The sequence below is a fragment of the Prunus persica genome, chromosome G8 (assembly GCF_000346465.2).
Source record: "Prunus persica cultivar Lovell chromosome G8, Prunus_persica_NCBIv2, whole genome shotgun sequence".
Lineage (NCBI taxonomy): Eukaryota > Viridiplantae > Streptophyta > Magnoliopsida > Rosales > Rosaceae > Prunus > Prunus persica.
In genome coordinates this window covers 12,372,559-12,440,655 of record NC_034016.1, presented here as the reverse complement: position 1 = coordinate 12,440,655, position 68,097 = coordinate 12,372,559, and the positions used below count along the sequence as shown (strand labels likewise).

Sequence of the window (68,097 nt, the reverse complement as noted above, 5' to 3'; positions counted from 1 at the left end):
AAGTCATCCTAGACCTCAGCCAGTCAGTTTAAATACCACTATAGAAAAATTTGCCCAGAAAAAGAAAGAAATCACTTTACAAGACCTCCAATTAGAAATCAAACTAGTTAAAAAAGAACTAGCTGAATTAAGACAGGTCAGTAACCAGTTGCAAAGTGAAAATTGTACGATCAAACAAGACCTAGCCAGTCTTAGAACCAAAGCATCCTCAGAACCCAGAAGTCAGTCTGTCAGTCCTGCTGATTCAGAGGATGATACTCCTAATCCACCAGTTGTCAATTTAATTAAGCAAGTCAATTTCAAAAAATGGTATTCAAAAGTTACAATAGTTGTCCAAGATTTTGAATTTACCACAGTCGCCTTATTTGATTCAGGAGCTGACCTTAATTGTATCCAAGAAGGTCTAATTCCTACCAAGTACTACCAAAAGTCTAGAGAAACCTTGAGTACTGCTTCAGGAAAATCTCTCCAGTTGAATTATGAGTTACCTAAAGCCCATATCCGCCAGAACAAAGTTTGTTTTAAAACTTCGTTTGTCTTAGTTAAAAATATCACTGACGAAGTCATCCTAGGATTACCATTTATCAGTTTGCTTTATCCCTTCCAGGTAGAATATGATGGTGTCATCTCTACCCAATTAGGTGAGAAAGTCAAATTTGCTTTTCTTTCCAAGCCTGAATTGCATAATTTAAAAGCCCTACAAAAACAATCTGTTTCTAAGTCAATCCAAGTCATTCGCAAAACTAAACAGTTGAATTTCCTCAAAGAAGAAATTAGATTTAGAAGAATTGAACAACAGCTTGCTAGTCAGTCTCTACAGTCGCAAATCCAGAATTTTGAACAAAAGATAAAAAATGAAATTTGTTCTGAGTTGCCTAATGCCTTTTGGTATTGAAAACAGCATATCATCCGTCTTCCTTATGTCAAAACTTTTAGTGAAAAGAACATCCACACTAAAGCTAGGCCAATCCAAATGAACCAAGAAATAATGGAGTTCTGTAAGAAAGAAATTGGTGAGTTACTTCAAAAGCAAATAATCCGCAAAAGTAAGTCTCCCTGGTCATGTCCTGCTTTTTATGTCCAGAAAAATGCTGAACTAGAAAGAGGAGTCTCAAGATTAGTTATCAACTATAAGCCACTTAATGCAGTTCTAGAATGGATTAGGTACCCCATACCTAATAAAAGAGATCTCATTAATCGATTAGAAAAAGCAGTTGTTTATTCGAAATTTGATATGAAGAGTGGTTTTTGGCAAATCCAAATAGAAGAGTCAGATAGGTATAAGACCGCATTCGTCACTCTTTTCGGCCATTATGAGTGGAACGTAATGCCCTTTGGTTTGAAAAATGCTCCCAGTGAATTCCAGAATATTATGAATGATATATTCAACCCTTACAGCCAGTTTTCAATTGTCTATATTGATGATGTTCTAATCTTTTCTGAGTCTATAGAACAATATTGGAAGCATTTGCATAAGTTCTTTCAGGTTGTCAAAAAGAATGGTCTGGTTGTTTCTGCTAAAAAAATCAAGTTATTCCAAACCAATGTTCGATTTCTTGGTTTCAACATATGCCAGTCACAAATTTCCCCAATTGATCAAGTCATCCAATTTGCTGATAAATTTGCTGATCAAATTCTTGATAAAAGTCAACTCCAAAGATTTTTAGGATCTTTAAACTACATTTCTGACTTTTACCAGAATCTGAGAAAATAATGTAAGCCTTTATTTGATAGATTACAGAGTAACCCTCCTCCTTGGTCATCTATCCATACTGAAGTTGTCAAACAGATCAAAACTCATGTCAAGACACTTCCCTGTCTTGGTATTCCTTCAGTTGAATCTTTTAAAATAGTTGAAACTGATGCCTCCGATGTTGGTTATGGTGGCATTCTCAAACAAAGAATTTGTCCAAAATCTCCGGAACAAATTGTTCGTTTCCATTCTGAAATTTGGACTCAATCGCAACATAATTATAGTACTATTAAAAAAGAAATATTAGCTATTGTATTATGTATTAGTAAATTCCAAGATGATTTACTTAATCAAAAGTTTTTAATCAGAGTTGATTGTAAATATGCAAAACATGTTCTAGAAAAAGATGTTCAAAACATTGCATCTAAACAGATTTTTGCACGATGGCAAAGTATTTTAAGTATATTTGATTTCGATATTGAATATTTGAAAGGTAGTGAAAATTCAGTCCCTGATTTTCTCACTCCAGAATTCTTGCAGGATACACAATGGCCCCTAAGAAAGACAAACATAAAGAATCAGCCAGTCAATCTAAGCCATCCCAGTCGCCAAAGTCATCCCAGTCGCTCCGAATCCTCCCTACATCCATGAGCCAACCAAAACCTGAAATGCCCAAACAAATAGTCCCCTATCCTGGTTGCCCTCCTATTTCAGTTGCCACACCAATCTCAGTTGCTAATAGATTTTCTTCTCTAGGATCAACAGTTGGTCAAATCCGCCTCATTTATCAATCCACTTTAGTTTCCAGTTATGATCATTTCTCAGTTGATATTCCTGCAGGACCCTCAGTTACCTACAAAAAGTCATCTCCTTATTTGCCCAAGAGTAATTCTCATCTATTTATCATTGAGCCTCTGTATGATATTCATGCAGATCCCATAGAAATCGCTAAACACAATTTCCCTCATGGATTCCATTACATGCCACCAAGCCCTTATAAGTCCCTCAAGTATTATAGAGATATATTTCTTGAAACCCAGTCAGTTGAAATCAAGCCGATAAAGTATCGTGATCATCTTGAGAACATTCTTTATCATTCCTTATACATTCACAAAATCTTAAGCCAAGAATCTTTCAGTAGTCGTCCCTATGAGTTGAAGGTTCTTAAGTCAAAATTACAATATAATTATTCTGATTATATTGAAGCCTGGTACACTATTTTTCTTCACCAATCTGAAGACTTTAGTCACTCCTGGTTTATTAATTTTGATAACAAGTTCAAATGTTCTTTCCCTTATTGGTTTCTCCATTGGTGGGAAAAACATGGCCCAGTTGATGAAATTCTGCCTGTATCAGTTCATGAGTTAACTCGCCACTACACCAAACACACCAAGTTCTCCCAAGTTGATCTGTTCTTCCCAAAACAGTTGCTTTTCATTGCCAGATACAAGGTTCCTTGGATTCTCAAATGGTCTTTCAGAATCACCAAGGATGTCCGAATCTTTGCCCGCCAATTCGCTGGACTCTGCATGGGCTGGCAACTAGACGACGTGGGAGAATCATTGTCCTCATCATCATCCATTTGAAAGGCCTGAATAATCAACTGGCGAGCAATTTCCTGGAGTTCTGATTTAGATTTTCCTTCAACTGATAAGGAAGATCGAACTGAACTAGTAGGAGATGCTGGACGCGGAATGGGCTCACGAGGGAGATCATTGTAAACATATTTGGCAATTCGGTCAACTTCAAATTTATCCCACCATTTGACAGAGAATTGGCGGGCAAAGATTCGGACATCCTTGGTGATTCTGAAAGACCATTTGAGAATCCAAGGAACCTTGTATCTGGCAATGAAAAGCAACTGTTTTGGGAAGAACAGATCAACTTGGGAGAACTTGGCGTGTTTGGTGTAGTGGCGAATCAACTCATGAACTGATACATGCAGAATTTCATCAACTGGGCTATGTTTTTCCCACCAGTGGAGAAACCAATAAGGGAAAGAACATTTGAACTTGTTATCAAAATTAATAAACCAGGAGTGACTAAAGTCTTCAGATTGGTGAAGAAAAATAGTGTCCCAGGCTTCAATATAATCAGAATAATTATATTGTAATTTTGACTTAAGAACCTTCAACTCATAGGGACGACTACTGAAAGATTCTTGGCTTAAGATTTTGTGAATGTATAAGGAATGATAAAGAATGTTCTCAGGATGATCACGATCCTTTATCGGCTTGATTTCAACTGACTGGGTTTCAAGTAATATATCTCTATAATACTTGAGGGACTTATAAGGGCTTGGTGGCATGTAATGGAATCCAGGAGGGAAATAGTGTTTAGCGATTTCTATGGGATCTGCATGAATATCATACAGAGGCTCAATGACAAATAGATGAGAATTACTCTTGGGCAAATAAGGAGATGACTTTTTGTAGGTAACTGAGGGTCCTGCAGGAATATCAACTGAGAAAGGATCATAACTGGAAACTAAAGTGGATTGATAAATGGGGCGGATTTGACCAACTGTTGATCCTAGAGAAGAAAATCTATTAGCAACTGAAATTGGTGTGGCAACTGAAATAGGAGGGCAACCAGGATAGGGGACTATTTGTTTGGGCATTTCAGGTTTTAGTTGGCTCATGGATGTAGGGAGGATTCGGAGCGACTGGGATGACTTTGGCGACTGGGATGGCTTAGATTGACTGGCTGATTCTTTATGTTTGTCTTTCTTAGGGGCCATTGTGTATCCTGCAAGAATTCTGGAGTGAGAAAATCAGGGACTGAATTTTCACTACCTTTCAAATATTCAATATCGAAATCAAATATACTTAAAATACTTTGCCATCGTGCAAAAATCTGTTTAGATGCAATGTTTTGAACATCTTTTTCTAGAACATGTTTTGCATATTTACAATCAACTCTGATTAAAAACTTTTGATTAAGTAAATCATCTTGGAATTTACTAATACATAATACAATAGCTAATATTTCTTTTTTAATAGTACTATAATTATGTTGCGACTGAGTCCAAATTCCAGAATGGAAACGAACAATTTGTTCCGGAGATTTTGGACAAATTCTTTGTTTGAGAATGCCACCATAACCAACATCGGAGGCATCAGTTTCAACTATTTTAAAAGATTCAACTGAAGGAATACCAAGACAGGGAAGTGTCTTGACATGAGTTTTGATCTGTTTGACAACTTCAGTATGGATAGATGACCAAGGAGGAGGGTTACTCTGTAATCTATCAAATAAAGGCTTACATTGTTTTCTCAGATTCTGGTAAAAGTCATAAATGTAGTTTAAAGATCCTAAAAATCTTTGGAGTTGACTTTTATCAAGAATTTGATCAGCAAATTGGATGACTTGATCAATTGGGGAAATTTGTGACTGGCATATGTTGAAACCAAGAAATCGAACATTGGTTTGGAATAACTTGATTTTTTTAGCAGAAACAACCAGACCATTCTTTTTGACAACCTGAAAGAACTTATGCAAATGCTTCCAATATTGTTCTATAGACTCAGAAAAGATTAGAACATCATCAATATAGACAATTGAAAACTGGCTGTAAGGGTTGAATATATCATTCATAATATTCTGGAATTCACTGGGAGCATTTTTCAAACCAAAGGGCATTACGTTCCACTCATAATGGCCGAAAGGAGTGACGAATGCGGTCTTATACCTATCTGACTCTTCTATTTGGATTTGCCAAAAACCACTCTTCATATCAAATTTCGAATAAACAACTGCTTTTTCTAATCGATTAATGAGATCTCTTTTATTAGGTATGGGGTACCTAATCCATTCTAGAACTGCATTAAGTGGCTTATAGTTGATAACTAATCTTGAGACTCCTCTTTCTAGTTCAGCATTTTTCTGGACATAAAAAGCAGGACATGACCAGGGAGACTTACTTTTGCGGATTATTTGCTTTTGAAGTAACTCACCAATTTCTTTCTTACAGAACTCCATTATTTCTTGGTTCATTTGGATTGGCCTAGCTTTAGTGGGGATGTTCTTTTCACTAAAAGTTTTGACATAAGGAAGACGGATGATATGCTGTTTTCAATACCAAAAGGCATTAGGCAACTCAGAACAAATTTCATTTTTTATCTTTTGTTCAAAATTCTGGATTTGCGACTGTAGAGACTGACTAGCAAGCTGTTGTTCAATTCTTCTAAATCTAATTTCTTCTTTGAGGAAATTCAACTGTTTAGTTTTGCGAATGACTTGGATTGACTTAGAAACAGATTGTTTTTGTAGGGCTTTTAAATTATGCAATTCAGGCTTGGAAAGAAAAGCAAATTTGACTTTCTCACCTAATTGGGTAGAGATGACACCATCATATTCTACCTGGAAGGGATAAAGCAAACTGATAAATGGTAATCCTAGGATGACTTCGTCAGTGATATTTTTAACTAAGACAAACGAAGTTTTAAAACAAACTTTGTTCTGGCGGATATGGGCTTTAGGTAACTCATAATTCAACTGGAGAGATTTTCCTGAAGCAGTACTCAAGGTTTCTCTAGACTTTTGGTAGTACTTGGTAGGAATTAGACCTTCTTGGATACAATTAAGGTCAGCTCCTGAATCAAATAAGGCGACTGTGGTAAATTCAAAATCTTGGACAAATATTGTAACTTTTGAATACCATTTTCTGAAATTGACTTGCTTAATTAAATTGACAACTGGTGGATTAGGAGTATCATCCTCTGAATCAGCAGGACTGACAGACTGACTTCTGGGTTCTGAGGATGCTTTGGTTCTAAGACTGGCTAGGTCTTGTTTGATCGTACAATTTTCACTTTGCAACTGGTTACTGACCTGTCTTAATTCAGCTAGTTCTTTTTTAACTAGTTTGATTTCTAATTGGAGGTCTTGTAAAGTGATTTCTTTCTTTTTCTGGGCAAATTTTTCTATAGTGGTATTTAAACTGACTGGCTGAGGTCTAGGATGACTTGGACTTTCTTGACTGATGACCTTTCTTAGTTTCTTCAAATATTCTGATTTTAACTCAGGGTTTTCAACTCGGCTAATTAAGTCTATTAATAGTTCTTCTTGCTCTTCTTGTTTGGTGAGGACATAAATAGATTTTAGTCTATTACAACATTTATCTGTACAACCAAACTGGATATCAGGGGAACTGGGCTGAGAGTCTGAAAACTGGTCAGAACTAGATTCAGAACTGGCTACTAGGGTTTCAGTACTTTTTTCAGAGTCTCGCAACTCCAAAATTCGTATTAATTTTTCTTTCTCTTCATCTGTGATTTGTAATTGTTTAATAGCATCTTTTATCTTACATTCTGAAGCATAATGACCAAATTTTTGACATTTAAAGCATTTGACTTTGGTTTTATCCTTTTTCTTAAACTGGCGTTTCTTTGTACTCGTCTGATGTTTTGACCATTTCTTTTTAGGGGAAAATTTCTTTCGTGCATAGAAATCATGAGGATCATTATTAGGCTTAAGAGAATGTTTTCTACGGGTGTAAAACTTATTCTTTCTAAGATGACTAGGCTTATTTTTTCTAGAAGGAGGGATGCTGGTAAGACCATACTGCTCACAGAAATTGCCTAATTCGTATTTGGCAGACTTTCTGTCGGACTGTACTTGTTTACCAATCTTATAATCAACACACATTTTCATGCCAACTTGATTAATTGTACTTATAATATTCCCGTAAGTTAAACTATCCCAATCTATATGACCTTGTTCATTACTCAGGGTTGTGCGTATTTTGTGTGCAAACAGATTTGGAAGACCATTAACAAATTTTTCTTTCCAAAATGGTTGATTACTATCATCTCTAAGCATAACTCTAGAAATGAAGACATCTTTGTACCATCTAAAATCGGATAACTTAGGGCATCTTAGGTTGCTCAACTGATCATGTATTCTGGCAGTGGTGTTACTAGGGGTTCCAATGAAATGCTCAATGATTGTGTAAAATAGAGTGTTGACACCGTCTTCTATACCTTGACCTATTTGTTCGTCAAATATAGGGAGACCATCTTCGTTAAGTCTTACAGCAAAAATGATTTGACTTTTGGACTCAGGGGTTAGATGTTTATCCCACCAATATCTAAGCGTACCAGTAAAACCGGTGACTATCATGGGAACAATTTCAGACTGCCTGAAACTGTGATTGGTGATGTAACTATTGGCAACCATGGACATATGTTGTAACTTATTCAGGATTTCTTGCTCAGAAAAACCATCAATATTCCATTCATACAATTTATCAAAAGAAACCGAAAACTGGATTTGGAAGTTTCTTTCCTCAAACTGGATGTCTGGGGGTGTTGGTCGAGGATACCAATTTTTGGTTAGACTAGTGGGGCTTATATGTTTTTCTAGTCGTTTAACTCTGGGTTCTACTTGAATTTCCAAATTTTTAAAGGCATTTTCAATTTTTGAAATATTACTGGTTTCGGATTATGTCAATTCAGACTCAGAAGGATTTTCACCTGCAAAAGAATCTAGTGTTTTCAGACCGGATTTTTCTGCTTTCTCAACTTTACCTGGGGTCAATTGTTCTAGCATTTCTTCGATTTTCTTCATTGTGGGTGTAATCTTAAGCGTCGAGCTTGACCTAAGATCTTGGAACTGGACTATTGGTTTTTCTACTTTCGTTCTAGACTTTACTTCTGGGAAACTTATTTTGTCAATTTTAGTTTCAATTGTATCTAACTGTTTTCCTATGACAATTAGACTCTGGTTGGTGTAATTATTCTGCTCAAGAATTCTTCTATTGCTATCATTATTTTCAAAGGTTTTGAAAGGGGTAGCAGGTATAGAAGTATTCCTATGCTCAATAATTACAGCGTCAACTGGAGGATGACTGGATTCAACCACAGACCTATCTATCATTTTCCATTTTTCTTTATTCAATGTTTTTATCTCATCTTTTGACATATAACTGCTTTCAACAAAATCTAGGTAGAATATTTCAACTTGGGCAGACCGCATATAATCTTTCCATTCATTAAAGATTTTCTGACGGCATTCATTACCAGGATAGGCTTGGTGATATTTTTCTCGTCTGGACAAATTTTCAGGGGCTTTGAGGTGACTGTTTAGACGCTTCCAATTTATTTCAAATTTTCTATTAAGAGTTCTAAGCTGATTATCAATCGTGGTGAAATTTTCAACTATGAAGTCAGATTGTGTAGGGGACTCAGGTGATTCAGACTTTTCTTCTTGAACTGGAGCCTTGCCATAGCAGGGCTGGGTTACCTGAGAGGATTTTCTCAGGGACTCAAGTTTAAAATCAATCATTGCTTTTTCTAACTCTAGGTCTCGTTCTAGAGTGGACGACAAGGCGGTAAAGGAGTGCCGAACAGGGGCATGCCTTTGCGACTGACCAGGGGTTGGCAATTGTTGCAACTGAACATTAGATTTCCTTAAAGGCTGATTTTCAAATCTAATTTTAACTGTGCCATCTAAGTATTGTTGAATGTAGTCTAAATTGTTTAGACTACGTTGGATCGGAGCTGGTTGGCTCTCTGTGACTAAGGTCCAATCTGTTGGAAGGGCGACTTCTGACCATTTAATGGTTTGTGGGACTTGTATATGGGCGTCTGAAGTATGACTCTGGATTAAAACAGTTTGGTCTTTTGGGCTTTTGTTTAGGGCTTGAAAATTCATATTTGTGCCTGTGACTTTATAATAAATTCTGTAAACCAAGGCTAAAGGCTGGGTTCCTGGGAGGACATTATAACCTTCAGTCTTAATATTCAGAGTTAAAGTTCGCAGGATATGAGGATCACTAAGGCTTACGGTGAAATCAAGATAACAATCAAAATGAACTGGACCATTACACAAACTGGATTCAATGACGCCTAGGGTGCTATCACTAAATGCAGTGAATCTAGCATCACGTAGACAAAGAAGAATTGAGGCTTTTAGTCCTAATCTGGTTAGGGGTTTAACAGCAACTTGAACTAAACCAATATGCAAGAAATTATTACCATCATTCTTATGTTTTTTAATTGACTCAAGATTAAGCAACTGGCAGGTTTCATGTTCTTTACTCAAGGCATAAACTTGTTCAACTGTCTTAACATGCGTTGTACTATTAAAACTAGAAGGCAACCAATGTTTCTTATAAATTTTTTGACTCGGGACTTTAGGTATATTCCAATCTCTAAAGTCTAATTGTTCTTTACTACTAGAATCATATTCAAATTGTTCTTTATTAACTATCTCTGGGAGTCGACTTATACTGGTTTTAGAACTGCTTGACTTACTGGAGTTTGTTCTAAGAAAACGACTCATGGCTACTCAAGTGTTTGGAATTTGCAGACTGAGGAGGAAGATAAACAGGCACTTCCTAAACTTTACCGTTTACCCTACAAGAAACCTATTAACCTTTCTTAATTTTCTGTCTCCTGCCCACCGCTCAGGCCCTCTACACTGGGGTCTTACTGTTTGGAAAAAGGACTCACGGGTCAGACCTTAAAGAAAGATTGACAAATGACTCAGAGAATAAAAGAGAAAGAAAGGAAGAAGATGAACAGCTTATACTCAGATGCTTAAACCAGCCACTTGGGCGGGAATGAATAGCAAACTTAGACAAAGACCGTAACTCTTATGGCTCTGATACCAAAAGAAAAAGAGACCAGAGAATAGCTTATGAAGAATAAGAAGAAAGAAGCAACCTAGCTCAACATTCAGACTAATGCAATGAATAATGATGATAATGCAGCAAAATAATGCATATCTTGAAATTACTCAAAATAGATGTAATTTGAAAATACCAATATATATATATAAGAGATAGAACTGAGAAACTAATAATGAATAATATAATGAAAATAATGCTTATATGAAATTACTTAACATAGAATAATTTGAAAATAACAACTTTATTTATACTCACAAAGATAACAACTGTAACTTCAAGCTCCACACTCAGTATTTACAAAGATGATTTCTCCAGGTGTTCAGAGAGAATCTTTAAAAGACTGAAAAAATGAAAATTTTAGTTCTAATTACAACTAAGGCCGAGGCCTGCTACGAATACGCATATACCTGCTACCCCCCTTTAAAACTTTTGAAAATAATGATGATAATAGAAGACTTATTGAGCAGAATAGTTATACCAACCAAAGTTTAATTGTCATAGGAAAACAATTAGATACAATTGAAACCAAAATAGACAAGATAAGTTCCCCTGAAATTAAGTCCAAAACAAAAATTGAAAAACCAATAGTCCAGTTTCAGGATCTTAAGACAAACCCCACGCTTAAGATCAAACCTACAATAAAGAAAATTGAAGAAATGTTAGAGCAGTTGACCCCAAGTAAAACTGAGAAAGCTGGAAAATCTGGTCTTAAAACACTAGATTCCTCTGCCATAATGAACTCCTCTGAGTCTGAAACGATAGAGTCCGAAACCAGTAATATTTCAAAAATAGAAAACGCTTTCAAAAATTTAGAAGTCCAAGTTGAACCTAAAGTTAAACGATTAGATAGACACATAAATCCCACAAGCTTAACCAAAAACTAGTACCCCAGACTAACACCTCCAGATATCCAATTTGAAGAAAGAAACTTCCAAACCCAGTTTTCAGTTTCTTCTAATAAATTGTATGAATGGAACATTGATGGTCTATCTGAGCAAGAAATCCTAAATAAGTTACAACATATGTCAATGGTTGCCAACAGTTACATCACCAATCATAGCTTCAGACAGTCTGAAATTGTTCCCCTGTTAGTTACTGGATTTACCAATACTCTCAGGTATTGGTGGGATAAACATCTGACCCCTGAATCTAAAAATTGGATCACTTATGCTGTAAAACTTAATGAAGAAGGTCTCCCTATATTTGACGAACAAATAGGTCAAGGTATAGAAGACGGAGTCAACACTTTATTTTACACGATAATTGAGCATTTCATTGGAACCCCTAGTAACACCACTGCTAGGATCCATGACCAACTAAGTAACCTCAGATGCCCTAAGTTGTCTGATTTCAGATGGTACAAAGATGTCTTCATCTCCAGAGTCATGCTCAGAGATGATAATAATCAACCTTTCTGAAAAGAAAAATTTGTTAATGGTCTTCTAAACTTGTTTGACCACAAAATACGTACAACCCTGAGTAATGAACAAGGTCATATAGATTGGGATAGTTTGACATATGGAAACATTATAAGTACAATCAACCAAGTTGGTATGAAAATTTGTGTTGATTTTAAAATCGGTAGACAAATCCAGTCCGATAAGAAATCAGCCAAATATGAATTAGGTAATTTCTGTGAACAATATGGTCTTACCAGCATCCCTCCTTCCAGGAAAAATAAGCCTAGTCACCTTCGAAAAGATCGACATTATTCCCGTAGAAAACAATTTTCTAGGCCTAATAATGGTAATCAAGAATTCTATAGGAAAAGAAATTTTTCCCCTAAGAAAAACTGGTCGAAAACCCCAATAGGTCAAAAGAAGAATCACCCTAAAAGAAATAATGATAAAACCAAAGTCAAATGTTTCAAATGTCAAAAATTTGGTCATTATGCTTCTGAATGTAAAATAAAAGATACTATTAAACAATTGCAAATTGCAGACGAAGAAAAAGAAAAGTTGATAAAAGTTTTGGAGTTGCAAGACTCTGAAACAAGCAATTATGAAACCATAGTAGCCAGCTCTGAGTCTGATTCTGACCAGTCTTCATAATCACAATCAAGTTCACCTAATATCCAATTTGGTTGCACAGATAAATGCTGTAATAGATTAAAATCTATTTCTGTCCTTACTAAACGGGAAGAACAAGAAGAATTATTAATAGACTTAATAAGCAAAGTTGAGAATCCAGATTTAAAATCAGAATATTTGAAGAAGTTAAAAAAAGTCATTAGTCAAGAAAGCCCGAGTCGTTCTACTCCCCAGTCAATAAGTTTAAGCACCACTTTAGATAAATTTACCCATAAAAAAGAAATAACCTTACAAGATCTTCAACTAGAAGTCAAATTAGTTAAAAAAGAATTAGTTGAATTAAAACAGATAAGCCATAAATTACAAAATGAGAATTATAGAATCAAACAAGACTTAGCCAGCCTCATGATAAAAGAGTCTTTTGAGCCCAAAAGCCAGTCAGAAAGTCCTATCAATTCTGATGATGAACCTTCTGCTAGCCAACCAATTGTAAATTTGATCAAACAAGTTAATTTAAAAAATGGTATTCAAAAGTCACCATATTTGTCCAAGATTTTGAATTCACTACAGTTGCCTTATTTGATTCAGGAGCCGATCTTAACTGTATTCAGAAGGTCTAATTCCTACCAGATTTTACCAAAAGTCTAGAGAATCCTTAAGTACTGCTTCAGGGAAGTCACTCCAGTTGAATTTTGAATTACCCAAAGCCCATATATGTCAGAACAAAGTCTGTTTCAAAACCTCGTTTGTATTAGTCAAAAATATTACTGACGAAGTCATTCTAGGTTTACCTTTTATAGCCTTATTGTATCCCTTCCAGATAGATTATGATGGTGTCTTTTCTACCCATTTAGGTGAAAAGGTCAAATTTGAATTCCTGTCTAAACCAGAGTTGCATAATTTGAAAGCCTTATAAAAACAGTCAGTTTCTAAATCAGTACAAGTCATACGAAAAAATAACCAGCTGAAATTTCTTAAAGAAGAAATTAAATTTAAAAGAATTGAACAACAACTTAGTGATAAGTCTTTACAGTTGCAAATTTGGACTTTTGAACAAAAGATAAAGAATGAAATTTGCTCTGAGTTGCCTAATGCTTTTTGGTATAGAAAACAACATGTTGTCTGTCTTCCCTATATCAAAACCTTTAGTGAAAAAAACATTCCTACCAAAGCCCGGCCCATCCAGATGAGCCAAGAGATAATGGAGTTTTGTAAAACAGAAATTAGTGAGCTGCTCCAAAAGAAAATAATTCGCAAAAGCAAGTCTCCGTGGTCATGTCCTGCTTTTTATGTCCAGAAAAACGCTGAGCTAGAAAGAGGAGTCCCAAGATTAGTTATCAATTACAAGTCACTCAATTCAGTTTTAGAATGGATTTGGTATCCCATACCTAATAAAAGAGACCTCATTAATCGATTAGGAAAAGCAGTTGTTTACTCTAAATTTGATATGAAGAGTGAATTTTGGCAAATTCAAATTGAAGAGTCAGATAGATATAAGACCGCATTTGTTACCCCCTTTGGTCATTATGAATGGAATGTAATGCCATTTGGTCTAAAAAATGCCCCTAGTGAATTCCAAAATATTATGAATGAAATCTTTAATCCTTACAGCCATTTCTCAATTGTCTATATTGATGATGTTCTTATCTTTTCTGAGTCCATAGAACAGCATTGGAAACATTTGCATAAGTTCTTCCAGATAGTCAAACAGAATGGTCTAGTTGTTTCTGCCAAGAAGACCAAACTATTCCAAACCAATATCAAGTTTCTTGGCTTCAATATCTGCCAGTCACAAATCTCCCCAATTGATCGAGTCATTCAATTTGCTAACAAATTTCCTGATCAAATCCTTGATAAAAGTCAACTCATGAGGGTCCTTGGATCTCTGAATTATATTTCTGACTTTTACCAAAATCTGAGAAAACAATGTAAGCCCTTGTTTGATAGATTACAGAGTAATCCTCCTCCATGGTCAATCATCCATACTGAAGTTGTTAAACAAATCAAAGCCCATGTCAAGACACTTCCCTGTCTTGGTATTCCTTCAGTTGATTCCTTTAAAATAGTTGAAACTGATGCCTCCGACATTGGTTATGGTGGTATCCTTAAACAAAGAGCCTGTCCAAAATCTCCAGAACAGATTGTTCGTTTTCATTCCGGAACTTGGACCCAGTCGCAATATAATTATAGTACTATTAAAAACGAAATATTAGCTATTGTACTATGTATTAGTAAATTCCAAGATGATTTACTCAATCAAAAGTTTTTAATACGAGTCGATTGTAAATCTGCAAAACATGTTTTAGAAAAAGATGTTCAAAACATTGCATCTAAACAGATTTTTGCACATTGGCAAAGCATTTTAAGTATATTTGATTTTGATATTGAATATTTGAAAGGTAGTGAGAATTCAATCCCTGATTTTCTTACTCGAGGATTCTTGCAGGATGCACAATGGCACCCAAAAAAGACAAACAAAAAGAATCAGCCAATCAACCTAAGCCACCCCAGTCGCTCCGAACCCTTCCTCCATCCATGAGTCAAAATAAGCCAGAAAAGCCAGAAATGCCCAAACAGTTGATTCCTTTTCCTGGTTCCACCTCCATTTCAGTTGCCACACCAATATCAGTTGCTAATAAGTACTCTACTCTATGTTCCACAGTTGGCCAAATCCGTCCCAGTTATCAGTCAATCCTAATTTCTAGTTATGATCCTTTTTCAGTAGATACATCAGCCGGCCCCTCAGTTGCCTTCAAAAAGTTATCTCCCTATTTGCCCAAGAGTAATTCTCACCTATTTGTCATTGAGCCTGTTTATGATATCCATACAGATCCCATTGAAATAGCCAAACACTATTTCCCCCCAGGATTTCATTACATGCCACCTAGTCCATATAAATATCTCAAGTATTATAGAGATATATTACTTGAAACTCAGTATGTTGAAATTAAGCCAATAAAGGATCGAGATCACCCTGAGATCACCCTTTATCATTCCCTCTATATTCACAAAATCCTGAGCCAAGAATCTTTCAGTAGCCGCCCTTATGAGTTGAAGAGCCTTAAGTCAAAATTGCAATATAATTATTCTGATTATATTGATGCCTGGTATTCTATTTTCCTCCACCAATCTGAGGATTTTAGCCATTCCTGGTTTATAAATTTCGACAATAAGTTCAAATGCTCTTTCCCCTATTGGTTCCTCCATTGGTGGGAAAAACATGGTCCAGTTGATGAAATTTTGCCCGTTTCAGTTCATGAGTTAATTTGCCATTACACCAAAAAAGCCAAATTCTCCAAAGTTGATTTATTTTTCCCAAAACAGTTGCTCTTTATTGCCAGATATAAAGTTCCTTGGATCCTCAAATGGTCCTACAGAATAACCAAAGACGCCAGGATCTTTGCCCACCAATTCTCTGTTAAATGGTGGGACAAATTTGAAGTTGAAAGAATTGCCAAATATGTCTACAATGATCTTCTCCATGAGCCTATTCCGCACCCACGCCAGAATCTTTGCCCGCCAATTCTCTGTTAAATGGTGGGACAAATTTGAAGTTGAAAGAATTGCCAAATATGTCTACAATGATCTTCCCCATGAGCCTATTCCGCACCCAGTTTCTCCCACCGATTTAGTCCAATCTTCTCTCTCAGTCGAAGGGAAATCGAAGTCTGAACTCCAAGAAATCGCTCGTCAGTTGATCATTCAAGCCTCCCAGATGGATGATGATGAGGACAATGATTCTCCTTCGTCGTCTAGTTGTCAGCCCATGCAGAGCCCTGCCAAGCCGCAGTCATGGTATGAAGATAGTCAAGACCCCTATGATGCCTATGACTTGCACTCAGACTAAAACTAAAGTTGCAAACATCATAATTGCTCCAGTTGAAGCATCTTCAAAAGCAGCCATCTGCTTTTCGTGCCCCTAGTTGACAAACAAAGCAACAGACATAGCAATCTTCTCTGTTTGCTTTTCATCACATCACTGAAAGTTGCCTGAGTAAAAATTATTCCCCAGAAGAAGACAAAATTGAAAGTTGAATCAGTTCTTTCCCGTGCCTCTACAGTAGAAATAACTATAGTTGCTTTCTACTATGGTTATCTAACCATAGTTTCTTCTTCTATTTAACTGAGAAACTAATGATGAATAATATAATGAAAATAATGCTTATATGAAATTACTTAACATAGAATAATTTGAAAATAACAACTTTATTTATACTCACAAAGATAACAACTGCAACTTCAAGCTCCACACTCAGGATTTACAAAGATGATTTCTCCAAGGTGTTCAGAGAGAATCTTTAAAAGACTGAAAAATGAAAATTTTAGTTCTGATTACAACTAAGGCCGAGGCCTGCTTAAATAGAAGAAGAAACTATGGTTAGATAACCATAGTAGAAAGCAACTATAGTTATTTCTACTGTAGAGGCACGGGAAAGAACTGATTCAACTTTCAATTTTGACTTCTTCTGGGGAATAATTTTTACTCAGGCAACTTTCGGTGATGTGATGAAAAGCAAACAGAGAAGATTGCTATGTCTGTTGCTTTGTCTGTCAACTAGGGGCACGAAAAGCAGATGGCTGCTTTTGAAGATGCTTCAACTGGAGCAATTATGATGTCTGCAACTTTAGATTTAGTCTGAGTGCAAGTCATAGGCATCATAGGGGTCTTGACTATCTTCATACCATGACTTCGGCATGGCAGGGCTCTGCATGGGCTGGCAACTAGATGACGAAGGAGAATCATTTCCTCATCATCATCCATCTGGGAGGCTTGAATGATCAACTGGCGAGCGATTTCTTGGAGTTCAGACTCCGATTTCCCTTCGACTGAGAGAGAAGATCGGACTGAACCGGTGGGAGAAACTGGGTGCGAAATAGGCTCATGGGGAAGATCATTGTAGACATATTTGGCAATTCTTTCAACTTCAAATTTGTCCCACCATTTAACAGAGAATTGGCGGGCAAAGATTATGGCATCTTTGGTTATTCTGTAGGACCATTTGAGGATCCAAGGAATTATATCTGGCAATAAAGAGCAACTGTTTTGGGAAAAATAAATCAACTTTGGAGAATTTGGCTTTTTGGTGTAATGGCGAATTAACTCATGAAATGAAACGGGCAAAATTTCATCAACTGGACCATGTTTTTCCCACCAATGGAGGAACCACTAGGGGGAAAAAGCATTTGAACTTATTGTCGAAATTTATAAACCAGGAATGGCTAAAATCCTCAGATTGGTGGAGGAAAATAGAATACCAGGCATCAATATAATCAGAATAATTATATTGCAATTTTGACTTAAGGCTCTTCAACTCATAAGGGCGGCTACTGAAAGATTCTTGGCTCAGGATTTTGTGAATATAGAGGGAATGATAAAGGATGATCTCAGGGTGATCTCTATCATTTATCGGCTTAATTTCAACATACTGAGTTTCAAGTAATATATCTCTATAATACTTGAGAGATTTATATGGACTAGGTGGCATGTAATGAAATCCTGGGGGGAAATAGTGTTTGGTTATTTCAATGGGATCTGCATGGATATCATAAACAGGCTCAATGACAAATAGGTGAGAATTACTCTTGGGCAAATAGGGAGATGACTTTTTGAAGACAACTGAGGGGCCGGCTGAGGTATCTACTGAAAAAGGATCATAACTAGAAATTAGGGTTGACTGATAACTGGGACGGATTTGGCCAACTGTGGAACCTAGAGTAGAGTACTTATTAGCAACTGATATTGGTGTGGCAACTGAAATGGGGGTGCAACCAGGAAAAGGAGTCAACTATTTGGGCATTTCTGGCTTATTTTGACTGATGGATGGAGGAAGGGTTCGGAGCGACTGGGTTGGCTTAGGTTGATTGGCTGATTCTTTTTGTTTGTCTTTTTTGGATGCCATTGTGCATCCTGCAAGAATTCTCGAGTTAGAAAATCAGGGATTGAATTCTCACTACCTTTCAAATATTCAATATCAAAATCAAATATACTTAAAATGCTTTGCCAACGTGCAAAAATCTGTTTAGATGCAATATTTTGAACATCTTTTTCTGAAACATGTTTTGCAGATTTACAATCGACTCGTATTAAAAACTTTTAATTGAGTAAATCATCTTGGAATTTACTAATACATAGTACAATAGCAAATATTTCTTTTTTAATAGTACTATAATTATATTGCGACTGGGTCCAAGTTCCAGAATGAAAACGAACAATCTGTTCTGGAGATTTTGGACAGGCTTTTTGTTTGAGGATACCACCATAACTAATGTCGGAGGCATCAGTTTCAACTATTTTAAAGGAATCAACTGAAGGAATACCAAGACAGGGAAGTGTCTTGACATGGGCTTTGATTTGTTTGACAACTTCAGTATGGATGATTGACCATGAAGGAGGATTACTCTGTAATCTATCAAACAAGGGCTTACATTGTTTTCTCAGATTTTGGTAAAAGTCAGAAATATAATTCAGAGATCCAAGGAACCTCTGGAGTTGACTTTTATCAAGGATTTGATCAGGAAATTTGTCAGCAAATTGAATGACTCGATCAATTGGGGATATTTGTGACTGGCAGATATTGAAGCCAAGAAACCTGATATTGGTTTGGAATAGTTTGATCTTCTTGGCAGAAACAACTAGACCATTCTGTTTGACTATCTGGAAGAACTTATGCAAATGTTTCCAATACTGTTCTATGGACTCAGAAAAGATAAGAACATCATCAATATAGACAATTGAGAAATGGCTGTAAGGATTAAAGATTTCATTCATAATATTTTGGAATTCACTAGGGGCATTTTTTAGACCAAATGGCATTACATTCCATTCATAATGACCAAAGGGGGTATTAAATGCGGTCTTATATCTATCTGACTCTTCGATTTGGATTTGCCAAAATCCACTCTTCATATCAAATTTAGAGTAAACAACTGCTTTTCCTAATCGATTAATGAGGTCTCTTTTATTAGGTATGGGATACCAAATCCATTCTAAAACTGAATTGAGTGACTTGTAATTGATAACTAATCTTGGGACTCCTCTTTCTAGCTCAGCGTTTTTCTGGACATAAAAAGCAGGACATGACCACGAAGACTTGCTTTTGCGAATTATTTTCTTTTGGAGCAGCTCACTAATTTCTGTTTTACAAAACTCCATTATCTCTTGGCTCATCTGGATGGGCCGGGCTTTGGTAGGAATGTTTTTTTCACTAAAGGTTTTGATATAGGGAAGACAGACAACATGTTGTTTTCTATACCAAAAAGCATTAGGCAACTCAGAGCAAATTTCATTCTTTATCTTTTGTTCAAAAGTCTGAATTTGCAACTGTAAAGACTTATCACTAAGTTGTTGTTAATTCTTTTAAATTTAATTTCTTCTTTAAGAAATTTCAGTTGGTTATTTTTTCGTATGACTTGTACTGATTTGGAAACTGACTGTTTTTGTAAGGCTTTCAAATTATGCAACTCTGGTTTGGACAGGAATTCAAATTTGACCTTTTCACCTAAATGGGTAGAAATGACACCATCATAATCTACCTGGAAGGGATACAATAAGGCTATAAAAGGTAAACCTAGATTGACTTCGTCAGTAATATTTTTGACTAATACAAACGAGGTTTTGAAACAGACTTTGTTATGGCATATATGGGCTTTGGGTAATTCAAAATTCAACTGGAGTGACTTCCCTGAAGCAGTACTTAAGGATTCTCTAGACTTTTGGTAAAATCTGGTAGGAATTAGACCTTCCTGAATACAATTAAGATCGGCTCCTGAATCAAATAAGGCAACTGTAGTGAATTCAAAATCTTGGACAAATATGGTGACTTTTGAATACCATTTTCTAAAATTAACTTGTTTGATCAAATTTACAACTGGTTGGCTAGCAGAAGGTTCATCATCAGAATTGATAGGACTTTCTGACTGGCTTTTGGGCTCAAAAGACTCTTTTATCATGAGGTTGGCTAAGTCTTGTTTGTTTGTATAATTCTCATTTTGTAATTTATGGCTTATCTGTTTTAATTCAACTAATTCTTTTTTAACTAATTTGGCTTCTAGTTGAAGATCTTGTAAGGTTATTTCTTTTTTCTGGGCAAATTTATCTAAAGTGGTGCTTAAACTTATTGACTGGGGAGTAGAACGGCTCGGGCTTTCTTGACTAATGACTTTTTTCAACTTCTTCAAGTATTCTGATTTTAAATATGGATTCTCAACTTTGCTTATTAAGTCTATTAATAATTCTTCTTGTTCTTCCTGTTTAGTAAGGACAGAAATAGATTTTAATCTATTACAGCATTTATCTGTGCAACCAAATTGGATATTAGGTGAACTTGATTGTGATTCTGAAGACTGGTCAGAATCAAACTCAGAGCTGGCTACTATGGTTTTATAATTGCTTGTTTCAGAGCCTCGCAACTCCAAAACTTTTATCAACTTTTCTTTTTCTTCGTCTGCAATCTGCAATTGTTTAATAGTATCTTTTATTTTACATTCAGAAGCATAATGACCAAATTTTTGACATTTGAAATTTGACTTTGGTTTTATCATTATTTCTTTTAGGGTGATTCTTCTTTTGACCTGTTGGGGTTTTAGACCAGTTTTTCTTAGGGGAAAAATTTCTTTTCCTACAGAATTCTTGATTACCATTATTAGGCCTAGAAAATTGTTTTCCACGGGAATAATGACGATCTTTTCGAAGGTGACTAGGCTTATTTTTCCTGGAAGGAGGGATGCTGGTAAGACCATATTGTTCACAGAAATTACCTAATTCATATTTGGCTGATTTCTTATCGGACTGGATTTGTCTACCGATTTTAAAATCAACACACATTTTCATGCCAACTTGGTTGATTGTACTTATAATGTTTTCATACGTCAAACTATCCCAATCTATATGACCTTGTTCATTACTCAGGGTTGTACGTATTTTGTGGGCAAACAAGTTTAGAAGACCATTAACAAATTTTTCTTTCCAGAAAGGTTGATTATTATCATCTCTGAGCACGACTCTGGAGATGAAGACATCTTTGTACCATCTGAAATCAGACAACTTAGGGCATCTGAGGTTACTTAGTTGGTCATGGATCCTAGCAGTGGTGTTACTAGGGGTTCCAATGAAATGCTCAATTATCGTGTAAAACAAAGTGTTGACTCCGTCTTCTATACCTTGACCTATTTGTTCGTCAAATATAGGGAGACCTTCTTCATTAAGTTTTACAGCATAAGTGATCCAATTTTTAGATTCAGGGGTCAGATGTTTATCCCACCAATACCTGAGAGTACCGGTAAATCCAGTAACTAACAGGGGAACAATTTTAGACTGTCTGAAGCTGTGATTGGTGATGTAACTGTTGGCAACCATTGACATATGTTGTAACTTATTTAGGATTTCTTGCTCAGATAGACCATCAATGTTCCATTCATACAATTTATCAGAAGAAACTGAAAACTGGGTTTGGAAGTTTCTTTCTTCAAATTGGATATCTGGAGGTGTTGGTCTGGGGTACCAGTTTTTGGTTAAGCTTGTGGGATTTATGTGTCTATCTAATCGTTTAACTTTAGGTTCAACTTGGACTTCTAAATTTTTGAAAGCATTTTCTATTTTTGAAATATTACTGGTTTCGGACTCTATCGTTTCATACTCAGAGGAGTTCATTATGGCAGAGGAATCTAGTATTTTAAGACCAGATTTTACAGCTTTCTCAGTTTTACTTGGGGTGAACTGCTCTAACATTTCTTCAATTTTCTTTATTGTAGGTTTGATCTTAAGCGTGGGGTTTGTCTTAAGATCCTGAAACTGGACTATTGATTTTTCAATTTTTGTTTTGGACTTAATTTCAGGGGAACTTATCTTGTCTATTTTGGTTTCAATTGTATCTAATTGTTTTCCTATGACAATTAAACTTTGGTTGGTATAATTATTCTGCTCAATAAGTCTTCTATTATCATCATTATTTTCAAAAGTTTTAAAGGGGGTAGCAGGTATAGGCGTGTTCTTATGTTCGATGATTATGGTATCAACTGGGGGATGACTGGCTTCAACCACGGCCTTGTCTACCATTTTCTATTTTTCTTTAGTTAAAGTTTTTAATTCATCATTAGACATGTAACGGCTTTCAATAAAATCAAGATAAAAGATTTCAACTCTGGCTGACCGCATATAATCTTTCCATTCATCAAATATTTTGTTGCGGCTTTCACTATCTGAATAGGCTTGGTGATAACTATCTCTCCTAGGCTTATTTTCCGGGGCTTTGAGGCGGTGATTTAAGCGTGTCCAATTAATCTCAAATTTTTTATTAAGAGTTCTAAGTTGATTATCGACTGCTGCAAAGTTTTCAACTAAGAAGTCAGATTGTGTGGGTGACTCAGGTGAATCTGACTTATCTTCTTGAACTGGAGTCTTGCCGTGACAAGGTTGGCTTACCTGAGAAGATCTTCTCAGGGATTCAAGTTTGAAATCAATCATGGCTCAGGCCCTCTACACTGGGGTCTTACTGTTTGGAAAAAGGACTCACGGGTCAGACCTTAAAGAAAGATTAACAAGTAACTCGGAGAATAAAAGAGAAGAAGAGGAAGAAAATGAAGAACTTCTACTCAGAGGCTTAAACTAGCCACTTGAGCGGGGATGAGTAGCAGACTTAGACAAAGACCGTAACTCTTACGGCTCTGATACCAACAAAGGACAAGAGATAGAACTGAGAAACTAATGATGAATAATATAATGAAAATAATGCTTATATGAAATTACTTAACATAGAATAATGTGAAAATAACAACTTTATTTATACTCACAAAGATAACAACTGCAACTTCAAGCTCCACACTCAGTATTTACAAAGATGATTGAATGGAACATTGATGGTCTATCTGAGCAAGAAATCCTAAATAAGTTACAACATATGTCAATGGTTGCCAACAGTTACATCACCAATCACAGCTTCAGACAATCTGAAATTGTTCCCTTGTTAGTTACTGGATTTACCGGTACTCTCAGGTATATATATATATATATATATATTTCCTATGTCTTAATTTTGTTGTAGGTTCGAAGTTGAATTTGGTTGGTTAAGAGGTACTCTCTTAATTTATGTAGTTTTTTTGTGTGGTTTATTTATGGTCACGGTTTTATGGGTTATGAAAATTTGCAACTTCGGCTGGAATTGAATGATTGTATATATATTTTTTTTATGATGATAAATGATCGATATATATGTTGTGAATGTATACTTGGTAATTGAAGAAATTCACTACTTGGAGAATAGGATTTAGATGCTGGTAGTTCATTGGAAGCCGCATTTTTCCAAGGGCTATGGTTATTTACCCAAAATAAAAATCAAATGCAAGAAAGACACTTTGAGATTATACATCTAAAACAACTTGAGGTAATTTCAAAGGTATAAGAATAAAAATTCCAAAAGTTTTAAGGAAGAAAAAGAATGACCTTATTAAAATAACAGAATTTTGTTTTTAATATCATTATATAGTTTAATAATATGGAACATAAAACGAAAATTTACATATTCAATAAAATGTCAACAACCAATTCATGAATCTCAACTTACTAAATTGCAGTTAAGAAATATCGTAAATTACAAGCATTGCCACTATATCTAAATTTCATAATCTAAATATTTCATTTAAAGTCACCCCCTTCCCACCCATTACCAGCTTTTCGAAACCACTCATTAAGGATGCCCAAAATTACAATATTATGCCAAAAATTCAGTACCCTCACCTAAAAGACCACTCAAAACACACAAACCTATCCAGTACCATACAAAAATTATCTCCATTTCACATATAATAAAATAAAGATGTAAAATCTCTCACTCTTTATAGTTGAAACCTCAGGCGGGCTCATCTCTAAAATTCAAAAAAACTCTTGTGAGGCCTGCCCCCAATCCAAAAACTTTTGGGCTTGCCCGCAAACCCTACCTATGTGGTCAAGGATTCGACAATCACTGAGGTACGTATCTAGGAACTTTCTAGATTTACTTGACCTTAAAATTTGTAGGCTTCGGTAGTTGTTCCAACTTGGAACTTATGCATATACAATACCTTGGACCCATGTTTGGAAAATACTTCAATACGTGCATAATTCGTGACTGATATGTTTGCATATCTGTGATAAAATATGTTAAACACAAAATTTTCCATATCTTTCATAAGTATACGGAAAATAGAAGTAATACATGAATAATACGATAATTAACTAACTATGCATAATATTTAAAACAGCATAGATATACAAAACTTTATATGTTATAAGGAGACATTTCATGTTCGGAAAGAATGTGATGTCACCTATATAATGTTACAGGACGTTCACATAGATAGACAATGGATTAAGTGAAAAATAGGTTGAGTAAGGAATATATGGATGGTATTGCATCATTTATGGGAATAGCAATTCAGCATGTGAATGAAAAAAATGAGACAAGGTATCCTTGCAAGCAATGTCTGAATACGCGATGGCATGCTCTTCAAATTGTCCATGCACATTTGTGGGAGTATGAGATGTTTGCTGTTTATCACACATGGATATACTACGGGGAAAAATTTGGGTTACCCAGACAAGATGCAACTCTTTCAAATGGTGTAGAGGCACTTGGACCCGATGATGTTACTTATGATATCTTAAATGATGCATTTCCTCGAGACATGAATCAAGATTATTGGGAGAGTATTTGGAGGGGAGAAAATGAGAGATGAGTTAAAGATTTTTTCACAACATCTCCTTTCCCTTAGAGAAACATAATGAAGGAGGGAAAAAGTACCCCTCCTTTTTCCAGTGAGTCGCATGCATACATCCCAAGCAAACATAATTGCTTTTTGGGAAGTTGTGACAACTTTGTTGAAAGTTAGTCCAGAAAAAATTATGTGTGAAGCTCGAGGGACTTTTGTCAGAAAAGGAACTCATGATTAGGGGGTTCTGCTGATGATAATTGTGGATAAAAAAAAATGAACACGGGATAAAATCATAACCATGCAGAATATATGAAAAAAAGAAGAAAAAGACACACAGGACATGCCAAGTAACCTTTACTGCTCTATCCAGACAAATTGCCATAAGCAGGAAAATCGTTAATTGTCCATATCACAGTTGTCCGCATCTTAAATCAAGAATCAGTAAACTTATCATAAGTTGGAACACCCTCCCACAACTCCTTAAGCTCAACAATTAATAAGCGCAAATACACAACAATATCCTTTCTTGGTGCTTTTGGGCATGGAATAAGCAAAGTCATGATTGAGTATTGTTGTTTCATACACATCCAAGGTGGAAGATTATATGGAACAACCACCACCGGCCACATGCTATAACTTGTGCTCATACTTCCAAATGGGTTGAACCCGTCTGTTGCAAGGCCTAACCTTATATTTCTAGGCTCCTGAGCAAACTCAGGGTACATACGATCGAACTCCTTCCACGCAATACTATTAGATGGATGTCTCATAACACTATACTCATCAACTCGTTTATCAAGAGGACGAACTCACATGTTGTGTAGCAATCAAACCTTCCTAAATTTCATCCCAAATAAAATGGCAATCCATTTCAATATCTTTAAATTAAATTTTAATGAGGTGACATATGAAAGTAAAAAGTCAAGCAGATCCTAACATAGAAAATCCAATTAGAGGATCCAAATCCATCTAGAATAGGTATGAGTGTATAGTGTACTAGGAGGAGCACAATCCGAATGTCTGCATTAGAGAAAAACATATTATATATGCGTGTGTGTCTGTGGGAGAGATGTATTTATCTTCCATGCAAGAGATGTATTTACATATTGGCGCTAACCCAGTATTTCATGAGAGAACAAGACATGTATTTTCATTCAAAAAAGGATTATATACTTTGTTTTACCATTTACTTGTGGTTCAAGAATTTTATCCACAAACCAGCTTTTTAATTGGTATTTACATTGCTGTGCTTAAAAGGGCCATTTTTTATTTGCGTTTTAATTTTCATCTAAATCAAGCTCAAATTCCATGTCTTTAAGGGTTCAAACGTTCCTTTTCTAAGAGAGGGCAGTCTCCAACGAAGCTGAAGATGACCTAGAAAGGGAAGATTCTTATGAAAAATTTATCACTGTAATTACTTCATGTACACCAACTCATGTGGGCTCATTTGAAGGTTATATATAGGTTGAGACCTAGAATACTTTGATTGGGTCGAGAGCATATGTGACCATTTCTTATATAGTTAACCTACATGTATATTAGAAGGTTAATCTTCCTGGGGTGGTTATGTTTTGTTTCTTTTGGGAGGCTTTTCTCTTCTCACTTTGAGGCGCTTGCTGGGGTATTTTCTGTGTCAAATATTTGGGCTCCTCTTTGATGGTTGTACTAAGTTTTCTCCTTTGATGCGATTATCAATGAAAGCCACTATTGACCCAAAAAAACAGTGTGAAGTTTGGGTAAATGTTCTTAATTAGTTAAGCTACAATTTTTGTATTCGATTTTGTTATGTTTTAAGAAAAATTGTGCTCTAGTATGTCATTTAATATGTGTGTTATCTTTGCATATCTTTTGTCACTCGAATTTTGTTCATTTTTCGCTATTAATAATATGAAAGTTACATCACTACAATTAAAATAAAATAAAACCTTTTGGTGACCAAATCACAAAAAATTTGATCGGCGACCAAAATTTATATAAGTCGCTGAAAGTCTTGTTGCCAAAAGAGCTTTTCTTGTAGTGCAATTCTCCAAATAAGTATTAAACTCTCTATGAGATTGAATTGAATCTATCGATAAATTAAAATTTTCATTCGTGAATGTAGTTTGGTTTGATTTCACTATCGTCTCCTGCAATTTCAATGTAAACAACATACCATTACCCTATGTTTGGATGAGACAATTTAAAAGAACTATTTGTTGGGACTGTGAAAAATAAACTTATTGAAATTTAGACAAAAATCGTAATTTTAAAACTACATACACCAACTCCCTTGATTTGAAGGTTCGAACATTAATTTCTATGTAAATAGTTGTCATTTCTAAAATTTTAAGAGTGTGAGAGTTATATGAAAAGGGAAAAAAAAACGAAGATGTAAGTCACCACTACCACTAACTCCTTGTCATGGCAATTACCTTCAAGATCCCCAACATCATCTACCCCACCACAGTGCGCCAAAAATTCATGCATAAGAAGCATAAAATCTAATTGTCACATTTCTTATGAGCTCTTCTCGCTGCAGTAGGCCTTGAATAACCAAGATATTGCAAACAAGATTGAACAAGTGTTTTCGATATCAACTAACTCTTCGTTTAGTGATATTTCTCGAAACTTCCTAACTTGGAAATCCTCAGGAACTGTTTCCGGGTGGAAACTTCTCGGAAACATGTGCTGTCTGTTCAACAAGTGTTGGCAGCATGGAAGTTCCCTGAAACATGTTCATGGCCATGGGATTGGGACTCCTGCTCGAAATTACCGAAACACCCCTATTCATAATCCTCTGACGTGGCTCCTGATCTTTTTGAAATTATATCGACCAGTTTATATTTAAGGAAATTCTAAAATAAATAATAATAATAGTGCTCTCTTCCTCTCCAGCCCATACTCTGTTTCATTTCATCGTCCACATTTCATTTCCTGAGCTGCAGAACACGTAAGTTGCTAGATTCAAAGTTTTCCTTTGTTGGGTTCTTTTCATTTTGCTTGTTTTAATTCAACTGAAATATAAAGACTTAATTTTGGGTCGTTCTCTGATTACATTGCTACTTACTCGCAATTGGGTTGGGTTATTTTTTCTGATCAGATCTGCCTCTACTATAAACTCATTGATCTCATTCATTTATGACGCAGTTTTCGAATTGTTCTTTCTGTTTTTTTTCCCTTGTTGGAAATTCTTTATTTTCCTATCTTAATTTCTTGGGTGTTTTAATTTGGAAGCTAGTTTAGCTTAATTATGGAATTCTGTAAGTAGTTTTTTTGATACAATTTTTTATTATTTATTTTGTCTTTCCAATTAATTTATTCAGCGTGATTGTTTTGTGTGGTAAGGTTGAGATCTGAGAAGTATGGTGAAGGACACTACCTACTATGATGTATTGGGTGTCAATGTTGAGGCCTCCTATGCTGAGATTAAAAAGGCTTACTATGTGAAGGTAATTAAAGCTTTTCGCTTTCCCAATTTCTTCATATTTTGCTCTCGCAGAAGCAGTTTCAACCTTTAACTAGACTAATGTTTTGGAGGCAATTGGAATTGGATTTCTGTTTCTTTCTTTTGTTTTCAACACTAAGAGTTGCAAAAGTTTGTAGTTGCTTTTGGAGTACTTATTGAATACCCAGGCTGCCCTTCAAGTTAGTATATTGTTTGAATTCAGTACCATGGGTCAGTTCACAGAACTTTTATAGGTTTCTGGCTTAACTATATATAATTCTTATTCCCTATGACATTATTTTCGTCTCCAGAAACTATCGGCATTAACACCAGCCTAATGATACCAAGACTCGTACAAAGTCAAAAAAGTTCATTCACATGCTAAAGCCTCAAAACACTGTTTGTCCAAAAGGTTTAAGTACATCACAGAACAGACCCTTGGGCAGCATTGGTCTGTTTATTAGTGTTGCCCCCATATCATTATGCATTGTGTTTTGCTATATATATCCTTGATTTCCTTCTCGTGTTTAAAAATTTTAGAATTTTTTGTTGTATTTGTGTACCCACATTTTATTTTATTTGTAGGATAGTGGCTTCTACTCAATTAACCTATGGGGTTTATGTGTTGTTTCTAGGCAAGGATTGTTCACCCAGATAAAAATCCTGGAGACCCAAAGGCTGCCGAAAATTTCCAAGTAAGCTAACTGAAAATCTAAGCTATTACATTTAGTTGTCTATAGAAAGCATATCTTATGATTGAGATCATCATGTGCATAACCATCACTTTACTACTTGTTCTTCTTTCTAAACTTATAAACTCAATGCTTTCTTTCTTGGAAGGCCCAAGATGCGTCATTGAAAAAGCAAAAGCCAAGACTTAGAGAAGTATATTGTAAATTGGATGCTAACTTGAAATAGGAAAGTATGCTTCTATTTGGGCTACATGCCCTCAATAAATTTGCACATTTCCTTTCCAAGCCAGTTGTATATTTGGCTGGTTGGGTTTATAGAAGAGTCATGTAAAAGTACAGAATAATACTTTCCTTGCTATCTAATGATGCTTTCTTTATTTTTCACCATAAGTTTTCTTATCATGTTGGGGCTTATTTTCCTGCTTATCGTATTTGCATAAAGGCACTTGGCGAGGCTTATCAGGTTTTAAGTGATCCAGATAAGCGTGAAGCATATGACAAGCATGGAAAGGCAGGCATACAACAGTAAGTTTTTACAAACATGGGGATGTAATAATGTTATGCCCTTTGGTAATTTCCTTGAAAGCGTAGTAATGCATTTCTAAAATATTTACCTCCAATTAGTCTCCGTGATGTGAGTTTTGCCTAAGGAGAAGTTTGGCAAATTCCTAGATGATGTTTGTTTGCCCCTATTTGAAAACTTAACTTTTCCATATGTTAACCCAGCTTAATATCTACACCGACTCAACTACATTGCAGAATTACCCACACTAAGACCCAAATTGAGCTATCCTACTGAATTTTGTAAGTAAACTCAAACAACTCCTGCACACCCACACCCACCCAAAGTGAAAAGCTGAACCTTAGGCTACTCAATCACCAAAAGCATCTATAAAAGTTCTCCATTGAAATCGAAGCATCCATTCTATTCGGTTTTTCAATCTTTTTTATTTGGGGTTAAAATTGAAAAAAGAATGGTCATTTGGACTTGCATTGGATGTTGGTAGGTTTAGGGCTTCAAAATTTGTTCAATTTTAACAATGATTTATAAAATTTATAAATAAACTTGGAAAAAATTGAGATATATCATATATGGTTCGGCCCTAGTTGGCCAAACCTCTAACTTGACATTCAACTGTGGACTTCTGAATATATTTGAAAGTTTTGGTGCTGCACTGCCAAATATCCAACACATATTTGGTGCAACATGGCCAAATCTTTCTTGACGTGTTCATCCTGGTTTTCCAAACACGTAGGGAATCCAGTTTCTGTAATGCAGAAAATTTATACAAAAAATTATGTTCATTCCACATTTGAAGAGTCCCAAACATCAAGTTGAGCGTCCATTTGTCATTAAATCACTTGTTTTCACCAATATATTATGAAGAATGTGAAAGAAATCATTTTGAGTTGTGTTTAGGGTTTTTTTGAGGATAGGAGATGAGTGTGGGTTGTAGGCAAGAGTATGAGTGGGTACACTTATAAAGTCAGAGGTTGTTTTCTAATTCAATTGTGTCTTTTATGGTCACTTTATTGAAGGGTGAATGATGCTTTCCTTGTCAGGCTCTCTTTCTTTCTTTTTAGATAGAAATGTTCTTTATTTCTTCTTTTAATTATTTCTTTTATCTTAAAACAAACATGTTAGAAGATATTTGTGTCTGTAAATCTGTCTCCCCTTTCCAGGGACTCCATGGTAGACCCTGCAGCTGTGTTTGGGATGCTTTTTGGGAGTGAATATTTTGAAGATTATGTTGGTCAACTTGCTTTGGCTTCTTTGTCATCTGTTGAAATTGAGGAAGAGACTCAGGATCCTGAAGTCCATAGGCAGAGAGTCCAAGAAAAAATGAGGGTATGCCTTTTACACTGACTGGACCACTGGTGTTATCAAAATGTTGATTTTTCCAAAACGCTTAATTAAATCCTCTCCTTAATTTTTTATTTTATTTTAAAAATAATTGTGCAGGCCTTGCAGAAGGAAAGGGAAGTAAAGCTCATAACTATTCTGAAAGATCGCCTTCAACCATTTGTTGATGGCCGTACAGATGAGTTTGTAAAATGGGCAAATTCAGAAGCAAGGCGCCTCTCAACAGCTGGTAAACCCTTTTCTTTTTCTCCCTCCAAGAGGACTATTTTGTTGTTTCCCATCCAGATTTTTAAAATCTGGAGTTATGAGTTTCTGCCTTATCATCTGACTTAATAACTCGTTTCATTGTTAGCTACTGATATTGCCTAAAAGGATAGATAAAGCTGCATTTAAATTCTATTAACCAATTTCCTTAAGAAAATGAAGGCTTAATTCTCTCTTCTAACTAAAGTCACAAAGTGACCTGCTTTGTTCAGAAAATAAATAAATGAACTGGAGAAATATTGCATTTTTCTCCAATTTTAATGGTTTTAATGTGGACTATAAAACTCTTCAAATGCTAACCAAACAAAACTTTAATTTTGTGTCTTGCTTGCTACAATTTTGCATTAATCCATAATTGATTCTTTTATTAGCTTTTGGCGAGGCTATGCTGCATACGATTGGTTATATTTACACGAGAAAAGCTGCAAGAGAAATTGGAAAAGACAAACGATACATGAAGGTACCATTTTTAGCAGAATGGGTGCGAGATAAAGGACACCAGATAAAGTCACAAGTATCAGCAGCTTCAGGTGCACTTTCTGCTATCAAGGAGTGCTATTTGGTGAAACACAGGCTGCATATCCTTCAATGTTGAATTTTTTTTTATGGCTTATCTTAATTTGTATAGGTGCTGTAGCATTAATTCAACTACAGGAAGATCTAAAGAAGTTAAATCAAGGTGAAAACAAGGAAGAGACCTTAATGAAAGCCATTGAAGATAAGAAGGATCAAGTGCTTAATTCCTTATGGCAGATTAATGTGGTTGATATTGAGTCAACCCTGTCACGTGTCTGCCAAGCTGTGAGTTCCAGTATTTCCTTTGTTAACCTTAACAAAATAATAGTTCTTCCTGCAAGCTATTACTGTGTGGTATTAGGTTGAATAATTTGAGTTATATCTTAGGTCATGGTGTTCACATGGCCTTATGCAAGTGTGTGACACATGATTTAACTCATTTGGAAAATCTTAGTGGATCATTGACTGAATTCCCCTACACATTTTTTCTGGGTTTTCAGAACCCAAAAGGACCGAAGAGCTGGTAGGTGAATTTCATCTCTTACACTTAGTGTTTGGCAAAGTCATTAAAATTTCTTGATGATTGTTAAGGTGGAGTACATTGGCCTCAAATTTGACCTCATTTCTCTTTTACTCGGTAATAAAGTTGGTGCCAGCAGACTTAATTGTAACTGTGGAACCTCATGTGGCATCTAGGAGCTAATCAAATATCATTGATGTGCTCATTTTAAGTTTTGTACTAATGCCTAAGTCTCCCTTAAATTAATGACATGCAAAAGTACCATCTGCCATGGTAACCTTTTCTGATAAATATCTGCCTGTTGTCTGTGGACATTAAATGGCAAACGTTCTTGCTTACCAAACTTCAATTAAAACAGACAAAATCCAGTGGAAAAATAAATCAATTTAGGGAGTGATCCAAAGGAATATAGGTAGTTTGAATCGAACGTAACCTCTAGTAGCATTTGAAAAAGTATTCAAGAACTGTTCTTTTTCAGGTACTTAAAGACCCCACTGTGTCCAGGGATGTTCTGAGGGGGCGGGCTAAAGCACTGAAAAAGTTAGGAACAGTCTTCCAAGTAAGCTTTTATTTTCCTTTATATTCTAGCAATATATCATCCGGGGCCTAAACTTCTGAATTATTTTTTTGGGCCTGATCTGAACCTTTGAAATGAGTAATTGTTATTTGCATATATCGTTACATTTTCATCTAACCAACCTCAAATTTCCATTATTTTTCAGGGTGCAAAGGCTGCTTATAGTAGAGAGAACAGTCTCCGCCATGAAAATGACCCCAAGATAGATTCTGCGTCATCATCGTAATTGCATCATATGAAGAGAGTAATTCCATCTTCACGGTGATGTATGTGGGCATATCGAAGGTGAACGGTTGTCTTAATAGCATCTTAGCCATCTGCTGAATTTGGAGGAATATGTTTGCTCTTGATTGGATTAGTTTAGTATGCACCCTTGACTTGCTTCAACCTTGGCTCGTTTCTGTTGTACTCAAATGTGCAAAATCGTATTTAATTGTATTCCTTTTGTATGTATATGAATGAGCTACAGAAATTGCCAGTAGTATTTTTAAGGCTACCAATCTTTCTTACTGAGATACATAATGATTGAGTGGTCATCTGGCCAAGAAATGCTGATTCAGAATCTGACTTAAAATCCTGTGAATGTTATGGCGAATTTGATCACAGATTTGCCTATTTTAGAATCGTTTCTATTAATGAACTTGCAAAGATGGTGTGGTGGTAATCGCTGAATGTCTAGTTAAATTATGTTTTACCTATTTACAAAAATTTTGGCAATCTCTCTCTGTCTCTCTCATATTAGTCAGGCTCGGGGAAAGTTGAATCAATATTTGGGCCCAGTCATTTCTTTCACCAAAAATATTGGCTGCTGAAGTGGGGAGGGTCAAAGGTCTTTGGGTCTACTGACATCCCTTCCCTCAAAAGCATAGGTTGGGGTGAGATCTTGCTTGGATGTTTGAGTAGTTGACAAACAAGGGAAAGAAAATACAAAAATAGTTCAACCATAAGTGGTGGGAGAGGGTGAAGAAAAATGTTAGGGTCAAAAGTTGGATTATTTCCGATATAACCTTCAGCTTACAAGTACTGATTATATATTGTATAACAAAGTTAGTGCCAATCCCAACAAGGGGATTCAGGAGATATTTTATGTGGGTATTTTCATATTCTGTGCACATTTGTCATTCCACTCTGTTTCTAACGGGCACAAATCCAGTGCATATCCTTTTCTTTAATGAAAAAGAAGATATCTTCAGGACCAAGGTTGTAGCCATATCCTAGGATGCAACTCTATGGAACCTAAAACAATCTTATCCTATGCAGGACAGAAAAGCTGACAGAGAAATTTACAATAATGCATTTCATATATTGCAATTGCATATGCTAGTACTTTACCACAACTCAATAATGATTATATTTATACTAATTGCAATTAGTTGTTAAAGTGTGTAACATATATATGACGTATGCTTCTCTCTCTCTCTCTCTCTCTCTCTCTCTCTCTCTCTCTCTTTTTGAAGGAAACAACAAAATTAATTATGCATGCATTGGCCATACTATACCTTCAATATCCAAGTGAGGTAGAGGAACTTGTTTTGATTGATGGGAAACATCACAAATATCCTAAACAAACTTTCCACTAAAATTCCTCAAATTAGTGCACAACATCCCACATTTCCACTATCATATGCTTGCTAACCATGCCTAAGATCAGCCTAACTAATCAAATGATATATATATCTTCTCAATTGACTGGATGTTAGGGAAGGAATAGATTGGCCAAATTATTGAAGGCAAAGGTAGGGATGGTTTGCTTAAGTTAAGGGCTGCCCTAACACCACTTTTTCCATATAAAAGAAATTAAAAGAAAGATGGGTATTTAAAATATCACTGTGCAAGCTTCTCTTTATTCTCCACCAGTGTCCTTTCAGTGGTATTTGGTGCGTTGTCTTTGTCTTTATAGATAATTGAAACCACTAGTCATCCATCAAAGCTATTTTTATACCTAATATATCTTTTTAATTTGACCACAACCACAGGATAAACAATAACCTAATCACCAAAACCCATCTGCTATCTGAAGTTTCCAATACAGTCCTTCTGAGTTTACTGATAACTGAAGTCAACAAGTATCGACCAAGCTCAAAAAAATCTAAATGGTCAATCATGGTGTCCCAAATTCAAAGTGAAAATTTTGCAACCAGGTTCTGCTCTATGAAGACAATCTAGGGGTATTTTGGTAATTTCCACTGAAGGTCATTTCATTCTGAGGACTATTCTGTTAATTAACTATATCATCAGTCCACTAACTTCTTAGACTTAGTGCCCCAACAGGAGGAAAGTGGTCTATGTCAACTTTTCATTAGAATTCAAAACTAAAAAGCATAAAGCTTGGATTTATTTATAATTAAATGTCAATTTCTCCAAGTAAATTATAATGTTCATTGCATTGATATAGATATATAGGAAGCATGTATCATTTGGTCCACTAATTCTCTGATCTTGGAAGAGAAAAAAGAGCTTACCAACAACAAAGTTGCTCAACATGGGTTTCATGTTCTTCAACAAGTTCAGCATCCTCTTTCTCCTGATTTCAGCATCATTTTTATCAGCCTCTTTTGCAGCAGGTTGGTCTTTCTAAGTCTTCCACTGCAGCCTTTGGTTTTTAATTAGTCATATAACTACATACATTGTCAGAGCTGTTACTAAAGAATTGTAGGTAAATATATAAACATGTTTATGTATGTATGTATGCATGCATGCATGCATGCACATGTATGTGCATGTAATGTAGCATCGATTCGTCGCAATATGTTGTTGCTGTTGCTGCTGCTGCTGCTGTTATGCTTTTGATTCTTCTAGGACTGTGCAACAGGCCATTAATTAACTATTATTAACCATATGATGATGTGCTTAATATTTAATTATGCAAGAGAAAAAAGCAGAATTTCACGTTTACGAATATGCATGATATGAACTGCATTTGCAGGTCGAAGTTCCAAGTTTGTCAATAAGTTGGCCGAAGAAGTGGATGCAATTCCAGAGGTTTGTATTTAAAAAAGCTTTCAGAAATTCTTCGGTTATGATCTCCTCCTCCTCTTCCTCCTTCTTCTTCTTCTCGAAAATCAAACCATCTTCAAATTAGTAAGCTATTTGAGTAAAAATTTTCAGTTAACACATCTCACCATTCAATAAAAATTCCCATGTTCACAGCCCAAGTTTAATTAGTATTAGGTGTAGTGTACACAAAATTCAAGTTTTGCAGCTGACTCATAATTTGATTTTTTTTCGGGGTAGGAAACGTTAGGGAGGCCATTGAACCACAAGGAAGCTGCCATAATCCATGAAAGGCTGCTGAGAGCTAACACCAGAGACTATGGAAGATATGATCCAGCTCCTGCTCTTGTTAAGCCTCCTTTCAAGCTCATCCCCAACTGATCATGTGATGGTTTAGCCATCAAAAACCGCCGTCGGAGTAGCCTCTTTATATTAATTAAATAAATGAAGTAGCTTATGTGTATCCACTACTATAAAGTCTTAAAGAAATGTTCTAGTGTAATTATGTGAGATATATATATATATATATATATATATATATAGACATATACTAAGTTTTCAATTCTTGTATCTCTGGATAAATTTGTCTTTTACATTTCTTGATGTAGAACTCTTCTAGTTTTAAAAATGAAGAACAGGTTGATGGTTTGACATCCCCTTTTGTATGGTTGGTAAAAAGACGGTTAGACCATTCAAACCAACGAAAGTATGCAAATGCGTTCAGTTTTGGTGGCCAATTTGGTCTCTTTGGAAATTTCCTAAACCGATCAAATCAAATCGAACCAACCGAATTTATAGAGATGGGCTTGGTCTGGTTTGGTTAGGCTAATGATTCGATTCCTAAAGCGAACCAATGCAGGCCGGATATTTCATTGGTTCAAAGATTCAATTCGAGCAAGCAAACCATCTGATCTTGTGTTCATACAAGTAAGCTGTTCCTTTTGAGTTTAGTTGTTCCTTGTGAAGTTGTGTTATTTTACAAGGGGCAAGGATCTTGGCCCTCTCCTCCCACCTTATATTGCAGAAATTTGGCTACACATTGATGCTGAAACTCATTCACTGAAAGCATACACGCTTGCTTGCTATCATCCTCTAGGCTGGCAGAGAAACCTCCTTTCACAGACAATCCAAAATTAATGGATATGAAACAATAAGGGAGAAAATCTAGAGGAGGAACCAAGTACCAACAACTTCACCGGTCCATATCTGCAAGATTGAGTTGAGATATATCTCGGATGATGCAGTAAGATATAAGAAAAGATACATCCTAAGTGCAATCCAAAATAGTTCAACATAAAATATTACAATTAAGTATTAACTTTATCACAGAGTCTATCAATCATTTTGGTTATGTTGAAGGCCTTTTGATGGTACGCCATAAATGAGGTCCCTCGCATGTTCGATTTTTCCAGCTACGCACAAACCTTCGATAAGAATAGCGTAAATCGCAATGTCCATGAGACCCAACTATTGAGAGTGTTTGTCCCACATTGAAATGTTAAGGGACCTAGCATGGGTTTATAAGGAGTTGGGCTACTCCCCCCATTGCCAATTGGTTTTGGGGTGGAACCTCAACTTCCTTCATGGTATCAGAGCAAGGCTTCACGTAATCAGGATCGGAGTCAGGAAGAGGAGAACCAGATAACGCGAGATTGTCAACAATAGCATTGACCTTGTCCAAGTAATCAGCAACGGAGGAATCACCACGAGCAGTGCGGAAGAGTTCACTGCGAAGCTGCAAAATCCGATTTTGATTCGGAGATCGAATATCTGCACATTGGCCACAAAGATTGCATCTTAGTGAACAACTTTTGTGCATCTTATATTCTTCCTGCTCTGCAAAAACCATCCATAAGAGCAGTACAAGTAAAGGTAGCTGGAAAAAGTACCCTACAACAGTACTCTTTTCAGAATCTTAAAAGTTAACAAAGATAATGTTGATGACTATAAGATAATGACAGGTGGCAAAATGCTATTACATTCTCTGCTGTACACTTGGACTATGATCCAAGGCAGCCTTCCTAACAAGAATAGAACCTTCATATTCTAATTCCATCACAGCAGCTACACCTATACACCAACAGAAGGTGTAATTTGTGAACGAACTGAAACTGCCATGTTACAGTTTTGGTTGCCAATTTGGTCTCTTTGGAAATTTCCTAAACCGATCAAATCAAATCGAACCAACCGAATTTATAAAGATGGGCTTGGTCTGGTTTGGTTAGGCTAATGATTCGATTCCTAAAGCGAACCAATGCAGGCCGGATATTTCATTGGTTCAAAGATTCAATTCGAGCAAGCAAACCATCTGATCTTGTGTTCATACAAGTAAGCTGTTCCTTTTGAGTTTAGTTGTTCCTTGTGAAGTTGTGTTATTTTACAAGGGGCAAGGATCTTGGCCCTCTCCTCCCACCTTATATTGCAGAAATTTGGCTACACATTGATGCTGAAACTCATTCACTGAAAGCATACACGCTTGCTTGCTATCATCCTCTAGGCTGGCAGAGAAACCTCCTTTCACAGACAATCCAAAATTAATGGATATGAAACAATAAGGGAGAAAATCTAGAGGAGGAACCAAGTACCAACAACTTCACCGGTCCATATCTGCAAGATTGAGTTGAGATATATCTCGGATGATGCAGTAAGATATAAGAAAAGATACATCCTAAGTGCAATCCAAAATAGTTCAACATAAAATATTACAATTAAGTATTAACTTTAGCACAGAGTCTATCAATCATTTTGGTTATGTTGAAGGCCTTTTGATGGTACGCCATAAATGAGGTCCCTCGCATGTTCGATTTTTCCAGCTACGCACAAACCTTCGATAAGAATAGCGTAAATCGCAATGTCCATGAGACCCAACTATTGAGAGTGTTTGTCCCACATTGAAATGTTAAGGGACCTAGCATGGGTTTATAAGGAGTTGGGCTACTCCCCCATTGCCAATTGGTTTTGGGGTGGAACCTCAACTTCCTTCATGGTATCAGAGCAAGGCTTCACGTGTTGGGCCCAACGGCCACACATGCTCCCACGTCACTCAATATGTGTTGTCCACGTGTTAGGCTTGAAAGTTCGCCATACGTGCGGGGGCGTGTTGAGATTGTTTGTCCCACATTGAAATGTTAAGGGACCTAGCCTGGGTTTATAAGGAGTTGGGCTACTGAAAAATTAGGGGTTTCACGAGCCTGAGCAGACGCAATAGTTGACTCATATAAGGGCCCAACATTATTCATAATGACAGCAAGAAGATCGGAGTCAGGAAGAGGAGAACCAGATAACGCGAGATTGTCAACAATAGCATTGACCTTGTCCAAGTAATCAGCAACGGAGGAATCACCACGAGCAGTGCGGAAGAGTTCACTGCGAAGCTGCAAAATCCGATTTTGATTCGGAGAGGCGAAACGGTTTTCAGACTGTAAGTCAATAGGCTCTTGATACCATAACAGAAATAGAACGTATGGGGTAAAGCCTCAATCTTCATGAGGGCATATTGTATTGATTTATACAGTATTATAGATAGAGTCCTATATCAAATATGATAAGGATACAATGTAAACAGCATAAGATCGAATATCTGCACATTGGCCACAAAGATTGCATCTTAGTGAACAACTTTTGTGCATCTTATATTCTTCCTGCTCTGCAAAAACCATCCATAAGAGCAGTATAAGTAAAGGTAGCTGGAAAAAGTACCCTACAACAGTACTCTTTTCAGAATCTTAAAAGTTAACAAAGATAATGTTGATGACTAGAAGGATGATGACTTTAACGTTAAAATGAAAATACAATATGGTACAGTTCATAATGAAGTTCAACAAAACTTCTAAACTAAAACATTATTTGGACCAACTAGCTCTTAGTTATCTCTTTCCATATTTGAAAAGATCCGAAGGTTGAATCTTCCATCCTCCACCGCTAAAATAGGTATATAGAAATTCTAACTTGTTAACATATATACCGAAGAAACAAATTCTTTTAATGTCAAATTTGAGTAACTTGATTATTTTTATATACAAGCGATAAAACAAACTTATGACCTCACGTACAGAACTCAACAAAATTCTTGTTCAATTGATATAGTAGAAAATGCCTATAGAGAGGAAATTTTTTATTTTTTTATTTTACTTTTCATTTCAAGATTTGGTTTTGTTAGCCTAAAATGATAAAAGAAAACCATAGTGCAACCGGCCGAAGAATTCAGTACCAACTAGGCGTCTTTCTTGGGATGTGTGTTTGTTTAAGGCGTGTTAGCATGGTGACCCCATTGGCCATGCGGGCGTGCGAGTGTAATATATGATATGGATAAACGCGCATGATCTTGACTTCCTAATCGAAGGGATCGTGGCTGAGGAAAGAACACCTCTCAGCCATTGATTCTTTTACATTGGCAACAGGACTTTTTTATATTGTTAGCTTGTGACTGAACTACACTCTCACAAATAAACTCGAAAAGTAAAGAATATTTGTGGAGGTATGGATTAAATGGTGCTCAATATAAACTCTGAATCGGAATAAAGAAAATCTTGTTGATATCCTAGATGAACATTTACAATGTATGATGCTTAGGAAATTTGATGAACAAATATCTTATTGATATGATTACATAAAATTCTAAGAAAGTAAAACATAAATTTGAGAGTGCGCTTTAGCAGCGTTTCGACTTGTTTTTTTATTGTGTTTTGAATGTCCTTTTTTTTTTTCTGAAATTGCCCCTTCCATTTATAGAAGAATATGTCACCCATGTAAGCTCTCAAAATATCCCACCTCCCAAGTCCTTGCATGTCTGACAAGGCCTGGTGGTTTCTTCCTCCCTCACGAATCCCAAAACTTCCTTTCACTCCTATTTCTGCAAATTTCCTCATCTAAGTCGGCCTTAGAGCAACTCCACCCATTTGCCCTTAGCCATGGCAAGGGTGGAGCTAGGGCAAGCACTATTCACGTGAATAGTGGTTGCCCTTGCAAATAGTAAATCGTTTCTCCACCCGTTGCCCTTAGCCATGGCAATTACTATTCACTTTTTTGTTTTTTCCTCCTATTTTTTAATGAAAATAATTAATTTGGGTAATATTTTCAGATAAGATTTTCGGATTCCTACGTGTCAAGACTATTCATAATCAGATAAAATTTTCGGATAAGATATTTGGATTCAAATTTCGGATTAATTTCAAAGTTCAAATTTCAGATAAATTTTTGGGTTCAAATTTCGAATGAATTTCAAAATTCAAAATTCAGATAAATTTGGGTTCAAATTTCGGATGAATTTCAAAATGCTAGATGAAAAAGAGGAAAATGTTGTGTAAAAAGAGTGAATATTAGTAGAAGTATAATGAAATGTAAGAGTATTGGTGTTGAAAGTGAAGGGTATTGATAGGTATTTATAGAAAAAAATATCAGAATTTTTTAGAATTTTTTAGAATTTTTTTTCATATTTTTTTCACCCAAAAAAGCCTCAGCCGTTGGATTAGAAATGAGAAGCAGATCGGAAGGCACTGAGCGCGACACGTGGCAGCGTACCAGCTAGCTGACGCCAGCGCTGACGTCAGCACCCTCGTTTTGGACCTGGGGCTGGTTTGGCCTTCGGACTGGCCCGAGTTGGTGGGTCCCACACCAAACCCGGGCCTGGGCTGCACGCTGGAGCGAAAATTTTTTTTTTTTCTGCCCTTGCCTCGGGCTGGGCTCCTTCGCTGGAGCCACTCTTAGAAATCATCACTTTAGGTCGCGTCTTCAATTTGCTCTCTGTATGGGTCCAAATGCCCTACTTGGGCCTTGATTTGCCACAGATTGGGGCCTATCTGTTTGGTCTGGTCCGGTGTTGGGAAAAGATTGTAATTTGTTGGAGCATGCAGGAGATTGTCGCTGAGATATTTGCAAATGCAAGCACACTTATGCATCCTTTTTGGAACATGACCAAAAGTCATCCAATTCCACGTCTTCAAATCACGTGCAGGGAGGAGCCACAATTAGACCTTAATGTCGGGCCCTCCATCGTGTACGCGTTGATTGGCAAGTAATTACATCTTGGTTTATTTGCTTAATGGTGTACGTGCGCTTTGATCATTGCTGGGTTATATATATATCTTTATTGACTTAGGTCGTCTTTTACTTGTTTAGCTTTTCGTTTCATTTCTCGACTCTGATCCCTTTTCTTCTTATAATATAAATTATCGCTTGTATTAAAATAAAACCACGAAAAATTAATTACAGTCAAAATCGTGGGTTGCCTACATTTCCAAACCAAGGCAGCAACTTTTCTAATGGCTTTTTCCTTCTTGCTTTCACACTGGTTGATGTGGATGTTATTAAATTATTATAATTAAATTTAGAGCTTCTTAAGTCTTAACCATACACGCTTCCACTTGACAAGTTGACAAACCCCCTTTCCTGCACTTTAAAGTGGCCACCTCAGCACAAATTAAAAAGACAAATCTACCCTCCCTTCTACTTCAAGACCCAACCCTGGTTCTGGCACAGATGTGAGGACAATTATGGTAGAAAAATAATCTTTGACAATTAACAACGTCCAAACTTTGACTCTTTACAGAAAAGCAAAAGAAAAAGAAACAATAATAAGGCCAACCGCAGCAGCAAACTCATTATTTATTTCTTATTTAATTAAGCAGATATATAAAATAGTATATTATAATTTATTTTTTGGGAATTTGCGTGTCCAAATTGGTAATGTTTTTTACACTTGCACCGTCCTAACTCTCGCCACCTAATTAAGTGTTCGGACTAACTAAACCCTACCTTACAGTGATGTCGACAAAAACAAAAAGATGCTGCGGTGGTTAAATTGTGGCACAACCAGAAGTTGTAAACAAAATTACAATTACAATATATTTATAAGAGATTCACTATAATATCCAATATAGGAGCCCAAATTATAAAAAAAATTATATATGAAATAAATTTTAAAAACATACCCAAAGCCTATTTACAACATAATAAAAGGATTTTTAACTTCTTTTACATTACAAAACTGTCATTAATTGCTTAAAACAAACTTAACCCAAAAACTTCATAAAAAAGCTCAAAACACTCAATGGGACATCAAAGTAATTTAATAATTAAATTCAATATGGCCAGCTGTGATTTTTGGGTTTATTTTGGATTTGTTTATAGAAATTAAATAGTATAAGGTTTATTTATAGTTTTAGTGCTAAAAATGGATATATAACTAAATATCTCTATATTTATACCATATATCATATCTGTATTTTCTTTTCATTCTTTATTTTAATTTTTAGGTTTTAGGGCTATACAGATTTGAAGAGTAGTTACAAATCTCCTTCCTTTAATATCACTTTTATTAATATAAATATAAAAAAATGAACTAATCGAAATTTATTTTCTTAACCGTCAAAGCATTCCAATAAATTAAAAAAATTAATGCTAGACCTATCACAATTACCCAATAAATAAAAATTTAATGCTAGGCCTTTGTATATATTATACAAGTTGCTACATAGGCTCATCAGTGGAGCCAATTAAGGACCACAAGGGTCACTTGACCCTTCTCAACATTTTGAAAATATTATATTTATTTATGTTATCCAAGTTGTTTTATAGCTATATTTACTAATTAACCTTTCTCACAAATATAAATTGTCTACAATGAACGTCAATATGATCTATATTTGTTTTCATGTCTTCATATGTCATTTATATGCGTGTCATGGATTTATTTGATTTTCTCATTCTATCTAAAATCAACTTTTAATACTCTTTCATTATTTTTAGGTTGCTAGAATTTGGATTATACTTACTAAGATACTAAATTTGTGATATTGAAATTTAATCATTATAATGAATTCTTATATATGTTTTCCTATAAAAACTAAGTTCCTTGTAATCATAAAGTTATTTAAAGTTGACCCTCCTTGATAGAATTTCTGACTCCACCACTGCATATGGGGGTATAATAATGTGGTTTAGAATTGTAGTGTGTTGCTCAAAAAATAGAAAAAAATTATGTCATGCCAAATATAACAAATAATAATTTAAAAATGAACTCGAATGGATGAGGTGATGTTTGCAATGACAATGCAAAGAGGATTTCACATGCATAAATGATAGGGAGTCTTGATCAAATTACTTGAGTAATTAACTTAGTTGATACCATTTTAATCCTTACATCTAAGCAACTACACTTCTTTGGTAAAATTTTATGAATACTAAGATGATCATAATTGACTTTTAAAAAGAAAAAAAGAAAAAAAAAAGATGATGCTATTACTTAATTACATAACTCGTCACTTATGATATTGTAACTAGAATATGATGGCAACATTTTACTTGAAAATTGCTCAAGTGAAAAATGATGTTAATTACACTCGTGTCTTGTGAAAATTTCCCAAAGCGGTCGGCGGCCTCCATCACTCTCCTCCTCCTTTTTTTTTCCCCTCCTTACCCTCCCAGATCTTCCCCTTCCCTCTCTACCTCTACTCCTTGCCCATCCCATAAAGCCCCTCAATCTTGGCTAAGTTTGGTGGGCTGCTTGCTTGGCTGTCTTGGTGACGAAGTTGTGATGGGGTTGATGTGGCGCATGTGCGAATATGTTCATCTCCGTCCTCCCTTGGTTTGGTGAGAGCATGATTCGAGCGGTTGTGGTGATAGGGCGTTATATTTTGCTTGTTTTTTTTAGTTGTAGTAAGTGCAGTAATCTGTTTGTTGGTCTCTCTTCGGGAGAGCCTTAGTTATTGTTTAGGTTTTACATTGGTTTTCTAGGTCTCTCCTTGGGAGAGTTTTGTTTCATTCCATATGTTGGTGTTTGTTCGGTTTATTCAAGCTGTGTCTTTGGGCATTTTTCAACTTTTCCTGAAAAAGTTGAGTAAAGTCATGTTTTACTGCTAGATTTGAGCCCTTAGGGTTGCGATTGGGGGAGTACCATCGATGTGATTATCTTTTGTACTCCATTGACAGGGGGTGTACCGCAGTAATGAGTATCTTTGTTTTGGGTCTGAGTATGAGTTCAAGTGATTGGTTGCCTATGTGGCCATTGTAATTGAGCCTTTTGACTTTTATCAATGATATTTTTATAATTTGACCCCAAAAAAAAAGATTTTTTTATTTATTTTTAAATACAGAATCTAATCTAAATTACGGGGAGGAGGATTTGAATTTAAGTGCAAAGTAGGAAGCACATCCACTCTAGCCAACTTAGCTAAGTCATGACTGCAAATAAAAATTATCTATATATATAAAGCAAAAGGCAGAGAATGGTGAAACATTCAAAATACCAGAAAATGTCCTTGGTTAATTCAATATTAAGAATTAAAATTATTAATTAAATGAGGATAATATGGTAAATTCACATATTTTTATATTAAAAAATTAAAATTAAAAACAAATCAGATAATATGTCATACTTTTATAGAACATAACTACTCATATTATCTTTTCTTAATTTTAAAAATAAAATTTTTTTTTAAAAAAAAAAACCAATTGGACGCATGTGTCAAAGGGCTAGTGTTAATAATGAAAATTCGATTAAACATGCAAATTGTGAAACCTTCTGACCAAATTGACCTTGTTTTATCACTTTTAGTTTTGGGAATTAAATAGTGCCAATTAGGAAATGGGATCTAACTTACGTGTAAAGTAATAATTAGTAGGGAATCTAACTTATATTTTGCTTCCTTTCTATTCTTTTGTTTATTTAATCCATAAAAAGCAACTTCATTAATAAATCAAACACAACTTACATGCAACCAAAATGACAGCGAGATGAGTCTGTTATTTTAAAAATGCTTCTTAGGATTTTAGGAGTGGGAGAAACATACTTTTTGTTTTTATTGTAAATTAAGTGGTTAAGAGCATTTGTTTCTTCCACTCGAGGTCTTAGATTTGATTCTCTCATTCTTTAATATCGTTTTTATAAATAAATAAAAGTTTAACTGGTTAGTTTACCATTTTATCTTTATTTTTTTTCTTTTAGAAATTTAGTTAAATAAAGACATTTGTTGGGTTTAAAAAAAAAAAATTTAACCATTTGCTTTATATATAGGTTTGTTTATTTATTATTTATTTTAATAGTACAAGTGATAGTCTAAATTAGGGGAGAGAGAGTTATCACATACACACACAATTATATATCATGATGATTCGAACCTGAGACCTCTTGTCTACAAGTTAAGACTATTTTTCACTGAGTTTAAATTCCGTTGACATTATATATAAGTTATTAATTGAGCATATCTCTAATTTACTTCTACAAATGACAATGATCACATACTGTTGTACAATAATTAATTGAAATTTCTTTGAGAAATTTTTATTTTTATTTTATGCTTCTTTTTCTTTAGATGGATTTGTTTTTCAATGCTGAAATTAATTATGTGGATACTTTGCTGGAACGTGAAAAGCACGGAATGCGTACTGCGCACTCCGCGTACTCCATAAGACATCGCCCGCCAACCAAAATCTTCCAATTAACCTTAAACCTTCCGTTAACACAACTACTCCAAAGTACAACACTTGTCAGCACAATTATCAGCCACTGTTGACTACAGTGTCAGTGCAGTACAACTCCATACAGCACGCTTTAATTACTCTAAATCCACAAAAGAAATTATAATTTTCTTAATTTTTTTTTAAATATTTAATTCCACTCATTGCGTCACCAAACGCCGTCAGGACAACACGGGGCGCGTTCCTGAACAGCCACCGACGGCGTTACCAAAACTGTCTAAAACGACCTCGCTTCCACCCCTCTTTCTCTTCTCCTGCAACGAACAACAAGCAGCAGCCTTTCACTCTCTCTCTCTCTAAAATTTTATCTCTCTACCAGGCTCGCTTTCTCTCTGTCTTTCCAGCCTCGTCTCTCTGTGAGTAACTCATTATGCATAGGCTTGCGTTTTGTTTTGTGTGTTTGTGATGACCTTCGCACATCAAAAATGAATTTTGATTATTGTTATTATTTTGTTATTGAATTTCATAATCTAGGGATTAATTTGTTGGTTTTTGTTTTCGAAAATTTGGCGTTTGACTATGAATTCGATATTTCGTGCATAAATTTCGGATCTCTCTGACATGTGTAGTGCCTCAATATTTACTATTTTAGGGCATTTTTTGATTTTTTTTGTTTTAATTTTTGGATTTTGGACTCAATCTTGAGTTTCCTGAAGAGTAGCAGATTGAATCGATACCTGGGCCTCTTTATATTTCCCACACAGTTTTACTGTTTTGTTCTTGGTGTTGTCGGTGTTTTCATTTTTGGTGATGGCTGGTACGGTACCAAACCAACAGTGTGTTGAAGAAAGCTTTGAGAATTTATTTTTGTTAATTTTTGAAGCTCCACTGAACTACAGAGGTTCATTGGACTGAATATATATATATATATATATATATATATTCAATTAAAGTATTTTTTTACCCCATTTTTGCTGTCACTGTGTATCCAACCGGGAAAGGGAAGGACTGTGAGATTCATGAAGTGCTTTCAATTGGGTAACCTTTGTTTTCATTTGTTGTTGTTTCCATATGGAAGTGGTCCTCAGTCTGAATTTTCATTTAGATTTGTTCTTTTTTCGCTTTTTGGAGTTTCGGGTTCTTTTTCCTTTCATGATATTGTGTATTGTTGAACAGAAGTAGGGTTTATTGAAATCCATCACTTCATTTTCTGTCCTCTTAAGTTATGCGTGTTTATTGTACTATGGATCATCTTCTTGATGGTTTGCTTCTTTTACTGTAGTTGCAGAAGAACAGCTGGTTATGGAGCCAGCTGTTTTTGTCAGTTGACTTTTAAGTTGGAGAATGCAAGTTACAGTTGAGGTGTTACAATTGCAAGTTTAAATTTTTGAGTATTTTGAGGATGGGGTCTGCTTGTTGTGTCGCTGCTAGAGACAAGACTATAACAAACAGAGCAAACAGTGAAGTTCTGCATCGCAATATTCGGTATTCTCCAACATGGAGCTTTCGATGGGATAACCGAGTGGGGGTAGCAGGTGAAGAGACTTCTGTGAGTTGGTTTTCTGATGGAATTAGCAGAAACGATGGTTCTGAAGTTAAATTTGAGTCAGCATGTGTATCAGAGGAGGGAAGTCCATTGGTACATTTTCGAAGACATACAGGGCAAAAGTCCTCCATTTCTGAGGGAACTGCTGGCCATGTGAGGACTCCCGCTTCAGGTAATTCTTCTGGCGATCTTTTATTTGATTCATAATTCAATGGTTTGTAATTTAAGTTTTGGTGAATTTTGGTGCAATCTCGATGCTTAGGTTCCTTGCAGTTTCTTGTCAATATCCCATAAGTGTGATTTGGAATTGAAAGGCAGCAAAAGCAGATGTTGCAGCTGCCATGTCTCTGCGTGTTTTCTTATATAAATTTTTTCTCGTACTCTTGAGGTTTCCTGCAGTTTTTATAAAGTATAAACACCATGGAATGGAACAGAGAAAATGTCTTTTACACACTGTATTTAAAATTCAAAGTCTTATTGGTGTAGCCTGTGCATAACGCCAATTTTATCCACCGTACATGCAAATCTTGATTAAGAGAAACTAGTTTACATGTTAAAATTGATGCATTATTGGTTGGTTTTGGAGTTTGTAGAAGTTTCAGACATAATTTATATGTTTTATAGCGTGTTTCCGTACTTTTATATATCACCCATATTTCCACCGAGATCGATATATCTATCGATATTTCTCTAAAATATAGATTACCAATGTATACACCAAAGTCGAAACTTAAATTGTTGATTCTCCCAAAGTTCTTTTTATGCAGCGAATCTACAACTTGGGATCAAAGAGATTACTCTCTACTTTATTGATTGGAGGATTGCAATTTATCTCTTTCTAGATTGTATCTGGACTTATTCTCCCTTATCATTATATTTGTTCCTGCAAATCGCTCATGCTTTTTGCATGTGGCATCCAACTTTATGATGTGTTTGCTTGCATGTAAACCAAAGGACATTGCCAGCACATTTGCTTTTTAGATACAAGCTCAATATTAACATGAAAGGTCATACTTTGAGCTAAGGCTGACCTTGGTGGGCCATGTGTTACCAAATATGCACTGATAAGAAGGAGAATGGTAATTTGAAAGGAGCACTAGTGAAATGGATTACAATTTTATGTGAAGCTGGTGAAGAGGGACCCTGTACGTAAACATAGATGGAAGAAAAGGATCAGTTTATTCCTATTTTGAGATGATCAAGGATTCAAGGGCTCATGTGATTTATTGAAACCATGCGGAATAGAAGAGAATGGCTGAAAATGTGAAATATAGGTGAATGGAAATGCTTAGGAATGGGGCGGTTGCAAACTATGCAATCAGCATCAAGGGTTAGACTACCTTTTATCAATTAGATTGGGAAGACGGAGGACACAGTTGGTTATTTCCTCAATAGATCCCCAGACAATAGCATGCATGTACTTCTCCTACTATTTCTTTGATATCTCTTTACATGGGTAGGTAGGAGAGTTTTTGTGGGTGTGATCATGTGGGTCAAGAGCTCAGGTTCTGGTTATGTGATTTTGTTCACATTGAGAAGATTTCATGATTACACTTTACACAGTTTTACGTTCTTTAGGTGTTCATATTTTTCCAGCTAATGGCCTTTAGGCCTAGCAGCACCTCCTCCCCCCTTAAAAATAAGGGCGAAGGATGGGTTTCAGTGTTCAATTGCTGCTTGTGTTGTGTTCCTGTCGTTTGTCAACATATGTTTTTAACTTTTCCTGATGCATGATTGTAGTTCTAACGCTAACCTTCTTTTACTTATAAGTTTTGAAGCTAAAATTTTATCCGGAATATGATAGCTTTTTGTAAAATCATCATATTATTTCCTGGAAAATGTGACTTATATGGAATCACAGAACCTATTTTGTGAACCTTTTTGGCTGTTTAAATTCTCTTGCAATTGTGCTTGAAAGCTTAAAAGGGCTGACACATCACACACCCACGTGCGCCTTAGTTGTTTGTGTGATGGAAAAGAAATAGAAGACCTTGTACCTCCTGCTTAAGACAGTATTTTTTTTTTTTGGTTTTCCAAATGTTAAATAAATGGCCTCCTTCAGATTTTCTGTTTTTTGAATTTTCCCTTTTATATTTTAGTTGTTTATAACATTTTTTTTTTCTGATATATTTGTATGTGTCTATGGCAGATCGATCTATTTCAAGAAATATTTCCATGGATGCAAGTCTAGAACAGGTAGATCATACGCAGCTTCAGGCACTTTTTGCTATCATTTTAGCACAATTAATTCGAAGCATTCCACAAATGATATTCTTCTCCTCATTGTTGGATTGTATTGTAGGCAAAGGAGTCAACAGAATCCCCTACAGTTTCATATCCGTCCCCGACGAAGTTATCAGTTTCATTGCCTTCTACTTCATCGTTGTCTGCATCCCCATTGTCATCCCAGTGTCATCTGCCTCCTGCTAGCTCAACGCCATTGAGGTGGCCCCGCTGTTCTCCAGGACATCAGCTATTAAGGCAAGTATCTGATGGCCGAGTCCCAGGCAACAAGTCACCAAACAGCTGCTCAATTTCTGAAGATAGGGCAAGGCTCCCCTCATGGAGCAATGAATCTGCTAGAGGCTCCCGTGGTGGGTCTTCAGATAGTTGGTCTATGCATGCATTTTCTGAGCTCATGGCCACATCTAATAGAGAAAGGTGGTCTTTTGATAGTGAGTCCTTTGGCTTTAATCGTGAGAAGATAACTAGATCCAGTAGCAGAATTTCAGCTTCACCCCCTGTTGATTTGCAGACGTGTGGGGTTTGCTCAAAGCTTTTGACTGAGAAATCTTCATGGAGTGGCCAAAAGATTATTGCAAACAATGAGCTTTCTGTGGTCGCAGTGCTAATTTGTGGGCATGTTTATCATGCCGAATGTTTGGAGAATATGACTTCTGAAATTAACAAGTATGACCCAGCCTGCCCGCTTTGTACTTTTGGGGAGAAACAGATCCACAAGTTGTCTGAAAAGGCATTGAAAGCAGAAATGGACTTGAAATCTAGAAACAAGAGATCAAGAAACCGGGTGTTAGACCTTGACAGTGATTCTGTTGTGTTTGATCGCTTGAAGAGTAGTGGACATCAAGGAAAGGGCCCTAAGATGGGATCGAGTTCCAGCATGAGAAGCTCCTTGGGAAAGCCTTTTCTGAGACGACACTTCTCTTTTGGCTCCAAGAGTACTCGAGCCCTATCAGAGAATCACTCTACGAGAAAGAAAGGGTTCTTCTGGGCAAAATCTAGCAAGATGTGAGCTAACTTATAGATGTTTGGGAGGTGAGCATATCTGTTTCCCATGTAATATTTCTTGCATCACTTATTCAGTAAAATTTTGTTACTATTCCTTTGGCATACCTATTTAATAAATCTACACTTTCCATACACTGTGGCCTTGATTTATCCACCTGGTATGTTTAGGATTAATTTCTGTTTGGCACTGAAGTCATCAACTTCAAAACCTCTGAATACAGGAGTTATGCTGCTGATTGGAAACTTTTTTTGGTTCTTGTTGAACTCAGTATTGTTATTTTTATACAGATTCCAGTGTTGATTCTTCTTTTGCAATCTCAGTTGGATAAAGGATTGCGAAGAGGGCAGTTATCAAGACATTGTAAACATCTGCAACTGCATCTTGACATTCAACAGGGTTAGCTTATGGAGTTACACTGTAAAGAGGAGGAGGGAATATGTAGAATAGTGAAAGGAAAAAATAGTGGAATGAAAATGCATAAAAAGACCCCTGTGATCTGATTCTTCTTATTGTTCAAATTTTATTCCTTGCGTGAATCCATACATGAATTTATCAAAATGATAACTTATGTATGTCAGTGGGATGCTGGGTTTGCCAAAAAACACCATATCCCTTCCTACGACTTTCTGTGTTGTGTTGCCATGTAATTTTTCTGCAGGTGCTACCGTTTCCATGACAAAGTACACTGTTTTGAATTGACAGAGACCTTTCCAGTAGCTTCAAATAGTGGTTAGATCAAAGGTTTAAATGATATGCGTATTCACGGGTGGTTGTATGTATTCAGGGTTTACTTTAACACTTTGTATCTCGCAGGGAGTGTTTCTTGCCATTGAAAAAGAATCATAGAAATTTTAAGATTTTGGTGAAAAATGTGCAGAAGAAGAGGGAGGGAGATTGTGCACTCTCATGTTCTCTCTTATTAGTCGTTTTCTCCATCAACTAAAATTTGATTACGAATGTATTCTACGACACCTCACACCTGATGCTGCTTTCACTTTTTCATGACTTTTTCTGAAGCTTTGGCTGTATGCGAATATCAACTGTTGATGCATAATTCCAGCATCTGACATGATTTGTTTGTGATGTGCTTTAGGCTTGTGCTCGGCTCTGTTGGGCTGCTATTGGTTGAAAATTGAAAATGATGGGAATAAGAAACCCTTAAATTTTTTAGCCCTAGATGGCGTTTTATAATCCTAATCAACCTAGTTTCACTCCTAAATTACCAAAATTAAGCCCTAATTTCACTCGCGCATAAAATTATAAAATTAACATTTCAATGAAAAATGCAGTTTGACACATATGCAAAAATAATTCATCAAAAACACAAAAAGAAAATTTTATGGACATATATCACATTGCTATTGGCATGAATTATGTAGGAGCTCATACTTATCTGGTAAGGAAAGAAGTATTTTTCTTAAATTAATTGAAGATGATAAAGATGATAACAGCATTTGCAATTCATAAGTGATATTTTCCGAATGTCACAAAATAGAGTGTTCACACAATGCATGTTTATTTCGTAGCATGATCATATTATGTATATATGCACGAAATCAGTATTTTTGGCAGCATATGTTTGTTAACAAGATGAACGATAAAATCATATGAGTAGTAATGAAATTGGAAACTTCTTTTAGTATTTATTATATATTATCTTATTGGTCCCCATTTGTTTATTTGTTATATTATATTCACTGGGTTGAAATTAGGGTGAGATGTTGGGGAAAACTAAAGCATTTTGTACATTTTTTCAAAAACTAGTAACTTTCTAAATACAAAGGCCAAAAGTCCGGTACTGAAATCATGTCCATTCAAAACACAGTTTAGTAATTCAGATTCGAACAAAGGAAGAGTGATAGGAGACACATAGAAGTCAATAAAGATTTTTTCTTATTAAATTTCAGAGAGATAAGCTACGAGGGTATTCGATAATAATACAAAAAGGATTAATAATAATAAAAAACGCACCAAATTCCATAGACGAACCACCACATATATATGTAGAAGAGAGAACTTTCTTGCCCAACAGTGGCTCTTACAGACCCATAGGGTAGGTGTCGCTGGCTTAGTTGCTTTACACAGTAATTGCCATGGACACGAAGAATATATGACAGGACTCAATCCAAATTCCGTTTGGAATCCGAACCAGATCCTGTGCGTGTCCGACATCTGGCGAATGTCGGGCACAAATAACCTATTTGCCCTTCTACACATAACATGGTAAAATAACAAGGTTGACTTCTACCAAAAAACTGGCAGAGTTTCCCTTGTAACTGGCTCAATACCAAAACATTTTCACCTGCCAAACAAGTATACATATATACAACCAACTGCCAGCATACGTATATATACATTCCAACAGTTCAATTCTCAGTCTAGGGCAAAATATCAGAGCGACTACTAAGAATTTACAAAGGAGTGAATCCTTTTACAAACAAAAATCCTACATCAGAAGAAAGGCGCGGAAGATGGGAAGTGGCCCGGTGGTGGATTCCTGTGCACGTCTACTGCCTGGGGGCGCAAAACAACAAAAAGGGTGAGTGGACCCAAAACAAAATTTAGAAAATAGTATATGAACATACTAACCCCACTGTAAAAACAGTTATACAAACTAACTTATTCTCTTTATTTCTGAAATCAATGCATGTATATAATTATACATTTGACAACAGTTTAAAACTATCACCTAGGTGTACCCTTATTTCCGTCAATTCCTTATATCCGTCAATCCCTTGCATCACCATGGGTGACACATACTCGCAGGTCTCAGTGACACGAAGTCAGTCCGAGCCGCAACTCACAGGATGCAGGGGGCCGTAGTTCACCTGATCCGCATTACTCGCTCCACACGAGTTCGAGTACCAAGGAACTCGTGGGGCAACTGTCAAGCATGCTGACTCAACCGAAGGCAACCATTATAATCCGAAGGCAACATTTAATATATGGGTACAAGGTGGTTTAAGAAAATATAAAGTTTCTGAAGAAAATCTGTTGAATAATTAACTTTCTGTAACCTTTAAAATTCTGCTGCAATTTATCTGATAATTAACGAGAATATCTTTTCCTATATTCTTTAAAGGAGCTTTCACTCGGCAGCATGCAACATAAAATATTTAACAGCATAAAACAGCATATAACTGAAACTGAACTGCTTAAATTCATTTATTAAAACAAAGAGTCCACTCACTGATAGTATGAGCTCGCTGGACCTCTTGAAGGTCCCTCCTGCGGGTCAACTGGTGCCCGGGTGCTTGATTCAATGACCATAATATTCTATTAATACAATATAGTATTAAAGTAAAAACCTTACCCCCGGCTCCTAAAAGTACGTGCATCAATTTAAAGTTATCCTTATGCCCATAAAGCTTTCCTTCCACGTGGAATAGTTTAGCGGTATCTTCGGACTCAAATAGCGCTAAAGTCCAAAAAGTCAATCCGGAACCCCACGGGTCCATGACCTCACAATATGATCCGGAAGCCGCTAAAAGGTCCAATACATCTAGGACGCATGTCCCGAGGGGATTGGTGTCGATAGGACGGTTGGATTAATCACGATCGTGTAATCGCATAATTTCTAAACCCTAGCCCTAGGGTTCGCGATTTCGGAGTATCCGGGACTCCGATTCACAATCCGTCGAATCCTACACGTTTCTGAAATTATCTAAAGTAACATATCTAAAATTGATTACGATCCAACGGCTCATAGTATTGAACCCGATAATCGCACAATATGGAAAATCCGTTCGAAGCTCAAACGGTATCCAAATTGAGATCCGCGAATTCTTATGCGCTCGTGACGACCTAAGGATCGTATCAAGACATAGTGCCACTGCACTACACTCGCCCACGCGCCACCGCACGCGCCGGCAGCGATGGGTGTCCAAAGCGATTATGCATCGCCGGAAAATCTCAAAACCACGGCTCCAAACGCCTACCTTAGGTATAACACCGTATTTGGAACCACTTTTGTTTGGACCTACCCCAAAAACTGACCGGAAGTGGCCGAACAAGGAGGCCGAAAACTGGCCGAATTCCAAATTACAAATTGAGCTATCTACGGTCAAAATCGATGCAAACCTACCCAACCATCAGCTAGAGCATGGAAAATATGTAGAAATTCATACCTTACTCGACAAATTTGGAGGAGAATTGAAGGAGAACGAACGGGTTGAAATTTTGACAAAACCGGCGTGATTTTCGCAATTTCCAGCGACTTGCAAGCGGCGAGCGGCGGGAGTGAGCTGAAGCGTGACGGCGGGGTCAGGCCGGTCAGGTTGGTGCCGGTGTTGGGGCTTGTGGTGGCCGGTAGTGGTGGTTTTGGAAATTGGAGGGCGACGGACGGGAGAAAAAAAAACAGAGAGGGAGGAGAGCGCGCGGGAAGAGAGAAAGAGAGAGAGAGAGAGAGAGAGAGAGAGAGAGAGAGAGAGAGAGAGAGAGAGAGAGAGAGAGAGAGAGAGAGAGAGAGAGAGAGATGAGGTTTTGTAATAAAAATCTGATTTTTTTCTAATTACCATTTTGCCCCTCATAATATTTTAATCGTATTTTCTTCGTTAAAACTCCGATTCGAGTCCACTTCGTATCTATGAACTCATTTCGTCGTGCTCTACGCAACGGTATATGTAGAATTGTCAAATTCCTTTTCAGTCAAAAGTCAACTTTTTGTTAATAAATTATTCCAAGGGCAAAATTGTCTTTTCTCATAATAAATTACTAATTAAATATGAATTTTAGGTTTGGTTCATTACAATATAGCTCAGTTTTGAAATTTCGTTGGAATTCGCTGGCTAAGTGGCTTTACACAGTAATTGACATCCTTGGCGCATGAAGAAGCACACAATTTTTAATCTTTTTTATTTTATTTTTCTTCACTATCAAATATGCATGTAATTAAAGTGTGGTGAATAATAAGTCCCATATTGGAAATTTTATTAAATAAATTACAATATATAATAAGTAATTTCATTTTTAATACTAACCTTAACCTTTTGTCATAAAATTTTATATTTATTGAACTTTATAAATGATTAAATTAGGTACAATACCGATATTGCTTTGCCTATCACTGCACTCATAGTTAGTTAGTTGGTTATATAATCTATATATATAAAGCAAAAGGCAGAGAATGGTGAAACATTCAAAATACCAGAAAATGCCCTTGGTTAATGCAAACATTAAGAATTGAAATTATTAATTAAATGAGGATAATATGGTAAATTCATAATTTTTGGTATTAAAAAATTAAAATTAAAAGAAAATTCAGATAATGGATCCTATTTTTATGGAACACAAATATCCATTATCTTTTTTAATTCTAAAATAAATTTAAAATTTTTAAAAAAAAAACCTCTCGCATGCGCTAAAAAACCTCTCGCATGCGCGGAAGCGCGTGCAGAGAGGCTAGTGAGTAAATTACCCGCTAAGAAACGCTAAGAAACAGACAACCGGATCATGCTCCTCTCCCGCTAGGTATTCATTCATTCATATCCCAACCCAAAACCCACAACCATGACAAGCACGTGTCACCCAGACAAGACAACACGTGGAAACCTTCATCTAACGTGGCAATGCATGCTCTTAATGGCATTGTCTGGGCACTGTGATGCCACGTGTCAGCACAGAGTGACATGCAAGATGCCACACTCATATCTCCACCGTCATTCATTTTCCCTTTAAAAAAAGGCCTAACCTCATCGAACTTAGTTCAAGTTCCAACATCTATAGAATATAGCAAGGCTTGCCATTTCTGATTTCTTACTTCGATCGAGGCTTGGCTCTTTTTGTAAAAAATACCCAAATGGCTCAAATTCGTGACGAGTATGGAAACCTAGTGCAGCTCACAGATGAGCATGGCAACCCTGTTGAGTTGACAGACGAGCATGGAAACCCTATGCACCTCACGGGTGTAGCTACTAGCACGGAAGCCGAAACCGGAACATACACCGGTTCCGGTGTGCATGTTCCAGGATCCGGGACCACGGGTGGGTACGAGGAGCATGGTGGCGCGTTGGGTGGCGCTGGAGTTGCGACCGGGCTTGGAATGTTTGGTGATAAACAAACAAGTGATCAACCTCATGGGTATGATGGTGGTCTCGGTGAGCACCGACAACAACAGCCCCACGACGGTGGTGTTACTGGTGAAGCCCGCCGTTCTGGCAGCTCATCAAGCTCTAGTGTAAGACTTTTTTTTCTTCATATATATATATATACGTACTTGTGGAACTTACTAAATTTGTCAAAAAAAATTGCTGAATAAATCAAACAAATCCAACATTCATATTGTTATGTTATTTATTGTGTAGGAGTCGACTTGCATATTAAACTTTTTAGTGAGACTAAGCTTGCATGTTTTGATCAATGTTACTTTTCTTTCTTGATCTCTTCCTCTCGGTTGGTTGCTTGTAGTCCGAGGATGATGGGCAAGGTGGGAGAAGGAAGAAGAAGGGACTGAAGGAGAAAATAAAGGAAAAATTGACCGGTGGGAAGCACAAGGACGACGCTCAGCAGCAAGCATATGGACAAGAGCAAGGACAGACACACACCATAGCCGTTGGCACTGCCATCACAACCACAGCGACAACTGAGCCGGAGAAGAGGAGTATGATGGAGAAGATCAAGGACAAGCTGCCTGGTCATCACAGCCACTAAATTATTTATTAAGCTTAATTGTGTGTTTGTTGGTGGTTAATTAATGGTGTGCAGTTTGTTGTGAGCCTATTAGGGGCAATGTAATAAAGAAGTTGCTTTTGGAATGTGTAGGGAAGCTGTGCTGTACATGTTAGATAGTGTGCTGAATTTCATCACCGCAATGGTTTGCTTTGTGAAGTTTTTATAATCACATCATGATCGGCAGTAATCATGTTCTTGTTTTTCTTCTTTCCAGTAAACCACGTTCTTCTGTTTCCATAAGTGGTGAGGGTAAAATTTGTTGCCCAAATTTATTGTAAAATTTCGAACATACTGTTCCAATTGGTAGCTTTTAAATTCCAAATATACAGCTCCAATTCATTGCTAATGCTAAGCAGTCTACATCAACCAAATGGATCAGGAAAAGTTTTCATCAGCCAAATGGATCAGGAAAACTTTCCGTCCTTGAAATTCAATGAACAGATTGACTAATTCTCCAATGGGAATTTACAAAGAAATTGGTATAAGCAAATGATTGTTTCGTCCCAAAATTTAAATTCCAGGAAAGAAAGATTACAAAGACGGGGGGATAAAGAGAGAGAGGTGTAGGTTAGAGAAAAGAGAGATGAGAAAGGAGGGGATCAAATTAACGTCAATTTAGGAGGAAAAGGAAAAAAACAAGCTGATGTGGCCTAAGACACAGGTAACAACGTCAGTTGGAGCAAAAGTTAGGAACTTACTGTTGCTGAGGTGGCTTATGAATAATTATTGGATTATTTGAATGCTCTAAATTTTACGAAATGCACAAGAATGCACGCTTCTTAAATACACAGAGGCTCGGAATCTATTGTCATATTATAAATTTGGTTTGATTTTACCGTAACTAATAATCGATTGGTTTGGTTTTCGACCAAGAAAATGCCAAATGGATTTGACCCCTATCTTTACATGAAACCATCCGATCTCATTCAAGATAGTTTGCTTTATGATGTTTTGTAATCTCTGAGTTCAATACATCCCTTTTCTGTAAGGGAGTTGTAGCTCAAGTTGTTAAAAGTTTATGATGTTTTGTATTTGAAATATGCACTTGAGGTCCTAAATTCGATTCTTCCTTTCTCAAATATCGTTCATATCAAAATATATTGCTTTTCTTAAACTAGAATAAATAAATAAATAATCTCACATGATTATTATGTGTGGCGATCCACATAATATTTATTTGGATCCAACGGCGCAAAACACGTCAACCTCCACTCTCTCTTTCTCCAACCACCAAAACCCCCAAACTTGAGTTTTCTCACTTCTTCGGCAGCCTCCACTGTCCATTTCACCACCATTGTCTCTCTCTGCTCTTTCCCTTTCCCGCCTACTTAAACCTCTCAACAGTCACCAAATGCTTTCACAGGTTCCCAAACCCCTCTCCTTCTTCCAAAACCCATCGCCCTCCATTCCCATTCCCAATCCCACCACTCCCACTCTCCGCTTCTCAACTCCCAAGCCCTCACTCTCACTCCTCCGCCTCCCTCTCTCTCCTCGCCGGCTCACACTCGCAATGGCCTCCGATCCCGGCCGTCCAGACTCCACCGTTCCGCTCCCGCCCAAAAGTTTCGAGCTTGATCAATTCGCTGAGGTTGCCAACAAGGTAGCCGATGCCTCTGGTGAAGTCATTAGGAAATTCTTCCGTCAGAAATTTGACATTCTCGATAAAAAAGATTCCAGTAAGTTTGAATGTGTGTGCGCGTATATGCTTTGTTTTTTTTTTTTTTTCGGTGAACCTATATGCTTTGTTTGGTTGCTGAGAAAGTTGAGAAACTTGGAAGTGGACAGAAGCTTTTTAATAACGTTAAATTTGAAAGCAAGAGGAATGTGAGTAAGCTGGAGAAATTAGGAATGTTGGATTCAATTGCTATAGCTCTGTTTGGTTTTTGAGGAATTGTAGGAAAAGAAAAATCACAATTTGAGTGTTGAGTTTTGTGCTGTTTTGCTTTATAAAATAATTGAGAAAATTGAATTGTTTAAGCTGACCGAGTTAGTGATTGGTATGGACTACAGTATGGGAAATTTTGAGTCATTGATTTCCTTATTTGTTGTTTTGCTGCAGGCCCTGTGACAATTGCAGATCAAACAGCGGAGGAAACTATGGTTTCGATTTTATTAGAGAATTTTCCTTCTCATGCTGTGTAAGTTTTGTATGTAAATAGATCATTTTCCAAGAATTTCTTTTGGTTGCAAGAAAATTGGAGGGTTTAAGATGAATTGAAGTGGTAAATTTCGAGTCTTTAGGTTTACAGCTGTTTAGATCCCATAATGTGACAATTTTTTAGACCTAAAATAAGCTAAAAGGAAATGCTTTAAGGGCCCTAATATGTTGTTGTTCTGGTTTTTAACATTTTTGCTCCAATGTTTTCGTTTTTATATTGAATATGACAAGTTTCGCTTAAGCTATGGTAAGTAGTTTTATAGGATAGACGAATGTAGGCTTCTCATTTACCGTTTCCATTCTTTACCGTCCTTGTCCGGTTATTTCCTTCACAACCCCATGGAACACATAATAGAAAATTCGATTTTTCTAAACAACCATGAATTTCTATGTTTGTTGTGCTATTGCTAAAGTAATTGTGGAGGAGTAATTGCAGATATGGAGAGGAGAATGGGTGGAAGTGCAAAGAGAAGGCTGCGGACTATGTATGGGTTTTAGATCCAATAGATGGAACAAAGAGCTTTATCACTGGTATTGTATACTTTTTTTTAAAGAAAGATTACTGTCTTGAAATAAGTGTTCTGCAAATTTTACTCTGGTGAACCTGCACTTTTTTCCCCAGGAAAACCTGTGTTTGGTACTCTCATTGCTCTGCTACAGCGGGGTAAACCAGTAAGAATCATCTACTACAACATGCATAAAATAAAAACAGGCTTATTTCTCTTATTTTTTATATTTTAAATGAAAATGAAAATGTAATATGATTATGTGCTCAAGAAAACACTTTTTTTTTCTCTGTTATTCAACACTTGGGAACAGAATTCTGAAATGAAAATTAAAAATCGTGTTAGAGAAGGGAAGAAAATGGGTACCATTGTCACTTCAGCACTCGTCAGTTCAAATTAATTTTTGTATCCATTTTTGCATGCAATAGATGTTTTATTGGAGTAAACATGCTCATTTGTGCCCATTTAAAAATTTAGTTTTTGTCCCAATTACTTGACTGAATTTTTTCACACTGAGTTGGATAAATGCATAAGAGTTAGTTCAAATTTCAAGATTACATCTACTTTCTTCTTGAACTGATACCTATTATTTCACCCAGATTCTTGGCATAATTGATCAGCCTATTTTAAGAGAAAGATGGGTTGGGATGAGTGGAAGGAAAACTACATTGAATGGGCAAGTAGTGTCTACACGCAATTGTGCAAATCTGGCACAGGCTTATTTGTAGGTTTTTTCTCTTTTCATGTGAATATCTAATTTATAGCTAGAAAGTTGTTCTGTGGAAAGCAAACCACGTCTATCAAGCATGTAGACCTTTATTGTGAGAAAGTAATTTGTTGGCATCCAGATCTTGCCAGGGACATATAACTTTCTTTTTCTGTTTTTGTCTTTCGGGATTTCTCTTATGTGTTTTAATTATTCCCGTGATTAGGTACACTACAAGCCCACATCTATTCAGCGCAGAGGCAGAAGAGGCATTTATTCGTGTTAGAAATAAGGTATGTTCTAATGAATCCATAAAGATCGGGGTTCAACATTAGGTGACATGAAGAATACTGCCATGCTTTTAATGTATGATCTATGTGAGAAAATCGGACACAGTCAATAAGGATTACCTGAAAGGAAAACAGGGAGGGCAAAAGTTGGGCAGTGTTACTGTTTTGGTCCTGCTTTGTCCAAGTCTTTTACTTTTGTGGTGTTCCTATGCTTTTGGGGATAATCTGACCCAATTTCGCATTGTGACTCGATGCCAAGCAGTATTGAGATCAAATAAATTTACTAAAACTGATATGTGAGCATAATTTCTTAGAATGTGATTAACATTTGGAAATTTAATGTGTTTAATGTGAAATTTGACTCCTAGGTCCAATCCAACATCTTTTCCTGCAGTTGTTTTCATCTTAAATATTTGATATTTGTGTTTCTTGTAAAATAGAAAGAATCTTAAGAATTCCATGTTTGGTCTACAGGTGAAAGTACCACTGTACGGCTGTGACTGCTATGCTTATGCTCTTCTGGCTTCTGGTTTTGTGGATCTTGTTGTTGAGTCTGGTCTCAAGGTAAGCTGAACTCTTTGTTGTTAAATTGTATATATGACTAATGTATCCAGTGATGCACTCTTCTCTTGGGAGCGTCTGGCCATGAAAATGGCTCATTCCCCATGAAGGGTAAGGGCAGAACAATCCAGGGATGCCTAGTGTATGGCATGAGTGGTAGCTATTGTATCTTGCTCTCTGGTTGAACTAGAGGGGAAGCATAAAACAGAATGGACTTGTTATTTCTGATGATGCGTTAGGTTACCTACAGATGTGCATTTTTCTTTTCTGCTGCACTTTAATGCCTATTTGTTACAATGAGCTGTCAAGTCTGCAATCATGCATAACTATCGTTGCATTTGTCATCTGTGAATGATACAACTGTATTAGATAGAATTCATTGCTTTTATCTAACAAAAATCTCATACTATTTTGTCAGCCATACGATTTTCTTTCACTGATACCCGTGATAGAAGGTGCTGGAGGTGTTATTACTGATTGGAAGGGACATCAGCTTTATTGGGAAGCTTCTCCAAATTCACATGTGACAAGTAAGCTCTTCTCCAAATTCTTTGGATTGGGGTCATATTGATGATGATTTGAGTTATGTAGTTTAATATTGTTATTTAATTAATGTGCCATATAGCACTTGCAAGATTTACATAAATCGGCAAATGGGTTTTGGTGTGTTCCCCAGGTTTTAATGTAGTGGCAGCTGGAGATAAACATATTCACCAACAAGCTCTAGATTCATTACAATGGCAATGACTGGTTGCATTGCCGATTATCATACAAAGGATGGTACGATGCTTCCGGTTTGTCTTTCCGAATCTTTTAAGGTTCATACACCAAGACCCAAAGATGACATCAGGGAGCTAGGTGGATTAATAATGGGTGAGAATTGAAATGCAAAAGGTGGATAGCTGAATTTATTATCTCTGTATGATTCTCGTTTGCAAGGGTAGGTTTGTTTGCTGGCATTTGTTCACGGCCCCTGCTTTAGTTGTGAAATAAAAGAGCCCGAAAGTGCCCTCATTTTGCCGTATGTTTCTTCTCCAATAAACTAATTTTTTATTTTATTTTTTCAGCTAGAAAAGTGATAAAATGTAGAATGATACATTTGAGTTTAACACAAATCGTTGATACTATCAGTTTTTCAAATCAATTTGCTTCGACAACCAAAATGGAAATCTTTGATATCAGATGTTATTGCATCTGTCCAACGATGCTTTGGTTGCAAAGCGTCGTCTTTCAACTCAAAGCATCATTGTTTAAAGGTATCTCGTTGTTTGAGCATGCCTTTTAAGTACTAATTAAACAGAGGAAAATAAAAAGATGAGCATAAAAGGTTGGACCTCCATGTCTACCTTAATTGTGATTAATGAATTTTTACTGCCCATCTCATAATCAGAACCATTTACTTTCTAAATCATAATATAAAGATAATCTCAGTAGTCGTTTAGTAATTACTTTCTAAATCATAATAAAAGATAAATCTTAGTAGTCGTTTAGTAATTCATACAAATCGGATAAATCCATGATTTTTGTAATAATTAAGATCCTTATGATAAATCGTCCATTAATTTTATATATAAACGATCTTCAATTTAATCGGTTTTGTGCATAGATAATTTTTTTTTTTCATTTTTAAAAAAGATGATATTTCAATCAACGCATAAGAAACAAAACATGATAAGAAAATCCAATTAAATACGTAATCGTATTTAGGGGCAATTTTGTCATTGGATTTGTGCATATATGATCTTTAAATAGTGATTTAAGAAATGGATAGTTTAAATTATGACTTGTGTATCACAACTTGGGTGGACGTGAAGTTGTTTGCACTGAGTATTTTTCCCTCTCGTGAGTACATCCTGGCAAGCGTCTATGGCAGCAATACTAAAAATAATTTAACATCCATCATCATAGATAACCTAGTCACCATTGGACAATTCTGTTGGAATCAAATTACGTTTCACTTAAGTGTCACGATATACTTATTTTATTGCATAGCATGATCATTTAATGTATTATTTCACAAAACTCTGCATTTTCTGACAGGATAAATGGCAAAAGCATGACTTGATGCTTCTTTTGATATTATTCAATTCCCCTTTCAAAGAAAATCCAAGAAAAAGGAGGGTTAGATATACTTTCTGCAAGTACTTTTTTTCTTCTTTTCTTTTTGCCTTATATTTGTTATTTCTTTTTGTACTTGTCTTCTTGAGTAGGAATATAGTGAGATGGTGGGGAAAACCAAATCTATTTTGGCTCCAGATGAAGAAAGCCTCTGCTTGTGAGTTGGCCGTGGACGCATAGGATTGGTGACGGAGGAGACAAAAGGAGACGTCAACAAAGCCGGGGAGTGGAGGCAGTAGGTTTTGGTGGGACCAGAACATGAAGTTGCATGAACTAAAATAGTACAAGACATCCTTGGAGGACTGGAGTCATTTGGTGAGTTTTTACTGATGTTTAATGACGAAATTGCCCCTCACTGGTGCTTCAATTTTTTAATGACAAACGTCACCCAGAATACAACAATCTATTTCTTCTGATAATAACACTCCAAATCAGTGGAACAATGAACACAAATTTGTGTTTGAACTGTCTCCCAATATGAGACTCTATTTTACTGACAAATTTAGGACTCATGAATGGAATTAATGAAAATGATGTAGTGGACTTCTCTGATTACAAATAATGAAGAGTGAATTCCCAAAATATGTGATTTAAGATATGCATTGTTTCAAACTTGAAGAGTCACATCTTTAAGAATTTAATTTCCATTTAATAACAGAAAATTTAATAAATTTTCCAACAATTCCCCATAGAAATGGAAATTGGCTCAACAATATGCAAAACTAAAAATGCAAACACTTGAGAAAGTTTGATTAGAAAGATACATCAGGATTTGAACCTTCCCTAGTGAAATACCATTGAATTTACTTGGCTAATCAGTGAACATGATGTCTTTTGTTCAACTGTTTGTGTAAACGCAGACTACAGTACTCATACAATACCTCGCTATACACATCTAGTTCTAGGTTGTCTTTATGGCCTTGGACAACTCTCGGTATTCATGAGTGCTTTAGAGAATTTAGTCTTACAAAATTCTCATAGAAACGGCCCATTTCATACTCATACATGTGACTTTCTATTAAGAGTATCCCGCAATACTCCACTTGAATTTCCAAACTATAGGAAAAGTTCGCTAGAGGTACAAGTCTTCGATGTTCTTGCTGATGGAAAATATAGAGAGAGAAAGAGCCTGAGTTAATGAAGTTTTGATTTTAATTTAGTAGTGGGGAGTTACAGTCTACTTGTATCAACACAGTCAGATCTATTTTTGACTCTAAACGATATACATATGAAACAAAAAAAATCAAACATCAAACTTATCATTTCAAATAGTGGAAACATAATTCAGCTCAAAGATTCAATTCTTGCAAGCAAAAACCATCATATATTGCTTGAATTTTATCATCTAACACTCTCATGGCAGGTTTAGAAACGCAATATTGAGCATCTTCAATTTTGAAATATCAACGAAGCACAAGCTTTCTGTGAGAACTGATTTGCACAAACTAAATAAAATGTCTTATGTGACCTAAACTAAGAAGAAGAAGAAAAACAACTGAGTTAGACAGGGAAAGTGGGCATTTGGTGAAGTGGCTCAAATTTGTTGGATCGTGGAGCCAAAAAAGGCTTGCCCTTTCAAGCTTATTGAACCTCAAACTATGTGAACGGATCTAGCCCATGAAAAGTACATTGATTTGCACATTAATAATTTCAGTTTCGAACTCTCATAATACTTTTGTGTGTGGGAAAGTCCCTTGCTCCAATATCATACACATAAGTGTTTCTTCACCCATCTTGATCGAGGGTATTTCCGGCTCTTTGTGTTGCTACAGCCCACAAGTAATTATCTCCTTACATTAGGCATAAGATCTATGTTTCCACTTGAGCAAAATCAAAAAATCTATGTTTCCACGTTTTCTAAATGAGTTATTTTCACTTTTTTCTTTAAGAAACTTTTCTACCAAATACCAATTGATTGTATAAATGTTTGGGGAAAACAAAACCAATTAATTGTAATTTAGTGTTATTAAAAAGGTTTTTACCAGTCGTTTCTGTTCAGTATCTAAATTACAATGCATCCCAATTTAGTCTTTAATATAAGTTATGTCTAGATCAAATTTTGTTAGAACTTACATAGTTAATTAGTAATTTAGAACTTATATGTTTTTTTGTCATATTTGTCCTCCACGGGAGTACATAATTGCGTATTTTATATGTACTTTGTATTATATATGATTTTTTTATTTATTTGTTGGGAGGGGGGGTAGTGGGTTTATGCTTTTTAGTGATTGTATTTGGGTATTCATGTGTACACTTGTTTAAATTTTGATGTACAAGTATATGTACAGTTTATGTACGCATATACGGCCCGGTCCATGCGATAAATGGTTTACATAATTTTGTCCTTTAAGATGTTTTTAGGGCATCAGAAAATCATGCCGGTATGTATATCTTTTTCATCCACGCCTTTTCTTGTTTCATATTAATAGAGCCCAGATGACGCTGCCCAAAGCCTGCAGCCCACTCAGAGCATTTCCACCAGTTGCCCCTTGTCATGGCAAGATGAGTCCTAGGGCAGCCACTATTCATGTGAATAGTGGCTGCCCTAGCCCCCTCCAGCAAAATGTGTTTCCAGCAGTTGGGGCTTGCCATGGCAAATACTATTCATTTTTTTATTTTTTTTCACAACTTTGTTTACTTAAACAATTAATTTGGATAATATTTTCGGATAAGATTTTTGGGTTCCTATGTGTCAATACTATTCATATCGGATAAGATTTTCGGTTTCAAATTTCAGATAAATTTCAAATTTCAGATACATTTCAAAATTCAAATTTCATATAAATTCAAAATGTCAAATTTCAGATACATTTCGAAATTCAAATTTCAGATAAATTTGAAATTTAAAATTTCATTTGAATTTCAAATTTCAGATAAGATTTTCACCCTCTAAGATTGCGCCGCGTGTCATATCTATCTGTGTACATTTTTCTATAAAACCAGAGGTTCAGCTCATACCTCCCACACCAGTTCTTCTCTACACTTCCATTTCTCAAATTTTAGATTTCATTCTCCATTCTCAATGGCAGACATGGAAGAGGTTTTGGAGAGGCAAGAGCGAGAAACTAGAGAAAGAATGCGTAGACGAGCTATAAGCAAAAGGGCGCAGAGAGAACTAGATGAGCAACTTGGCATAGCAGTTGCTTTGCTGGAGGAAGAAAACCAGGGTCGCCGTGGTTCACGAGAAGGCCGTCGCCCAAATGTGGACAGACATAGACATTCTCGGGATAAGAATCTTATGGAAGATTATTTTATCCCACAATCTTTGTACTCTGATGTTCATTTTCGAGGGAGATATAGAATGCAACCCCATTTGTTCAATAAAATCATGCATGATATTTGCAATTATGATGAATATTTTGTTCAAAAGAGAAATTGTGCTGGAAATTTGGGACTTCTTCCACAGCAGAAGTTCACAGTTGTGATACGAATGTTGGCGTATGGGTCATCTGCTGATCAGGTGGATGAGATTGCTCGGATGGGGAAGTCCACTGTTTTGGAGAGCTTGGTGCGATTTTGTGATGCAGTGGAAACTCTGTACACCAGAGACTACCTCTGCAGACTACGCCCAGGGACCTGCAAAGGCTTCTCCAAAAAGCTGAGTCTCGAGGATTTCCTGGCATGATTGGTAGCATTGACTGCGTGCACTGGCAGTGGAAAAATTGTCCAACTGCTTGGCAAGGGGACTACGGAAATAGAAAAGGGCAGAAAAGTATCATCTTGGAAGCGTTGCTGGTTTTGATACATGGGTTTGGCACGCCTTCTTCGGAGATGCCGGATCTCAAAACGATTTGAATGTCCTAGGTCAATCCCCGGTGTTCAATGATGTTTTGAGAGGTGAAGCCCCAAATATCACATATGAAATTAACAATACCATCTACCAGAACGGGTATTATCTAGCTGATGGCATCTACCCGAGGTGGACAACATTTGTGAAAACAATTCCACATCCTCGATCCCATAAGCAAAAATTTTTTGCTCGCT

The 68,097-nt window shown here is 36.2% G+C and overlaps 5 protein-coding genes across 7 annotated transcripts; all 5 read left to right on the top strand.

Annotated features, from left to right (window-relative positions):
- LOC18767931 (chaperone protein dnaJ 10) lies at positions 27,845–33,547 on the top strand. Its single transcript, XM_007201316.2, has 10 exons — positions 27,845–27,971; positions 28,367–28,470; positions 29,102–29,161; positions 29,601–29,683; positions 30,842–31,007; positions 31,122–31,251; positions 31,658–31,816; positions 31,915–32,087; positions 32,801–32,881; positions 33,045–33,547. Exons 2-10 carry the CDS (start codon positions 28,384–28,386, stop codon positions 33,123–33,125), a joined length of 1,020 nt encoding a protein of 339 aa, XP_007201378.1. The 5' UTR covers positions 27,845–27,971; positions 28,367–28,383; the 3' UTR covers positions 33,126–33,547.
- Positions 35,316–36,546, top strand: LOC18768950. Its single transcript, XM_007200745.2, has 3 exons — positions 35,316–35,463; positions 35,826–35,881; positions 36,134–36,546. Exons 1-3 carry the CDS (start codon positions 35,382–35,384, stop codon positions 36,272–36,274), a joined length of 279 nt encoding a protein of 92 aa, XP_007200807.1. The 5' UTR covers positions 35,316–35,381; the 3' UTR covers positions 36,275–36,546.
- Positions 46,605–51,821, top strand: LOC18768031. 3 transcript variants are annotated; one of them, XM_020570251.1, is made up of 5 exons: positions 46,605–46,725; positions 47,592–48,027; positions 50,005–50,051; positions 50,158–51,131; positions 51,426–51,821. In XM_020570251.1, exons 2-4 carry the CDS (start codon positions 47,712–47,714, stop codon positions 51,106–51,108), a joined length of 1,314 nt encoding a protein of 437 aa, XP_020425840.1. In that variant the 5' UTR covers positions 46,605–46,725; positions 47,592–47,711; the 3' UTR covers positions 51,109–51,131; positions 51,426–51,821. The 3 variants fall into 3 exon arrangements, with proteins under 3 accessions (XP_020425840.1, XP_007199866.1, XP_020425839.1); XM_007199804.2 differs by having other exon boundaries at positions 51,393–51,821; XM_020570250.1 differs by having other exon boundaries at positions 46,611–46,725; positions 47,598–48,027; positions 51,393–51,821.
- LOC18768562 (late embryogenesis abundant protein) lies at positions 56,799–57,946 on the top strand. The gene is made up of 2 exons (XM_020570661.1): positions 56,799–57,280; positions 57,511–57,946. Exons 1-2 carry the CDS (start codon positions 56,903–56,905, stop codon positions 57,751–57,753), a joined length of 621 nt encoding a protein of 206 aa, XP_020426250.1. The 5' UTR covers positions 56,799–56,902; the 3' UTR covers positions 57,754–57,946.
- On the top strand, positions 58,974–63,139 carry LOC18768639 (bifunctional phosphatase IMPL2, chloroplastic). Its single transcript, XM_007200491.2, has 9 exons — positions 58,974–59,450; positions 59,834–59,912; positions 60,369–60,463; positions 60,555–60,604; positions 61,038–61,162; positions 61,371–61,437; positions 61,909–61,998; positions 62,414–62,525; positions 62,672–63,139. The coding sequence occupies exons 1-9, from the start codon at positions 59,126–59,128 to the stop codon at positions 62,740–62,742; spliced, it is 1,014 nt and encodes a 337-aa protein (XP_007200553.2). The 5' UTR covers positions 58,974–59,125; the 3' UTR covers positions 62,743–63,139.

Coding starts and splice junctions, on each gene's coding strand:
- LOC18767931 (XM_007201316.2), top strand. CDS start 28,384: ATGGTGAAGGACACTACCTACTATGATGTATTGGGTGTCAATGTTGAG. Junction 28,471..29,101: donor AAAAGGCTTACTATGTGAAG/GTAATTAAAGCT, acceptor TGTTGTTTCTAG/GCAAGGATTGTTCACCCAGA. Junction 31,817..31,914: donor ACAAGTATCAGCAGCTTCAG/GTGCACTTTCTG, acceptor TAATTTGTATAG/GTGCTGTAGCATTAATTCAA.
- LOC18768950 (XM_007200745.2), top strand. CDS start 35,382: ATGGGTTTCATGTTCTTCAACAAGTTCAGCATCCTCTTTCTCCTGATT. Junction 35,464..35,825: donor ATCAGCCTCTTTTGCAGCAG/GTTGGTCTTTCT, acceptor CTGCATTTGCAG/GTCGAAGTTCCAAGTTTGTC. Junction 35,882..36,133: donor AAGTGGATGCAATTCCAGAG/GTTTGTATTTAA, acceptor TTTTCGGGGTAG/GAAACGTTAGGGAGGCCATT.
- LOC18768031 (XM_020570251.1), top strand. CDS start 47,712: ATGGGGTCTGCTTGTTGTGTCGCTGCTAGAGACAAGACTATAACAAAC. Junction 48,028..50,004: donor TGTGAGGACTCCCGCTTCAG/GTAATTCTTCTG, acceptor TGTCTATGGCAG/ATCGATCTATTTCAAGAAAT. Junction 50,052..50,157: donor TGGATGCAAGTCTAGAACAG/GTAGATCATACG, acceptor ATTGTATTGTAG/GCAAAGGAGTCAACAGAATC.
- LOC18768562 (XM_020570661.1), top strand. CDS start 56,903: ATGGCTCAAATTCGTGACGAGTATGGAAACCTAGTGCAGCTCACAGAT. Junction 57,281..57,510: donor GCAGCTCATCAAGCTCTAGT/GTAAGACTTTTT, acceptor GGTTGCTTGTAG/TCCGAGGATGATGGGCAAGG.
- LOC18768639 (XM_007200491.2), top strand. CDS start 59,126: ATGCTTTCACAGGTTCCCAAACCCCTCTCCTTCTTCCAAAACCCATCG. Junction 60,464..60,554: donor AACAAAGAGCTTTATCACTG/GTATTGTATACT, acceptor TTTTTTCCCCAG/GAAAACCTGTGTTTGGTACT. Junction 61,999..62,413: donor TTGTTGAGTCTGGTCTCAAG/GTAAGCTGAACT, acceptor CTATTTTGTCAG/CCATACGATTTTCTTTCACT.